The sequence below is a fragment of the Pongo pygmaeus genome, chromosome 14 (genome assembly GCF_028885625.2).
Source record: "Pongo pygmaeus isolate AG05252 chromosome 14, NHGRI_mPonPyg2-v2.0_pri, whole genome shotgun sequence".
Classification (NCBI taxonomy): domain Eukaryota; kingdom Metazoa; phylum Chordata; class Mammalia; order Primates; family Hominidae; genus Pongo; species Pongo pygmaeus.
In genome coordinates, this window is record NC_072387.2 from 25066555 (window position 1) to 25131736 (window position 65182).

Here is a 65182-nt window from a genome sequence, read left to right on the forward strand (position 1 = left end):
AGCATATAAACAGAACCAAAGACAAAAACCACATGATTATCTCGATAGATGCAGAAAAGGCCTTTGACAAAATTCAACAACACTTCATGCTAAAAACTCTCAATAAATTAGGTATTGATGGGACATATCAAAATAATAAGAGCTATCTATGACAAACCCACAGCCGGTATCATACTGAATGGGCAAAAACTGGAAGCATTCCCTTTGAAAACTGGCACAAGACAGGGATGCCCTCTCTCACCACTCCTATTCAACATAGTGTTGGAAGTTTTGGCCAGGGCGATTAGGCAGGAGAAGGAAATAAAGGGTATTCAATTAGGAAAACAGGAAGTCAAATTGTCCCTGTTTGCAGACGACATGATTGTATATCTAGAAAACCCCATTATCTCAGACCAAAATCTCCTTAAGCTGATAAGCAACTTCAGCAAAGTCTCAGGATACAAAATCAACGTACAAAAATCAAAAGCATTCTTATACATCAATAACAGACAAACAGAGAGCCAAATCATGAGTGAACTCCCATTCACAATTGCTACAAAGAGAATAAAATACTTAGGAATCCAACTTACAAGGGATGTGAAGGACCTCTTCAAGGAGAACTATAAACCATTGCTCAATGAAATAAAAGAGGATACAAACAAATGGAAGAACGTTCCATGCTCATGGGTAGGAAGAATCAATATCGTAAAAATGGCCATACTGCCCAAGGTAATTTATAGATTCAATGCCATCCCCATCAAGTTACCAATGACTTTCTTCACAGAATTGGAAAAAACTAAAGTTCATATGGAATCAAAAAAGAGCCCGCATCGCCAAGTCAATCCTAAGCCAAAAGAACGAAGCTGAAGGCATCACGCTACCTGACTTCAAATTATACTGCAAGGCTACAGTAACCAAAGCAGCACGGTACTGGTACCAAAACAGAGATATAGATCAATGGAACAGAACAGAGTCCTCAGAAATAACGCCGCATATCTACAACTATCTGATCTTTGACAAACCTGAGAAAAACAAGCAATGGGGAAAGGATTCCCTATTTAATAAATGGTGCTGGGAAAACTGGCTAGCCATATGTAGAAAGCTGAAACTGGATCCCTTCCTTACACCTTATACAAAAATTAATTCAAGATGGATTAAAGACTTAAACGTTAGACCTAAAACCATAAAAACCCAGAAGAAAACCTAGGCATTACCATTCAGGACATAGGCATGGGCAAGGACTTCATGTCTAAAACACCAAAAGCAATGGCAACAAAAGCCAAAATTGACAAATGGGATCTAATTAAACTAAAGAGCTTCTGCACAGCAAAAGAAACTACCATCAGAGTGAACAGGCAACCTACAAAATGGGAGAAAATTTTCGCAACCTACTCATCTGACAAAGGGCTAATATCCAGAATCTACAATGAACTCCAACAAATTTACAAGAAAAAAACAAACAACCCCATCCAAAACTGGGCAAAGGATATGAACAGACACTTCTCAAAAGAAGACATTTATGCAGCCAAAAAATACATGAAAAAATGCTCACCATCACTGGCCATCAGAGAAATGCAAATCAAAACCACAATGAGATACCATCTCACACCAGTTAGAATGGCAATCATTAAAAAGTCAGGAAACAACAGGTGCTGGAGAGGATGTGGAGAAATAGGAACACTTTTACACTGTTGGTGGGACTGTAAACTAGTTCAACCATCGTGGAAGTCAGTGTGGCGATTCCTCAGGGATCTAGAACTAGAAATACCATTTGACCCGGCCATCCCATTACTGGGTATATACCCAAAGGACTATAAATCATGCTGCTATAAAGACACATGCACACGTATGTTTATTGTGGCACTATTCACAATAGCAAAGACTTGGAACCAACCCAAATGTCCAACAATGATAGACTGGATTAAGAAAATGTGGCACATATACACCATGGAATACTATGCAGCCATAAAAAATGATGAGTTCATGTCCTTTGTAGGGACATGGATGAAATTGGAAATCATCATTCTCAGTAAACCATCGCAAGGACAAAAAGCCAAACACCGCATGTTCTCACTCATAGATGGGAATTGAACAATGGGAACACATGGACACAGGAAGGGGAACATCACACTCTGGGGACTGTTGTGGGGTGGGGGGAGGGGAGAGGGATAGCATTAGGAGATATACCTAATGCTAAATGGCGAGTTAATGGGTGCAGCACACCAGCATGGCACATGTATACACATGTAACTAACTTGCACGTTGTGCACATGTACCCAAAAACTTAAAGCATAATAATAATAATTAAAAAAATAAAAAAGCCCGTCACCAGCCAGCTGGCCTGAGGGACAGCAGCTCCTGAGTGGCTCTCTGCTTTCAGGAATCAATTCAGAGGGCACAGAAGGACCTCACAGCAGGATCATGCTGCTGTCATCTGGATACTAGGGGCCAGGACATGGGCCAGGAAGCTGGTGTCTGGCAAGTGTCATTTTGTTTCAAAAAAGGCAAATAAAAAGAATGTCAAAAATTTGATTTTGATTTTTTTGCAGAAGCCTTCCACCCTTCTTCTGTCCTTTCTTTTTACCTCTTCCTTCTTTCCCTCCTTCCGTCCTGTCATCCTTCCTTTTTCCCTCCTCCTTCCCTTCCATCAGCACTTTCTGTGCCCAGAAAATGACAGCAAGCTGCCATGCACCGCTGTGCGAGTCCTCTTGCTCCTTGCATTGTCAGCTGCATTTCCGTATCGTATATCTAGACTCCCAGTTATAGGCCCAGTGCTATTTTTCTTTATTATTTCCAGTGTCTGTCACAGTGCTAGTCATGAAATACACTTTACGAATATGTTTGTGGAAGGAAGGAAGCAGGGAGGGAGGGAGGGAAGGAAGGAAGGAAGGTAGGAAGGAAGGAGGAGGAAGGAAGCAACCCTCCTGGGGTTAATGCTGCCTGTGCTCCCTGAAGTTCATGAGGCTATGAATAAAGAATGAGGATCCCCTGTTCCCCACACTCCCAGCCTTGTGGTGGTGGCTGGGTGTGCAGGGATGGAGGCTGTGTCTTTTGCAAAGTGTCCTCCACCCAAGGGCAAAAACTGCATCGTAAGTCAAAACCAGTAGCAGGGCCTCCCAAGCCATCGGTGCATGTAGCTCCATGCAGTGCTCTGTGAATGCACTTCTGGATGTGTGCAGGAGCATGCAGTAGAATCCATTTGATGCTATGAAGGGTGGTAACATTTGAAAAGGGACGAAGGGGAAGGAGAAGAAACACCTGTGCTCCTTTGTAAGCGAAGGAGCACCCTGCTTCCTTTGTAGGGGTAGTTTCAGAGGAGGCTGCTAAAACTGAGGGCTTAAAGAAGATCCAGGATCTCATTATACCTAAAGTGTCCAAAATATAATAAAAAATCATACCAAGAACCAGGAAAGTGTCCATTTGAATGACGAAATACAAGAAGCACCAACACAGATGTTGGAATTATCTTACAAGGATTTTAAAGCAGCCTTCATAAAAATGTTACAATGAGCAATTAAAGACACTCTTGAAACAGGTGAAAAAGAGAAAATCTCAGCAAAGAAATCAGACACATAAAGAACCAAATGGAAATTTTAGAACTTAAAAATACAGTAACCAAAATAAAAACACTTAATGGATGGGCTCAACAGAATGAAGGGAACAGAAGAAAGAATCAATGAACTTGAAGACAGAACAATAGGAATTAGTCTAAACAACAGAAAAGGCTGGGTGGGGTGGCTCACACCTGTAATCCCAGCACTTTGGGAGGCCGAGGTGGGTGGATCACCTGAGGTCAGGAGTTTGAGACCAGCATGGCTAACATGGCGAAACCCTGCCTGTCTCTACTAAAACTATAAAAATTAGCTGGGCATAGTGGCAGGCACCTGTAATCCCAGCTACTTGGGTGGCTGAGGCAGGAGAAACACTTGAACTTGGGCGGCAGAGGTTGCAGTGAGCTGAGATCATGCCATTGCACTCCAGCCTGGGCGACACAGGGAGACGCTATCTCAGAAAAAATAAAATAAAATAAATTTTAAAAATGGCAGAAAATAGACCAGGTGCGGTGGCTCACGCCTGTAATCCCAGCACTTTGAGAGGACAAGGTGGGTGGATCACGAGGTCAAGAGATGGAGACCATCCTGGCCAACATGGTGAAACACCATCTCTACTAAAAATACAAAAATTAGCAGGGTGTGGTGGCATGTGCCTGTAATCCCAGCTACTTGGGAGGCTGAGTCAGGAGAATCACTTGAACCCGGGAGGCAGAGGTTGCAGTGACCTGAGATCATGCCACTGCAATCCAGCCTGGTGACAGAGCGAGACTCCGTCAAAAAAAAAAAAAAAAAAAAAGGCGGAAAATAGACCTGTGGCCAGGGATGGTTGTAGATTGGAGAACATAGTCTCAGGGACCTGTGGGACTGTAACAAGAAATCTAACATTCTCATCACTGGAATTTGAGAAGGAGCAGGGAGAGTGGGAGCTGAAGAAGTATTTAAACAAATATGGTTGAAAGTGGTGGCTTACACTTTGGGAGACCAAGGTGGGCAGATCACAAGGTCAGGAGTTTGAGACCAGCCTGGCCAATATAGTGAAAGCCCTTCTCTACTAAAAATACAAAAATTAGCCAGGCATGGTGGCAGGCGCCTGTAGTCCCAGCTACTCGGGAGGCTGAAGCAGGAGAATCCCTTGAACCTGGGAGGCAGAGGTTGCAGTGAGCCAAGCTAGCACCATTGCACTCCAGCCTGGATGACAGAGCGAGATTCTGTCTCAAAAAAAAAAAAAAAAAAAAAAAAAATATATATATATATATATATATATATGGCTGAAAATTCCCCAAATTTAGCAAAAGATATAGACCTCCAGATTTAAAAATCTGGGTGAACCACAGACAAAATAAATACAAATAAATCCAAGTCAAGACCCAACATAAACTTCTGAAAACTAAAGACAAAGGGAAAAATATAAAAAGTGGTTTGAGAGAAATGACACCCTACTTATAGGGCAAAAACAATTTGAAAGACAGTGGATTTCTAATCAGAAAACATGAGGCCAGAAGGAAGTGGCACATTTCTCAAGTGATGAAAGAATACAACTACCAGGGCCGGGCGTGGTGGCTCACGCCTGTGATCCCAACACTTTGGGAGGCTGAGGCAGGCAGATCATGAGGTCAGGAGTTCGAGACCAGCCTGACCAACATGGTGAAACCTCGTCTCTACTAAAAATACAAAAATTAGCTGGGCGTGGTGGTGTGTGCCTGCAATCCCAGCTACTTAGGCTGAGGCAGAAGAATCACTTGAACCCAGGAAACAGAGGTTGCAGTGAGCCGAGATCGCGCCTCTGCACTCCAGCCTGGGTGACAGAGCAAGACTCCATCTCAAAAAAAAAAAATAATAATAGAACTACCAATGTGTAACCTGTATCTAATGAAAATACTGTTCAGCAATGAAGGGGAAATAAAGACATTTTCGGACAAAAGAAAACTGAGAATTGGCCCAGTGCAGTGGCTCATGCCTGAAATCCCAGCACTCTAGGAGGCCAATGTGGGAAGATCGTTTGAGCCCAGGAGTTCGAGACCAGCCTGGGAAAGATGGCGAAACCCCGTCTCTACCAAAAATACAAAAATCAGCCGGGCGTGGCAGCACGAGTCTGTAGTCCCAGCAACTCAGGAGGGTGAGGTGGGAGGTTTCATTGAGCCCAGGAGCTCAAAGCTGCAGAAGGTTGTGATTGCTCCTCGGCACTGCAGCCAGGGCGACAGAATGAGACCTTGTCTAAAAAAAAAAAGAAAGGATGTTTTCTTAGAGTTCATTCCATTTTCCATGTGATTGGAAAACTGACTGTGCAGCCATAGTTACTAATCTTTGAAGGTTCATATCCAATAGAAACACAAAGTGTGCTTATCTCAGCATGCCACAAAAAAGCATCATTGCATACCAAGGACTTTGAATGGATCACATGGCCATGCCTGAAGCAATCACGGTAGCCACAGAAATGTGATGTGCTAATTGACTGAGCTCCATTCTTGAGGCGGAGGAAAAGCCCCACCTGAAGCAAAGGGCTGAAAAAGGATGGGTGGATTCCTGGAGGAAAATCAGAGAGATGTTAGCAGAGAATGTATGCTGGAAAACAAATGACAGATGTTTCACTATGATGAATAAATAAATGATGAATGCTGAAACAAAAGCAAAAACAAAAAACTTCCCCACAAAGACAACACCAGGCCCAGATTGTTTCACTGGTGTAGTCTATTAAACATTTAAAAAAGAAATAATACCAATCTTACATAAACTTCTCAGACAGTAGAGAAAGGAGGAAAGCGAGGCCAGGCACGGTGGCTCACACTTGTAATCCCAGCACTTTGGGAGGCAGAGGCAGGCGGATCACCGGAGGTCAGGAGTTCAAGACTAGCCTGGCCAACGTGGCGAATCCCTGTCTCTACTAAAAATACAAAAATTAGCCAGGTATGGTAGTGTGGACCTATGATCCCAGCTACTCTGAGGCAGGAGAATCACTTGAACCCAGGAGACAGAGGTTGCAGTGAGCCAAGATCGTGCCACTGCACTCCAGCCTGGGCAGCAGAGCAAGACTCCGTCTCAAAAAAAGGAAGAGGAAAGCTTCCAACTCATTTTATGAGTACAACATAAACCTAACACCAAAATAGATGGTGGATAAATTTCGTGTATGTATACCGCAATTTGTGTATCCATTCATCAGTTGATAATGATACTTGTTGCTTTTAGTTTTTTACTATTATAATGTAGCTGACAGAACATTTAAGTACAGATCTTTTTCCTTTACTTTTATTTATTTATTTATTTTTTGAGATGGAGTCTCACTCTGTAGCCAGGCTAGAGTGCAGTGGCACGATCTCAGCTGACAGCAACCTCTGCCTCCTGGGTTCCAGTGGTTCTCCTGCCTCAGCCTCCCGAGTAGCTGGCACTACAGGCACACGCTGCCACACCTGGCTAACGTTGGTTTTTTTGTTTTTTTTTTTTTTGAGATGGAGTCTAGCTCTGTCACTCAAGCTGGAGTGCAGTGGCACAGTCTTGGCTCACTGCAACCTCCACCTCCCTTGTTCAAGCAATTCTCCTGCCTCAGCCCCCCGAGTAGCTGGGATTACATGTGCCCACCACCACGCACAGCTAATTTTTGTATTTTTAGTAGAGACGGGGTTTCCCTGTGTTGGCCAGGCTGGTCTCGAGCTCCTGACCTCAAAGTGCTGGGATTACAAGTGTGCGCCGCCTCGCCCGGCCAATTTTTGTATTTTTAGTAGATATGGGGTTTCACCATGTTGGCCAGGATGGTTTCAATCTCTTGACTTCATGATCCACCCACTTGGGCCTCCCAAAGGGCTGGGATTACGGGCATGAGCCACTGTGCTGGGCTGATAATGTCAGCCTTTTACATTTGAGACCTTCTAATGGATGTGTATATCATGGTGGTTTTAATTTGCATTTTCCTCATGACTAATGGTGTTGAATTTGTTTTCATGTTTTTTTTTTTTTTGCAATCCATATTTTTTTGAAGACTGTTAAAATATTTTGCCCATTTAAATGTTTTTGGTTTTCTTTTATTATTGAATTTTGAGAATGATTTATATATTCCAGATATGAGACTTTTATCCGATATTTTTCTCCCAGAGTGTGGCTTGTCTTTCCATTCTTTTAACAATGTCTTTTAAAAAGCAGACGTTAATTTTATTGATGTCTAATTTCTCAAATGTTGGTTTAATGAATCACTTTGGGTCATATTTAAGAAATCTTTCCCTAACCAAAGGTCACAAAGATTTTTCCCTTATGTTTTCTACTAGAAGTTTTATAGTTTTAGGTTTTCTATTTAGTTCATAATCCACTTCGAGTTAATTTTTATATATAGCATGAGGTACAGATCAAAGTTCATTTTTTAGCTGGGTGCGGTGGCTCATGCCTGTAACCCCAGCACTTTGGGAGGCCAAGGTGGGTGGATCACCTGAGGTCAGGAGTTAGAGATCAGCCTGACCAATATGGTGAAACCCCGTCTCCACTAAAAATACAAAAAAAAATTAGCCAAGTGTGGTGGCACGTGCCTGTAATCCCTGCTACTCAGGAGGCTGAGGCAGGAGAATCGCTTGAACCTGGGAGGTGGAGGTTGCAGTGAGCTGAGATCGCACCACTACACTCCAGCCTGGGTGACAGAATGAGATCTCGTCAAGAAAAAAAAAATGTTCAGAAGGAGGTCGGGAGCAGTGGCTCACATCTGTAATCCCAGCACTTTAGGAGACCAGGATGGGAGGATCACTTGAACTCAGGAGTTTGAGACCAGCCTGGGCAACATAGCAAGACCCCATCTCTTAAAAAAAAAAAAAATTTTTTTTAATTAGCTAGGCGTGGTGGCACATGCCTGTGGTCCCAGCTACTTGGAAGGCTGAGTTGGGAGGATGGCTTGAACTCAGGAAGCGGAGGTTGCAGTGAGCTGAGATCACACCCCCCCTGCACTGCAGCCTGGGCAACAGAGGGAGATTCCATAAAAAAAAAACAAAACACCCATTTGTTTCAGCACAATTTTTTTTACAAAAGACCGTCCTTTCCCCACTAAATTACCTGTGTATCTCTGTTGAAAATAGCCTATATATGAAATGACCTACTTCTGAACGCTGTTTTATTCAGTTGCTTTTTTTTTTTTTTTTGACAGAGTCTCTCTCTGTCGCCCAGGCTGGAGTGCAGTGGTGCAATCAGAACTCATTGTAACCTCCGCCTCCTGGGCTGAAGCAATCCTCCCACCTCTGCCTCCCAAGTAGCTGGGACCACAGATGCTGCCACCATGGCCGGCTCATTTTTTTTTTTTTTCAGTAGAGATTGTAGAGGTGGGGTTTCACAGTGTTGCCCAGGCTGGTCTTGAACTCCTGAGCTCAAGTGATCTGCCCACCTCAGCCTCCGAAAGTGCTGGGATTACAGGTGTGAGCCACTGCTCCCAGCTATTTGTCCGTCTTTATGCCAACATCACACTCTCTTGATTACTGTAGCTTTAAATTTTGTCTCGAAATTGAGTAGTATAAGTTTTCCAACTCTTTTTTTCAAAGTTGTTTTTGTAATTCAAGGTCCTTTGAATTTCCACATGAACTTTAGAAACAGCTAGTCAATTTCTACACCCCATAACCCCCACAAAAACACCTACTGGAGTTTAGCTGGGATTGCATTGAAAGTGTAGATCAGGCCGGGAGCGGTGGCTCACACCTGTAATTCCAACACTTCGGGAGGCTGAGGCAAGAGGATCACTTGAGGTCAGGAGTTTGAGACCAGCCTGGGCAACATGGAGAAACCCCATCTCTACCAAAAATACAAAAATCAGCCGGTCGTGGTAGAACACACCTGTAGTTCCAGCTACTCAGGAAGCTGAGATGGGAGGGTCGCTTAAGCCCTGGAGATGCTGCCATGAGGGTGCCACTGCACTCCTGCCTGGGCGACAGAGTGAGACTGTCTCAAACCAACAACCAAACAAACCCAAAACCGTCATTTTAGCTGTTAAATGACTAAATGACTAAATGGTTAGTCATTTAGTCATTTAGTCATGATTGTGTGTGTGTGTGGTAATAAGGTAAATTAGAGTGATTTGCGAATGCTAAACCAACCTTGCATTCAAAGGATAAACTCCATTTGATCATGATGTTGTCATGTTTTTATATATTGTAGGGATTCAAATAAAATTTTGTTTAAAGTTTTGCATCTATGTTCATAAAGGATATTGTTCTGTCGATTTTTCTTGTAAAGTCTTTTTAAAGTTTTCATATCAGGATAATACTGGCTTCTTACACTGAGTTGGGCAGTATTCTCTCCTCTTCAATTTTCTGTTAAGAGTTTATATAGAATTGGTGTTATTCCAGAAATGTTTGGTAAAATTCACTAATGAAACTATCTGGGCCTGGAGTCTTCCTTGTGGGAAGGTTCTTAACTACAAATCCAATTATTGAACATATAAATCCATTCAGTTTACGTGTTTCTTCAGTGGGCTTTGGTAGTTTGTGTTTTTCAAGGAATTTTTCTGTTTAAGTTGTCCAATTTATTGGAATAAAGTCGTTAATATTTTGTTATATTTTAAAAATCTGTAAACATTTTAATGATGCCATTTTACTAATTTCTGATAATGGTAATTCATGTCTTCTCTCTTCCTGATTATTCTGGCCAGAGATTTATCAATCATCAATTTTATTGATGTTCAAAAATATCTTTTTTTTTTCAATAGGTTTTACTTTTCTAATATCATTGGTTTCTGCTCTGACCTTTGCTGCTTCTCCCAACCCCACCTTGCTTTAAGGCAGACAGCTTTTTAAAAAGCTTTCAGGCCAGGCACAGTGGCTCACGCCTGTAATCCCGGCACTTTGGGAGGCTGAGGCAGGTGGATCACCTGAGGTCAGGAGCTCCAGACCAGCCTGACCAACATGGAGAAACCCCGTCTCTACTAAAAACACAAAAAACTACAAAATTAGCCAAGCGTGGTGGCAGGCGCCTGTAGTCCCAGCTACTCGGGAGGCTGAGGAGGAGAATGGCGTGAACCTGGGAGGCAGAGTTTGCCGCAGTGAGCAGAGATTGCGCCACTGCACTCCAGCCTGGGGGACAGAGTGAAACTCCTTCTCAAAATAATAAAATAAATAGAATAGAATAGAATGGAATAAAATAAAATAAAATATAAAAAATAAAATTATAAAATAAAATAAAGTAAAATAAAATAAAATAAAAAATAAAAACTTAGCCATGTGTGGTAGTGCATGCCTGTAATCCTAGCTACTCGGGAGGCTGAGGCAGGAGAATCGTTTGAACCCGGGAGGCGGAGGTTGCAGTGAGCCGAGATCGCACCACTGCACTCCAGCCTGGGCAACAAGAGTGAAACTCCATCTCAAAAAAAAAAAAAAAAAAAAAAGTCATGTTCCCCTGTTGGCTTGCATGGTTTATGTCAAGAAGTTTGTTGTCACTCTTTCCTTGGATTTCCTGAACACTTATCTTTCTTCCACCTCCTTTACAATATTCTTTTTTTTTTTTTTTTTTGAGATGGAGTCTTGCTCTGTCACCCAGGCTGGAGTGCAGTGGCTCAATCTCGGCTCACTGTAACCTCCACCTCCCGGGTTCAAGCGATTCTCCTGCTTCAGCCTCCCAAGTACCTGGGATTACAGGTGCGCACCACAGCACCCGGCTAATTTTTGTATTTTTAGTAGAGACTGGGTTTCTCCATGTTGGTCAGACTGGTCTTGAGCTCCTGACCTTCGGTGATCCACCCGCCTCAGCCTTCCAAAGTGCTAGGGTTACAGGCATGAGTGACCACACCGGCCCAATTCATTGTTTTCAACAGGAACCCAGGCATGGCATTTGAAAGGAGGGCATATCCTTGATTTCAACAAAGGATTGAAGGTGAGGACAGACAGTGGCTTAGGTGTTGGGAAGGTGAAGGGGATCCACAGTGATGAGATTCCATGTTATCAGGGTCATATCTGTGACCTATATGAGGCCAGGTCACAGATGGGGATGATGATGGAGGAGGGCCTGAAAGCAGAAGGCTACTGCAGGAAGGAAAATGTATGAGTTATCTCAATGAATAGGATAAATTACACCAATTCAATCAATACAGCATGGTGTTATGAGGTGAACTGTGTCCCTCAAAATTCTGCAGTATGTTGAAGTCCTAACCTCCATTACCTCAGAATGTAACTGTCTTTGGAAATAGGTCTTTAAAGGAGGTAATTAAGTTAAAATTAGACAGTTGTTGTGGCCCTTAATCGAATGTGGTTGGTAGCCTTTTAAGAGGAAATTTGGAAATACAGATTTTTTGTTTATACAGATCTTTATTTTTGTATCTACCACTTTTAAGCAGATGATATTCAAAAATCTTCCTTGGTATACTAATTCACAAGAAAAAAAATTGACTGAACCAGCCACAAAGTTTAACTATACAAAAACACTAAAAACACGGAATAACTGGGAGTTCAGAGATGCTCCACTTGACTGTCACTCAGAAGCTGACTGCTCCCAGCGTAAACTTGGTAAAGCCGGAACAAGGAGTTTCTTGATGCCAGGAAAAACTTGTGTAGAACTCTGTTCTTGGTGCCAGAGTTGAGCCTGGACACTAGGATGTTCAGGAGATTAAGACATCTTTTTGTGCACTGGCCTTCAAGTGTTCTTGAATGAATCATACAGAATTTCACAGCCTTGGCCAAAGGTACCTTGGTTTAACATCAAAGGATCAAGTTTCTCCCAATCATATTTCAGCTTTGAAGTGAAATACAATGCTAAACATTACCTGAGAACTATACGGATAAAATATAGATGATGGGAAAGGTAGATTTAAGTGCAATAGATATCACTGAAAAACTGTAATCAATGTTAAAACTCCCCATATCCCACTTAATGTCACAAATTAAAGCAAATCCCACTCTCCATCACCTAATACTTATGAGAAACATGAGAATAGCCTTTGACTATTATTTTACAATCTCCAAATCATGTTTTCAAAGAACTGTCAAAAACAAAAGCCTATGAATACCGCAAATTTTAGAAAATGGTTCCATCCACGCTGTGTATCTAAAAAAATAACAGAACATGAAAGAGTATATATGAAAATTTTAATTATTATAAAAGAATGCATCAATTATGCTTTACAACCAACTGCTTTTATACAAAATTTAAATTATTTCTTTCCATACTATACCTTCCAGGAAAACAGACACCACTATTTACATACTGTTTATTTTAAAATAGCATATTATCTTTCAGAAAGGTGCTGAAAGCATGATATAGCAAACCATTGTGATGTTTTATGAGAAATAGCTATGCTATGATCAGTGTCTGATGAATTAGATTTGTGGTATGAGTCATATATGATTCCTTAAATGTATTTTTAAATAAACATGACCAACATATACATTTTTAAATATAGTTATGACTTTGTTTTGCAATAAACATTATAATGTGATAAAATCAGTTTATCCCTAGTATTGAAAATCAAAATAGGTATTTGATAGTAAAGGGAGCTAATCAGATTCCAATGACTGTAGCCATTCTCAAGTAATTCTCTGCTTTTTAAAATCACCTCTTGAACTGTACTCCTTGGATGTCTCAGCATTATCTTGAAAAAAACAAACAAACAATAAAAAAAAAAAACACCACCATTCCTTGGAGACAAATGGTTCTAACACATCAGTCAAGTTTTACTGGAGAAATGTCCAAACTTTGGGGAAATATTTACAACAATGCAGAGTCAAGCCATCTTTTAATACTTGTAGAAACCTACAATCTCAAGAAATGCCTAATTCACCACAAATCACACAACAAATCCTCACTTCACAGCCAACCCAACAGTATTGTTTTATTTTAAAGAATGTTTAACACTAACTGTATGATAATAATTGGGTAAGGTCTAGATATTGAAACCAAACAAATAATGGCAGATATGTTTAAAACTAGACATTATTTTTTACAAGTAAAAGAGATTTGCCTTCAAACAGTTTTTTTCAAGATGAAAAAGATTTATTTGGAAAAATCAGCACAGGACAAAGATATCCTTAATAATCTGTCTCAGAATACCTGAATATTCAGAATCTATATGAAATGTAGGTGCAAATTCCGATTTCACAGAACATCAGTGGTTTATACAAATTAAACTCCCATACCCTCCCACCCCCACATATACTACTCTATCTACCCCTTATTGACATTAGCTTTCATTAATTAAGCTTCTATCTTCAGTGCTACTTGCACAAATTGAAAAGCAAAATGATTTTCATTTTTAATGATAGGATTAGTTAAAGCAACCAAAGCATTACTGTTACAGCAAAGTTTAGTAAGACCATAAGAGAATACCACTAATAACAGTTTTAAATTATCCAAAATGATTTCTTTATTGAGATTAAGTAACTACATAGATTTCACAGTACTACGGAATACTTATATTTAGCTAAAGTCACAAACACATTTCAACATTCAAAATGATGAGCATCATTACCATTCTAATCTACAAAGCTCATGAATAAAGAAAAATACAAAAACCTCAAGTTTTACAAAAAAAAAAAAAAACTTTTAAGTCTACATACATTAACAATAAAACCATTTCTTCCAGATAACAGGGAAAAGTATAAAGGCATACCACTGACTTTTTTTTTCTAGATAGCCAGGAGTGAACGAATGTTTAGTATCTACGACGCTTATTAGGGCCTTCAAAGTTGCCCCCTTGACTTCCTCTACCAAAGCCACCAGGACCACCACTCACAGGACCTACACCACTCATTGGTGCTTGAGGGGTTTCAGAACCTGTTCTGCTCCCCATAGGTGAACCCATCCGAGATGGCAGTCCTTGAGGAAATCTGTCATTGTGCTATGATACCACACAATAAGGAATAGAATATGAAGTCCATTTGGAACACGCCAAATATAAGTGACAAGAAAAATTGGCAAAATCCCAAGTGGTGGTGTCATGAAGTTCGGCAGAAAGTCCAGCAGAATCAGGATCACACATAGAAGGAAGAAAGGAGCAATTTAATTAGTTACTATGTTTTTTTTAAAAAAAAATGCAGCATCTGAAGATTTACATATTGCTAATGCTATGCCCCAATTTCAAGAACAAAGAACTGATTTCGTGACAGAAGCAAATGTAATCTTAAGCCTAAACAATATTATAAAAAAGCTCTGATTCCTTTTTTCAAAAGTTTATATTGCATGAAACTATGCTATGTAAGAAAAATACTTTTTTTTTTCTTGGAGATGGAGTCTTGCTCTGTCGCCCAGGCTGGAGTGCAGTGGCGCAATCTCAGCTCACTGCAAGCTCTACCTCCCGGGTTCACGCCATTCTCCTGCCTCAGCCTCCTGAGTAGCTGGGACTACAGGTGACTGCCACCACGCCTGGCTAATTTTTTGTAAGAAAAATACTTTTTTAAAAAAATCAAGAGAAATAAAACTGGGGAGCAGCATCACATTCGGTTTTTTAAAACTAAACATTCTAAAAAAAATTTTTACATCAATTCCTCGAAGATAGAAAGCACTAATACAAACATACACAGAGAATTATGATTTCAGTATGGAAACTTCTGAGAGTGTTTTCCTTGAAAGATTATCATTGGGAAAATAGTTTTAAAAATTAATGCAATAACATGCACTAATAAGCACAATTAAACATCTGAATTAAGTATTTTGAAAAACTTAACAATAATCATACATGTTAATCTCAAAGGTTGGACAGAACTCCCTAAAGTGTAGCAGTAAAATGTCAGTGCAAAAAAGACCAAGGGTGATATTTAAATAAAGTTTACAATTTCAGGGAGACAATAAAAAATGGGACAGTTAATGTTACTTCTATGTTTCTATTGATGATTATATGCCACACAAAAACTTAACCAAAGTAGTATAAGTTTTTACTAGCTTTCAAACATATCACTATAAAATAAAGCCTCTACAGAAGGAAATAAATGCAATCACTGTGTTAAGCGCCATCTGTTCATAGTAGCCATGCACTGCCTCTTTATCTCCCTGTATAAATTATCATTTTAAAAAATCCAACTGCCAGCATGTCCAATTTCTCCAAATTCTTAAAAGACTACATTTGAAGCAAATAAAATAATGATAAATGCTGCATTCAACTCTAAGACATACAATGCATTGCTTTTAACGTCTCTGATCACGATGGATTTACAACTGATGACGGGTCTGAGTCTAACAGGCAGTGCTTTTTCTTTCTTAGCAGCATTGGCGCCTCAAGATTTCATATAGTAGTTTCAAAACTAAACTGCCTTTTCAAAATAGATAAGCAAACAATTTCCCTTTCAAAATGTTGTTTAGAACAAGCATAAACAAACACTAAATAAGAAAACGGTTTGCCTATATAAAGTCCGATTTATATAGTGATAGACTTTAATGGAAATGATAAAAGGTATCATTCTTGCTACTAATATATTTAAATATAATAAAAATTACAACTGAAAAACCTTGTTTTCATAGTATTTAATCCACACAAAGATATCTTCACACTCTCAGATCAAGACAAAAAACTGTCTACTTTAAATTTACTAAATATAATTTAAAATTCTGTGAAAAGAATGCCACAATGGTGGTTTGGAAACACACAAAAACTTAATGTTAATTTATAGCTAAATTTTTGGCAATAAATCATGACAGGTAATATTTTTATCAAAATATTTACTGAAAACCATGTGTTCATGCATATTGGACTCTGTCCCCATCAAACATAAGGAGTCCACACAGGAAAAGAACACCACCATAAAATGCTTGAACATTAGAATGCTGGTAAAAGATGGAAACAAATTTAAAAGCACAGAAAAATATCTGTAATTAACATATGCATTTGCTATATACTGAGGTACCACAGCATGCCACAGACAGTAATCCTAATTCTGGGACTAGTTAAAAACTATCTCAGCTGGATGCGGTGGCTCACGCCTGTAATCCCAGCACTTTGGGAGGCCGAGGAGGGCGGATCACGAGGTCAGGATTTTGAGACCAGCCTGGCCAACATAGTGAAACCCTGTCTCTACTAAAAATACAAAAATTAGGCAGGCGTGGTGGCCCACGCCTGTAGCCCCAACTACTCGGGAGGCTGAGGCAGGAGAATTGCTTGAACCTGGGAGGCGGAGGTTGCAGCAAGCCGAGATCGTGCCTCTGCACACCAGCCTGGCTACAGTGCGAGACTCTGTCTCAAAAAAAAAAAAAAACTATCTGTAACAAATAAACATATGATGTCACAAAATTTTCTTCTTCATTGGCTGCCAAAACAAATGATACCAAATTATATTAAGTGTGAAGTTATCCTTGATGCAGAAGTGTACATTACCGAATATAATCAAAACAATGTTTATGATACATTACCACTGCTCCATTATCTGGCATCATTGGAGTTCCCATATTTGCGGCTCCTTCTGGTCCCATGGCAGGACCAGGACCCATTGGTGGGCCAGGTATAGTTGCTCTGTTGTTCATATTCATACCCATCATTAGAGGAGGACCTTGGTTACCAGCAGGGGCTGGGCTAAACGCATCTATGTAAAACAATCTATACTTAGAGCTGTCCTATCTTAGTTTAGTAAACATTTAAAATTTAACAATATTTATGCAATCTATATACCAAGACCGTTATCAAAATTATTTTCACTCCTTAAGAATGGGATATGCATTATCTACTCTGTAATAGAGCATTACCTACACTCTAGAATTAGAATTTTCATCCCCAAGCCAAACGTACATAAAATCAAGGAGGAAACTATCAATCATTTTAGGGCATTTGAGACTAACAGTTTGCAAGCTTTGAGACATCACTATTATTTGTTACAGCAGGCTTTTAAACCAAATAATCCCTAACAATGGGGACTACATTTTACAGTTTAAATGAGTAACAGAGGATTCGCACTTACAAAACCACTTAATTTTTTTCAACCCATGGCTAAAAATATTAGCAGTAAATTATGCTAAGTTGTGAGAGAGGAAGTCATTTCCTGCAACATATAAATAAAGATCATTATAACTAGCCTCTCATCTTAGTTTTTTTTTTTTTTTCCTCCCTGAGTTTATGGAATAACTTGCTAAATTACATGAGGTACTCTTTTTTTAACTTTTTATTTGGAAATATGGAATCTAAACCAAAAAATTGAAATGACTTACAAGAAAACTTATTTTTAAAAGCAACCGCAACAAAATACAGATAAAATATTAATATAGCTATCTGGATCTTTCTGACACGCTTAAATTCCATAAATGGGGACAATCTGATAATATTTCAAGTTTTTTCGTTAAAAAAATCCACCTACCTCATATTAATAGTGTTTGCACTGTAATACTACATATATGATTATCTCAGATACAACACATTTTTAGGCATTTTCTTTGAAAAATTTTTTCCTTTTTAAGTGTTAGTACTTGTTCATCATTAAAAATTCATAACAAAGCCATTCTAATTTAGGGTTTTCTTCTAGTATTTCATTACGTAGGTCAATTTTCTGACAATAAGAACTCAATTTCTCAAATATACATTATAATGCAGCTGAAATCTCTATATGGCTGAGTCCCTACCAGCCCCTGGCATCATACTTCTGCTCTTTGAATCCAATCCCCAGAAACCTAGCAAATTCATAGGAAGGAATTATTTCCTTCATCCCCAAATGCTCTTGCCGATAAACAGACTTTAACCAAGAATATTTCTGCTCCCTCAGTATAGCTCTAAATAGCTATTTTTAATAATTTCTACAATCTAGAAATGAAGAGAATATAAGAACAGTACCTAAGAGGCGTCTTACCTCAACAATCCCCCAGAAAACAAACTAAGTTTCTTTTTCCTCTCTTTCTCTTTAATGGAATGTAATTTTACAATGGTGGGTTCGGAAAATAACTACACAACTATGGGTATAAAAAATTCAAAAATAATATTTCCAACTAACAGTAGTTAACTTAGAGCTTTACTTTTAGTACTCACATCTTCCACCACATAGCTATAAATAAATTTAAAGATATAAAAAATGTTAGCATTATCTGGTTACTAGAAAGGTAGCATTATAACGTAGGTTTCGCTTGGTTATACACACTAGTGACACAACAGAAAATCTGCTGCCACTTTCCATCAATGTAACTTGATGAGTTATGAGTTTTAACTTCTCAACAGCCCAACTGGATCATAACGATTAATAGCTCTACAAAACCATTATGATGAAGTCTCACATTGAATGAAGACTGAAGAGAAAATTAGATAAACTGGGCTTTAGGAGAGTAAGTGCTAAAATGCAAGTAAGTCCTCTGGTGAATAAAATGTCACAAAAATTTTAAGTTATCTTCAATTCCTAACTAAATAAGGACTCTAAAGGCATATTTTTAGATTTCTTCTGATAAAATTGCAGAGTATCTCTACACCATCAGAAATGGTTTTAAGTTTTATACTATTTTAAAGTTCAGCTCTGATGTTAATGTCACTCTAATAATGATAACAGCCTTTTAAACTGCCTATAATCTACAATAATCTTATTCCTAAAATCCTTAAAATTACATGGATTATATTAAATAGCATCCCAGCATTTACTCTTAAAAAAAGACATAAATATTGGGCCACGTGGACATCATTATACTCAATGATGCTTCATAATTTAGAACATAGACGCTCTTGGTTCATTAATTATTTCACGTATCCACTGTAATAATTTCACAATTAAGTTCTTTATGGGCGAGGGCCATGTTTCTTGCTTCCTGCATATACCAGAGATATTCGCTAACTAAAGTGACCAAGTAAACAGCAACATATGACTCAACATTATCTGATTAGTAGTACTGAAAAACTGGCAACAGAAGTTTAAGAAAAAAAAGCTGATCATGGAAAATGTTTATTCCACACATGACTTAAGTTTCATTTCATAGACTATATATGCTAAGAACGCACTTGATTTTGTAAATGGGTGTGCATGTTAAGTATATTGTTTGCCATGGTAGTGTAATCTTTAAAACAATATGTACATTTAAGTTATGTAAAGATTTCTAGCTTCATAACAGCTTTTGTGGGACAATTTAATGTGGGACAGCTTTTGTGGGACAATTAATTTCATAAAATTTAATTCCTTACCCAACTTTTAAATGTATGACATTTCAAATTTCAAATTTAGTAAGGCCTATGATATACCACACTTGTTTTTCCTTCAGGTTATTTACTTGGCATTATTTTCCTTGCAACTTGTCTATATGAGCAAATCCATACTAAAGTTGCTAATATACTTTCTTAAAAGCTTAGTCAACTCTAAAACATGCATTGGCAACACACGTAATTCCCTTGACGAGTCATAGTCTACAAACACTGAGTGCACTTCTGTGCACAACACTGTAGGTTAAAGGAAAAAAGTTCAATATTCATTAAAGTGAAGGAAAACAGCTTCAAAGTTACACAAAAAGCTAGTTTAAGATAGAAATGTATAAAATGCTCTCTACCTAAAATCACAACTCAGAAACTATCAATTTCCAACTCGGAAACTATCAATTTCCAGTGTCCAATTAGGACAGGCGAGGTGGCTCATGCCTGTAATATCAGCACTTTCGGAAGCTGATGCGGGTAAACTGCTTGAGCCCAGGAGTTCGAGACCATCCTGGGCAGCAAGGCGAAATCCCATCTCTACTAAATATACGAAATATAAGGCAGGCGTGGTGGCGCATGCCTGTAGTCCCAGCTACTTGGTAAGATGGAAGGACCACTTGAGTCCAGGAAGTCGAGGTTTCAGCAAGCCGAGATTGTGCCACTGTACTCCAGCCTGGGCAACAGAGTGAGGTCCTGCCTCAAAAAAAAAAAAAAAAAAAAAATCCAATTAGAAGGCATATAAATTGATTTTAAAACTGCAAAGACAGAGCTGTATTACACAATGCAATGACTAAACTACCTTCAGGCTGTTTTGCAACCTGGTTTATATGTTTCTTTCATTAAGCCTATGAATGTATAACACATCTTTCAGCCTTCAAACAAAAACAAAATGAGAATTTTCTTCCCAGACATATATTTTTAATATAATTGTATTGTATTCCAGTTTGATGGCTGTAAGAGATTTCACCTTTAGAAATGTTGGTTCCGTATTTTAGTTTCTTACTGATATGTAGATACCACAAACAGCATAAACAGTCCCCCCAAAAATGATAAATTACAAAAGCCTTTTGCTTCAAATCCCTACCTCCCATGTTTATTGCTCCAAGGGGACCCATATCACCCATTCTCATTTCCTGTTCTCTCTGTAAGTAAACATAGTTGTCACAGTCAACCTACCGATCTTATGACTTTACATTTCCCATCTAAAATCAAAAAGAAAAGAGTGAATTGGGACATCATTTTCCATTAAAAATTTTGAAAAGTTTCCATCATCATAAACTTAATAAGAACGCTGAAAAGAAACTTCAGTCTCCCAGGCTTAATATACTACAAATGCTTAATGCACCCAGTTTATATTGCAAGATTAGATTACTAACGAATCAGATTATATAAAATATATCACAGATTATTTTTAATGTTTTTATTCCAACAGATGAAAGATACATGCCTAGATTCCAAGCAAAGGAAAATCTAGTAATGATAACCACCAGAGCCAATTATTTTCTCCTCCCAGGTCACTGAAGTCTTAAAATAGAAATGACTGTTACCAAGTTCATATTGAAATGTATTCGAACATATAACACAAATAGCTTTAGGGAATTATGCTAAAAATAAGGTTACAATCTTCATTGTCTAAATATTATAATTCATTCATGTATTTTTATTCATCTACTCAAGCATTATTCCATCCAGGGACTATAGATGGCCCACACAAGCAATTACTAAAGGTCGACATAACATTGCTTTCCTTTAACTGCACAGTAATTTTATTTGAAAACCTGAAGGAAAGTATTACACAGTTAACTATAAAACAGAAATATTCAAAACATTTGAAATTTCGTTACAGAAACTGCTTCCTAAAAGCTGTTCATTTACCAACAATAGTGACATAGAATTAACTTCAATGAAATCTCTAAGTGAAATTTCTCAAGATAACATATGAAAATTGCAGTTTTCACTTTGACTTGATGACCATTTCCAATCACAGAAAATTGTGTTAAATGTAGCAATCATGAAAAACATTCCATTATGAGACAAATGCAGCAATGTTTAAAGAAAGCATAATTACTGTACTTTTGAAAAGCAACCTTATTAAAATCTAAATGTTCATTTAAAGTGCCATTTTATAATACAAAAGACTGTTGAAAAGCACCTATAAAGCTGGAAATAAAATCAAAGCCCATGATGGAAACGTAATTGCCATTAAGCCACAAGTGGCTCCTTAAAAAAACTGCCAAACTTAAATGGAGATGTCCAAAGGTAATCTTAATGAAGCTAGGGTACAATGAATGAAGCTACGGTACAACAAAAACACCATCATGAAGAGAGAAAATGCTTTCTCACGTTATTTAGAACATTTAAATACCAATCTTTCTAAAAGCTTCTTTTTTAATTTTTTTTTTTTTCTTCCAGAGATCCTCACTCTGTTGCCCTGACTGCAGTGCAGTGGCGTCATGATAGCCTACTGCAGCCTCGAACTCCTGGGCTCAAGTGATCCTCCTGACTCAGCTTCCCAAATAGATGGGACGACAAGCATGCACCATCATGCCTGGCGAATTTTTTAATTATTTTTTTGTAGAGATAGGGTCTCGCTATGTCAACCAGGCTGGTGTCTAACTCCTGGGGCTCAAGCAATCCTCCTGCCTCACGCTCGCGATATGCTGGGATTACAAACGTGAACCACAATGCCCAGCCCTAAAAGCCATGTTTTAACTTTCCTAAAAATAAATTTCTCATAAAATTTGTGACCATTAATGGATACTATTACTGACCTGCAAAAAAAGCTAGACTGAGGCGGGGTGCAGTGGCTCACACCAGTAATCCCAACACTTTGGGAGGCTGAGGCAGGCAGATCACCTGAGGTCAGGAGTTCAAGACCAGCCTGGCAAACATGGTGAAACCTGTATCTAGGTTGGGCGCGGTGGCTCACGCCTGTAATCCCAGCACTTTGGGAGGCCGAGATGGGTGGATCACGAGGTCAGGAGATCAAGACCATGATCTCCTAACATGGTGAAACCCCGTTTCTACTAAAAATACAAAAAAATTAGTCAGGTGTGGTGGCGGGCGCCTGTAGTCCCAACTATTCGGGAGGCTGAGGCAGGAGAATTGCGGGAACCCAGGAGGCAGAGGTTGCAGTGAGCCGAGATCGCACCACTGCACTCCAGCCTGGGCAAGAAAGAGAGACTCCGTCTCATAAAAAAAAAAGAAAGAAACCCCATCTCTACTAATAATACAAAAAAAATTAGCTGGGCAGTAGTGGCACATGCCTGTAATCCTACCTCCTCAGGAGGCTGCGGCAGGAGAATCGCTTGAACCCAGGGGGCGGGGGTTGCAATGAACCGAGATTGCATTATTGCACTCCAGCCTGGGCAACAAGAGCAAAATTCTGTCTCAAAAGAAAAAAGCTAGACTGTAATATAAAATTGGCTACTGATCAAGCATTATATTTAGAAAACGATTTTAAAATAAAGCTTCTGTTATCACTACTTTCAATAAACCAAACCAAATTGCCATTTCCTTATCACTACTTAGAAACTACTGATAGGTTCTTAGAACCTACTGATAAAAGTGAAGAATGTTTCAACACACCCAAAATCTTCTAGCTATAAAAATAATATCTATAGTATCTAGATAAGTATCTGTAACAAGCAAATATAGTAGACATTTCGTTGTTGAGAAGCTGGTTACACACCAGCACCATCGAGTCAAATACATGGATTTCATAATCATGCCTTTTGGGGAGGACACGAGTTCAATTTATATTTTTACTTTTGAATTTGTCTTCACTATGAAAGGTTAGGAATTCAATATCTAACCACTAATATAGGGTAATTGTTTACAGTCTCACTGCTTGAGATTTCAATTCTCAACTACCCCTTATATACCCTAATACCTTAACTATTGGCCTATGATTCACTGGCAGGAAAAAAGGGCATAAACAATCTTTTTTATTGTCTCTTTGTATTTTCAGCTCTATGTATCACTTTCTAGAATAACTTTCTAGAATAGTGTGAGCTTTATTATTCACAAAGTACCTTCTTTTATTATTAAATCCATTGTCATTAAGAAAATTTCACAGGAAATGTATCAATGTACCAAAAATATCTATGGTTTTAAGTTAACTATTAAACATGAACATTCCCCTTCTGGTGGTATATTATAAATCGGTACAAGTTCTAAAATACCTCTCTCTAAATGAGATAATCAGAATATCAGAATACTCCATGTTACTATAGCATATTACTGTATTAAAATACCAATTCATGAGGCACATTACAGCATTTTTCACTAAATATATATATATATACTTGTATTTAGTAATGTTGACAATATCTTAAAGATGATTACTGAATACTATTTTGCACAGCTTTGCTCTTAAGAAAAAAGAGTATAATTTGATGGCATCATTTTGTAACTATCTTAGAAGGGGCAAAAGAAATTTTCAGCTTCCTAGTCATGTCTTCAGGCTGTTACTTTCTAGAAAACCACTGCTACAAACGTCTAGTAAAATGCAAAAGAGGTAGAGATTATATTAGGATGATTCTGTAAAATGAAATACAGCGTTCTTCACTATCACTAAATCTATCAAATATTAATAAGAATCACTTGAGGAAATTCACAACTGTGTGCCCACCCAACAAGCAATACACAAAACCCTTACTTCCCTCTATGAATGACTTTTAATAACACTTCAAATTAGAATTTAAGTTAGAACCAGTGCATATATGTGATATTTTTACAAATTTAAATAATGCTTTATTACATTACAAAAAATTAAGAGGAGTTGTTTAAGCCAAAACAACTTATTTGTAACCAACATCTCAAAAGACTGCAGTGCGCTAAAATAAACCTATGATGAAAACTCAGTTTTACATTATTGATTCAACTCTATGAAGTAGGCCTATTGTTACCTCATTTTAGACATAATGAAACTGAGGCACAAAGCCGTTGAATAACCTAGTCAAGGTCATACGGATAGTAAGTGGCTGAGCTAGCCTACACGATTCTACGGAAATAGAGTTCACGGAATTTTTGACGTTCACGAGATACTTTCATTCTTCAAAAATTTCAACATATCTCCATGTCCCAGACAGCCAAAAAAAAAAAAAAAGAAAAAAAAAAGAATTCCAACAGACGAAGCCTAACAAAAGGCAAGATTTTAACTTATCTTTGCAGTATTTATAAGATTGTATGCCTTTCCATGAAAAGAATTATACATATGTATTCCTGAAAGTTTGGAATTCAAGTGTATTTAAATTAACAGATGACCAAAAAAGGAGGCAAAGTATGACTAATTCCCAGAACCACATGTCAAAAGAGCATTCCATCATTGCAGCGGTTCTTAACGTGTAGGGCATGGAGTACTGAGTCCCCAAGACTCAGGAAGTGCACAGTCATAACTATTTCATGTTTTCCTAGCACTAAGATATAGTTAGTTACAGTACTATCATCAGACTTTTCTCTGTATCAACATTCACTACATTCAGTGGTGCAAAAGTAATGGCTGGGAAAAGTCCCAGCACTTTAGCACAAACCGAGAGACTTGAGCCCAATTTTTACTAGTAACCACTGCATTTGTCACACGGATAAAAACTGTAGTTTAAAATTTTAAACTATGAATACCTGGAGGAAGCAGTCAAAGTTAATTTTATTAAATCTCTATCCATGGGTACATGCTTTTTTCATGTTCTTCATAATAAAACAGGATTTGTCCACAAAGTACATCTGCTGCATTCTGAAGTAGGATGGTTATTTTAAGAAAAAGCATTCATGATTGGGGTGCATGCTGAATGAAATACTTTTTTCACGGAACAAGGTTTTTATATGAGACACTATAATTATTGGCTTGAGTATTTGGCCGACATTTTCTATGAGATCAATATGAAGACATGGAACTTCTTTTTAATTTTGTAAAATAAATACATTAGCATTTTGGATAATCTGCTTAGGCCAATGCATCAGTATTTTTCTTCTGATTGATACATAACACTAAAAAATCATGCATGGGTAAAAGATCCATTCAAAATTCAAAGCAGCCCAACGGATTTCTTTTCTTTTTTTTTTTTTTGTCAGTCTCACTCTGTTGCCCAGGCTGGGGTGCAATGGCATGATCTCAACTCATGCAGCCTCTGACTCCCAGATTCAAGCAATCCTCCTGTCTCAGCCTCAACGGTAGCTGGAACTATAGGCACATACCATCAGGCCCAGATAATTTTTGTGTTTTTTGTAGAAATGGGGTTTTACCATGTTACTCAGGATGGTCTTGAACTCCTGAGCTCAAGTGATCCACCTGCCTCAACCCCCCAAAGTGCTGGGATTACAGGTGTGAGCCACCATGCCCAGCCAACCCAATTAATTTCAATGTAAGAGTACTTTTAAGTTTTACAGTAGCATCAAAAAAATCCACAATTATCTTTAAAGTTTATTAACATACTCCTCCCTTATCACTTCTCCATATAAAGTCAGGTCTTCTTTAATGCATTTTAATTAAAAAGCTTTCTGCAATAGATAGAATGCAAAAGCAAACATGGGAAGCCAACCATTTTTTATAGAGCAAAACAAATTTACAAAACATAAAACAATACCATTCTTCCCACTACACTAAAGGGAACATTAAAGACTTTGCAAAAATGTACAAGAAAGCGACTCTTAACTCTGTAATGTTTTCTTTAAAAACCTCGCTTTGGCTTATAATATGGTAAATATTGATATGATCCTTTAGCAGCACTTTGGAGCTCTCAATAATTTTTAATAGTGATATGGAAAATTAAAGAAATATGGAAGCCAAAAGGTTTGAGAAGCACTATTTTTAAAGTCCCAGTCAGTTTTCTTTCATGAAAATATACGACAGGAAGCTTGCACTAAATAAGGTAAATTAACCTAACAAATATTTTCCAAAGTGGCACGGTAAACATGCCACTACTGGCACATGGCACTTTTTGTGCAAAACATGGATATTTTTCCTTTAATATTTAGTACTTGGGCTATCAAGATACAAGGTGAGCATAACCATCCAAAACCCCAAATGCTCCGAAATCCAAAACTTTTTAAACACCAACACAATGCCCAAAGTGGAAGATTCCATACTTGACCTCATGTGATGGGTCTAAGTCAAAATGCAGGCAAAACTTTCACGCACAAAATTACTTAAAATATTCTACTGAGCCAGGCATAGTGGTTCATGCCTGTAATCCCAGCACTCTGGGAGGCTGAGATGGCAAGAATTGCTCGAGCCCAGGAATTCAAGACAAGCCTGTGTCACACAGTGAGACATTGTCTCTTAAAAAAAAATTTGTTTGGACAGACACGTAATCCCAGCACTTTGGGAGGCTGAGGTGGATGGATCATGAGGTCAAGAGATCAAGACCATCCTGGCTAACGTGGTGAAACCCCGTCTCTACCAAAAATACAAAAAAATTAGCCGGGCATGGTGGAGGGCACCTGTAGTCCCAGCTACTCGGGAGGCTGAGGCAGGAGAATGGCATGAACCCGGGAGGGAGAGCTTGCAGTGAGCCAAGATCGTGCCACTGCACTCCAGCCTGGGCAATAGAGCAAGACTCCATCTCAAAAAAATAAAAAATAAAAAATAAAAAAATTAAATTCTATGAAGTTACCTTCAGGCTATGTATATAAGACATATATGAAACATAAGTGAATTTCATATTTGGATCTGGGTCCCATCCCCAAGATATCTCATTACATAATACACAAACGTTTCAAAATTCAAAAAAATCCAAATTCCAATACACTTCTAGTCCCAAACATTTTAGATAAGGGATACTCAACATGTATATTTTGTGTGTATATGTGTGTGTGTATATTACCAATAACCTAATTTAAAGGAATGACTTACACAGTACTCAGGTAAAGCTAAAGTGTAGTATGACCACCTAAACTTGGGGATACACTTACTGAACTAAATAAAAACTGCTTTAACTGTGTCAACTGGAACAACATTTAATGATCAGTGACGAGAGGTATTCATCTAACACTTTATCAATATAACTCTTGTTTGAGTGAATGCAATCTTAATGGGCACAATCAATACTCTTTTTTAGGTCACAGTCAAAATTCTTTATTGATAAAGACCTCTCATGTTTATCTCAAAAGAAGCTTTAAGGATTGTCCAGGAATCACCACATGCTATTTAGGTTCTATGTCTCAAAAAACGAAAATGCTAAAATAATGTAGAACATTTAAATCCACTAAAAAATATATAATTCTAGAGAAAAATATAGTAAGTTCTGACAAGTAACAGGATTCGGCCTTTTTAATCAATTAGGAATATCTAAATATTCCTAAAAATAAATTCCGTAAAAAAAAACCTATAGCAATTGAAAATATTTTAGTGTGAGCAAACTATATTCTATTACCTTTTCCTTCACTAGAGAAGGTTACATAAAAGAACAATAAGGTTATAACCAGTTAAACTTTCATGAGAAAGATTAAATAAGAACTGTTGGCCAGGCGTGGTGGCTCACTCCTGTAACCTCAGCACTTTGGGAGGCTGAGGCAGGCAGATCACCTGAGGTCAGGGGAACGAGATCAGCCTGGCCAAGATGGTGAAACCCCATCTCTATGAAAAGCTTGGCGACAGAGAGAGAATGCATCTCAAAAAAAAACAAAAACAAAAAAGAAAACTGTTAGGAGCCAGAAATATTAGATAACAAATTGGAGACACAAAGAATGAAGCAAAAATCACTTACATGAAATATTCATGGGTATTTTAAAAAACCTCAAGATATTAGGCCTCTTTGCAAAGAAAGTATTAACTCATGAAAAAAGTATTAAGATACTGAACAATATACATCAGCAAATTAATCTTTTCTAATAAAAGTAAATTGGGCCGGACGTGGTGGCTCACACTTGTAATCCCAGCACTATGGGAGGCTGAGGCAGGCAGATCACTTGAGGTCAGTAGTTAGGGACCAGCCTGGCCAACATGGTGAAACCCCGTAAATACTAAAAATACAAAAAAAATTAAGGCCGAGCACGGTGGCTCATGCCTGTAATCCAAGTAGTTTGGGAGGCTGAAGCGGGCAGATCACCACAGGTCAGGACTTCGAGACCAGCCTGGTCAACATGGTGAAACCCATCTCTATTAAAAACACAAAAAATCAGCGAGGCGTGGTGGCAGGCGCCTGTAGTCCCAGCTACTCGGGAGGCTGAGGCAGGAAAATCGCTTGAAACCAGAAGGTGGAGGCTGCAGTGAGCCATGATCACACCACTGCTCTCCAGCCTGGGCAACAGAGCAAGACTCTGTCTCAAAAAAAAAAAAAAAAATTAGCCAGGCATGGTGGTGCACCCTTGTAGTCCCAGCTACTTGGAAGGCTGAGGCAGGAGAATCACTTGATCAGGAGACGGAGTTTGCAGTGAGCTGAGATCATGCCACTGCACTCCAGCATGGGCAACAGAGGGAGAACTCCACTTAAAAAAAAAAAAAAGTAAATAAGGGTCAGGCATGGTGTCCAGTGCCTGTAATCTCAGGGTTTTGGGGGACCAACGCAGGAGGATCCCTTGAGGTCAGGAATTAGAGGTATGGTGACCTATGATTACGTCACTGCGCTCCAGCCTGGGTGACAGAATGAGACCTCACTCCAAAAAAATTTTTAAAAGTTTTAAAATGAAAAGGAAAAAAATATACATTGCTATTGATACAACTCAATAGCATGTAAACTTTCCAACCTAATCAATAGTGAATGCTTGGAAAACTTAACATTTGAAATTCAGGCAATTAAAAACAACAATTTCCAATATACTGTGTTATTTGCTGCTAGTTAGTGAGGGGTAGTTTAAAATATATAAGACAATCTCTTTATATATATATATATATATATATATACCGAAAGGCGGTTTTCTCCCCTCAATACATGCATTCCTAAATATCTTCACCCATGAATATCTGGGAAAATATTCCTCAGTTATATGATTGTTAAAATGAAACTTTACATCGTATGCCATTGATAGAATTGCAAATTACATTAACGGAACTGCAAATTAAAATGAGATAGCACTACAAAACCTACTAGAATGGTGACGATCCGAAACACTGACAAAAACAAATGCTGGCCAAGATGCGATACAACAAGAACTTTAACGTATTGCTGAATGGAATACAAACAGGTGTAACCATTTTGCAAGACAGCCTGGCAGTTTCTGATAAAATTAAACATACTCTTACCATCTAATACAGCAATATCACTCTTTGCTTTTTACCCAAAGGAGGTGCAAACTTATTTCTACACAAATATCTGCACGTGAATGTTTATAGAAGCTTGATTCATAATTGCTAAAACCTGGAAGCAACCAAGATGTCCTTTAGTATATGAATGGGTGAACTGTGGTACAACCAAAATATTATTCAGTGCCAAAAAGAAATGAGCTATCAACACATGAAAAGACATAGAGGAAATTTAAATGCATATTGCCAGGTGACTAGAAGCCAATCTGAAGAGGATGTATACTGTATGATTCCAACTATATGACATTCTGGAAAAAACTAAACTACGGAGATGATAGAAGGATCAGTGGTTGCCAAGGGTTAGGTGGAAGGGATAAAGAAGCAGGTGGAAAGGATAAAGAAGCGGAGCACAGAAGATTTTTAAGGAGGTGAAAATACTCTGTATGATACCATAATCATAGGTTCATGTCATAGATTTGTCAAAACCCTCAGAATGTACACCCAGAGCAAATCTAAAGGTAAACAATAGACTTTGGTTGATAAGAACGTGTCAATGTAGCTTCAGCAATTGTTATCAGTGTATCATTCTGGTAAAACATTTTGACAGCAGGAGAAGCTGTACGCATGTGGCACGGGGTAGACGGGAAATCTCTGTACCTTCCACACAATCTTGCTGTGGACCTAAAGCTCTTTTGAAAAAGGCTACTAAAATATTGAAACTTTAAAATGAATCCTTTTGAATAATCAATTACATTAAAAATAATAATAATAAATAAAGACGAGTCTCACTATGTTGCCCAGGCTGGACTTATACTCACTGGGCTCAATGGATCCTCCTGCCTCAGGCTCCCTAGTAGCTGGAACTACAATCATGCCACTGCACCCAGCTAATTAGATCTTAATTTATACTGCAAGGTATAGTCACAAAACAAAAAGTAGTTGTTACTTGTTAAATACTAAATCAGAAATAGAGGCAACGACAAATAGAAGTAGGGAAACTTACTGTGTTCATTAACTTGACATGTGCCTCTTAAACCAAATACATTCAACAATGTATTTTGAAAGCCTCGATCAGGTAATTGAGTGAATAGATTGCTCTGATATTACTGTCACATTCAACTGAATGTGTAGCAAAATTAATGGCTGTTTTTTAATACATAGGGTGGCTTTCTAACCGAAGATCAATTAAATGTAAACACAATCTAGCACACATCAAGGGACAGAAGGAAATAAGTATTTTACATAAATTAATTGTTAAAGAAGCTTCTATTTGGCTGAGATTTTAAGAGACGGGCCTCTCACTATGTTGCCCAAGCTGGCCTCGAATTCCTGAGCTCAACTGATCCTCCCACCTCAGCCTCCCAAGTAGCTGGGACTACAAGGCACACAACACTGCTCCTAAGAATTTTATTTGTAATGCATACACCTGAGAGCATTTTCAAGATTACCAGTTTCAATTGTCAGGTGTAAACTCACTCTGAAGAGGTGCTTTTAAAACCTAAAATTGATTAATAGTATTTAATTGTTCTTCAAATTTAGTTATTTTACCCAGAACTCCTAAAAAAACAATGAGCAAGGATATCAGCTGTAAGACAAACAATACTAGCAATAAAATCTTACCAAAGCTCACATAATACTGGTGACTGGTTTGCACTTCTTGATCCAAAACCTCTTTCTTATCCAGTGCATTTCCTTACCAAAGTAAAACTATCGTAACTGGCCAGGTCAAGGTATGAAAGGTGAAAGAAAAGAACAAATATAAACTGCACAAGCAGCAGTTCCAAATTGGTCCCGTCAACAGAAAAAAGCAGAAAAGAGGAAAACAAGGCATAGAAGGCCAACGTATGAGTTAAGTACACATTTTATACAGGAGAGTATCCATTTCTGTTTGTGATACTAGGCATTAGATAAATCATCTTAATAATTTACCAGAGGCCTTGAAATTGTGAAAAGTTAATACATATTTTCTTCGAAGTAGCTAACTCAAAGCTACAGGTTCAAATGCATAGTCATTTTTTACACATTTAAGTGGTACCAAAATAAAAATAAAAGTTATTTAAAATTTGCCATTATAAAACAAACTACTGTAACAATCATATCAATTGGTTAAAATCGTATATAGAAAAAACAAGAATAAATCAAATGAAGAAGTTACCTTAAGAGAACTACGGTAAACTTACAACCAGAAAAGCCAGGGTTTGAAACATAGTGCGAAATATAGTGTAAGATACCATTAAGAAAAGAAACACTTACCCATAAACTTTCAGTTACTTTCAATTGTAGAAGTCTTTGAAAGTTTGTAATTATAACAATTATCAGTCTAACTCATAACTGCATCTCATTGGAAGATGCTTACAAACCAGAGTTCCTACAGCCTACTTCTCACTAGTTATTACTTAATACTGAACATAGACATTATAACTTTTTAGTTTTAGTATTAAGTTCTAACATTTTAGATGATACTACAGAGATATTATCCTCAATATGAAGTATAGAAGATCTTAGATACTGACTAGCCTAAAATATAATTTATTGTCACTATATAGAACAAGCACTGTAAGGTGGCTCCAAATACATTAAACAAGTCCCAAAGTGGAAGTAACAAGTTAAATTTTTATGCCTTCTGAGGATCTTCTGTTACTAATTCAAACTATTTAATAATTAAAATTATTATTAGTTGTATTATATATTCGACAATGCACAAGATATGTTTACATTAGTTAACCACATCTATTTGCTGGTCTTGATTCTCCTCTTCTCCAATTACTCAAAAAAGGGTTAATATTGTCTAAAAAATCTTACCATTCTGAACCAAAAATTATTAGAAGAACTTACCATTTCAAATGAAAAGTCGTGAGGTATACCTACAACACAGCAGGAATAATAAACAAATCACATCATTTTATAAACACACACACATACACACACAAAAGTACCACAATAGTGCCAAGACTATTTAATGACAAGCAAGACACCCTCAGTAGAGAATTTCATTTTCTAAACTCTCAGAACGTTTGAGCTGTTTCTTTTAACATTACTCTGTATAAGCACTCAGCACCTAAAATCCTCTAACATCCTCTGTATCCTCTACAGTGCTCAGCACTATGTTTTGAATACAGGAAACAGTGAACAAATTTTTCTTCTGAAATGGAAACCTCCCAGGCATCCTGTAAGTCTAATACTCTGAAGTAAAAAGTTAGGTGTGTTGAAAACCAAGCACAAAAAAAAAAATTGTTTATTTGGCTGCTTTTAAAAATTACACTTCATTATTTAATCACGTATGAAGTCTATAAAAATGTATCAATGTATCAGCAGTTGTACCTCAATGCCATCTATGTTTTCCAAAGTACCAAATGTGTAATATCTGAGGCATTAATATTCAATAAATGCCAAGGTCTGGTGATCCATACAAACTGAAAACCATAACTGAGCTGCACTGGCATTTGAAAAAGAAGACTTCAAACAGCTACTTAATTCTCTCAGTTTACATCTAAGTAACTATAATATGACAAACATAAAATTCGTGACCTCGAAAAATTCAGAGAACTCAATTAGTAGATAACAAAGTCAGAAAAAAATTAGAATACAACTTGGTAAGTATTAAGAATAAACTCTATTGAACATAAAAAGGACCAGGTGCAGTGGCTCACACCTGTAATCCCAGCACTTTGGGAGGCAGAGGCAGGAGGATTGCCTTAGCCCAGGAATTCGAGATCGGGAACATAGTGAGACTCCATCTCTACAAAAAAAATGTTTTTAATTAGGAGGGGCTGGTGTCACACACCTGCAGTCCCAACTACGTGGGAGGCTGAGGCAGGAGGATCACTTAAGCCGAGGAGTTCAAGGTCACAGGGTACTATGATCGTGCCACTGAACTCCAGTCTGGGTGACACAGCGAGAGCCTGTCCTAAAAAAATTTTTGGCCGGGCGCGGTGGCTCACACCTGTAATTCCAGCACTTCGGGAGGCTGAGGCAGATGGATCACCTGAGGACAGGAGTTCAAGACCAGCCTGGCCAACACGGTGAAACCCTGTCTCTACTAAAAATACAAAAATTAGCTGGGCATGGTGGTGGGTGCCTGTAATCTCAGCTACTCGAGAGGCTGAAGCAGGAGAATCACTTGAACCTGGGAAGTGGAGCTTGCAGTGAGCTGAGATCGCGCCACTGTACTCCAGCCTGGGTGACAAGAGCAAAACTCTGTCTCAAAAAACAAAACAAAACAAAATTTTCTGGCCAGGCACAGTGACTCATGCCTGTAATCCCAGCACTTTGGGAAGCCAAGGCAGGTGGATCACTTGAGGTCAGGAGTTCAAGACCAGCCTGGCCAACATGGTGAAACCCCATTTCTACTAAAAATACAAAAATTAGCCAGGTGTAGTGGCACACACCTGTAATCTCAGCTACTTGGAAGGCTGAGGCACAAGAATCACTTGAACCCAGGAGGCGGAGGTTGCAGTGAGTCGAGATCACGCCACTGCATTCCAGCCTGGGCAACAGAGCCAGATTCCATCTTTAAAAAATTTTTTTTCTTTTTAATTATTTTAACGAAAAGGATCACAGCTAGGGTGAGGAATCAGAAGAAATACATGACCTGAGTTTGAACAGACATTCTCCAAAAGGAAAAAAGAAAACATGATAATTTTTCTGGATTATGAACTCTCTGAAACTCTAACAGAAGGTAAGACCAAAAAAATGTTAATCAATACAATTAAGTGTCCTCTGACGAAGTGTGTACACAGTATAAGAGATTCAGTCATCATTTCCAAGTAGTCATTCAAAAAAGATTTACAAATATGAATGATAAAATACAGAAAACCATTACTAATAATCATAGCATATGATTAGACTAACCATACCTCCTGGTTCACCTAAGAAAGCCCATTTTATGCCTGTTGTAAGTATTTTAATAGTAAGTATTTTAATACCATGTTCACTTGTCCCAGTTGATATGAAAAATTCTATGGTTTCCCACGCATCATTAGATATTATTAAAACTATTAAATAATCCTTTTGAGGAGTGATCAAATAACTCAACACCTGGTTAAAACTGACACATACCTTCAACCTAAATATCCCAAATCAGCAAAATCCTACAAATCAATTCCAAGAATATGTGTAAACATCACAAACTTACATATCTTTTTGTTTTTATTTGATCACAAAAGTCTAAGTCAAGTTACAATTATGTACCATGCCAAATATTGAGAAAAATCTTTGGCTTGTAATAAATTATTTTAATGAATAAGTAAAAACATTAACAACAGAAAATAGTCACAACTAGAACATTACATATGAGACCATTGCAATGTCTGTTATTATCCATTTTGATGTTCACCAACATGTCCAAACCACTGGGACTAGGCCATCATTATACCGTAAATAAGCCTACCAGTCCAGCAGGTCACAGTTAAATATGACATCAAATCCTTCAGCAAATAATTCTTTAGTTATTTCCATAACTTAATGAAGAGGCCATAAAAATCCCTTGTATAATGTGTCTTTTGTTTGAATGCTCAGGAGTTTAGACTTCAAAAAACAAATCTTCTTAAGCAACATAAATTCCTCATTAGAGCTTTAAAAACTAGAAAAAGAGGGACGGCCATGTGGAAACCACAAAACTGTAACTTCTGCTCTGGAATCTTCACAAACCATCTCAGAAAATAAATCTGAATCTATTCATTAGTAAATAACAACGGGATCACTCTTCCCTGACAGCATAAATTAATTGAATTTTTTTTTTTTACTGGATAGAGTTTCTGTTTTTCAGTTTTACACATGGCACATCAGGGAAAGTTAGGTCATGATTAAAGCAAGAGATGATAGATGAACAAACCAACAAACAACAACAAAAAGCCCATGCAGGAGGCAGGAAAAGAGGCTGCCTGGTTAAAGAACAGGCCAGATTCGACAATACTGATCAAGAGGGGTTCACATTTGAGAGAACAGTGCTTTATTCCTCTACTGACTAGAACTAAAGGGATTTTGGTGGGGCGCAGTGGCTCACACCTGTAATCCCAACACTCTGGGAGGCCGAGGTGGGCGGGTCATGAGGTCAGGAGTTCGAGACCAGCCTGACCAACACAGTGAAACCCCATCTCTACAAAAGGTACAAAAATTTTCCAGGCATGGTAGCTCATGCATGTAATCCGATGACTTTGGGAGGCCGAGCCGGGGGATCACCTGAGGTCAAGAGATCAAGACCATCCTGGCCAACATGTTGAAACCTCATCTCTACTAAAAATACAAAAATTAGCCGGGCATGGTGGCGCGCACCTGTAATCCCAGCTATTTGGGAGGCTGAGGCAGGAGAATCACTTGAACCCAGGAGGAGGAGTTTGGAGTGGGCCAAGATCGTGTCACTGCTCTCCAGCCTGGCAAGACAGTGAGACTCCGTCTGTAATCCCAGATACTCGGGAGGCTGAGGCAGGAGAAACACTTGAACCCGGGAGGCAGAGGTTGCAATGAGCTGAGAGCACACCACTGAACTCCAGCCTGGGCAACAGAGCAAGACTCTGTCTAAAAAATAAAAGATTTTTAAAATCCCAGGTATCAGCTGCAATGCAGTGACTCTTTACCATTTCTTCCCATTAACTTTTGCTCTGGTTTATAACCATGACTACCAATGAACCTTCTGGATGCTAATCTGGATTCCTCAGGAATCCTTGGATCTGGAATATGAGGTGCTGTGCTCAGTGAACCTTCTAAAAACATCGGAAAAGAATATATAAATGAATAGATTTGCATTATTCTTCACAAGCTCTATGAGTTTGGTTAACATGAGCCACTTTTTATACATTCCCTTCAACTCTTAGATTGGCTCTAAATCAGAGGTCAGCAAACATTTCAGGTAAAGGGTCAGCTGTAAATTTTTTTTTCTTTTTTTTAATTATTATTATACTTTAAGTTTTAGGGTACATGTGTACAACGTGCAGGTTTGTTACATATGTATACATGTGCCATGTTGGTGTGCTATACCCATTAACCTGTCATTTAGCATTAGGTGTATCACCTAATGCTATCCCTCCCCCCTCCCCCCACCCTACAACAGTCCCCGGTGTGTGATGTTCCCCTTCCTGTGTCCATATGTTCTCATTGTTCAATTCCCACCTATGAGTGAGAACATGCGGTGTTTGGTTTTTTGTCCTTGCGATAGTTTGCTGAGAATGATGGTTTCCAGCTTCATCCATGTCTCTACAAAGGACATGATCTCATCGTTTTTTATGGCTGCATAGTATTCCATGGTGTATGTGTGCCACATTTTCTTAATCCAGTCTATCATTGTTGGACATTTGGGTTGGTTCCAAGTCTTTGCTATTGTGAATACAGCCGCAATAAACATACGTGTGCCTGTGTGTTTATAGCAGCATGATTTATAGTCCTTTGGGTATATACCCAGTAATGGGATGGCTGGGTCAAATGGTATTTCTAGTTCTAGATCCCTGAGGAATCGCCACACCGACTTCCACAATGGTTGAACTAGTTTACAGTCCCACCAACAGTGTAAAAGTGTTCCTATTTCTCTACATCCTCTCCAGCATCTGTTGTTTCCTGACTTTTTAATGATCACCATTCTAACTGGTGTGAGATGGTATCTCATTGTGGTTTTGATTTGCGTTTCTCTGATGGCCAGTGATGATGAGCATTTCTTCATGTGTGTTTTGGCTGCATAAATGTCTTCTTTTGAGAAGTGTCTGTTCATGTCCTTCGCCCACTTGTTGATCAGGTTGTTTGTTTTTTTCTTGTAAATTTGTTTGAGTTCATTGTAAATATTTTTTAGGCTTGGCAGGCCATGTAGTCTCAATACAGTCTCACATAGTTGTGTCACAACCACTCAAATCAGTTTTCACAGGGCAAAGAAGCCACAAACAAAACAAAACAAAACAAAACAAACAAAGAAAAGTGTTACAAAAATAGGCATCATGTGAACCGAGCCTGGTCTATTCTAATCTGTCAACCCCTCGTCTGGATGAGACAATTAAAATTATTAGAACTATGCACGCAAAATTAATGCATAGTTTGAGATAATATGTCCTGCACATATAGTCTGAAAGCCCAAATCAAGGTTGCCACACCCAAATTCTGCAGGGTACTATTCACGTAGAATGTCATACTGTTTGAACTGTGTTCTAAAGATGGATATATAGCCATATGCAGTGGTAGGCAACTACGGTTGCACTATTCAGGAGACTGAGACAGGAGGATAGCTTCAGGAGGTCAAGACCAGCCTGGGTAACACAGGGAGACCCAATCAAAAGAAAGAAAAAAACGAAGAAAGGTGGGTGCAGCAGCATGCCTACTCTCCCAGCTACTTGGGAGGCTGAGGCAGGAAGATTCACTTAAGCCCAGGAGTTTAAGGCTGTAGTGTGCTATAATCACACTTGTCAATAGCCACTGCACTCCAGCCTGGGCAACACAGCAAGATACCATCAATAAATAAATCAATTGTGTCCTATATAAATCTTAACCATGTTGAACCACATCAAGCATGCCTTCCACTAACACTCCCAGGACTCATGAAAAATTCAACTATTTTCATTTCAATATGTCTCATTTCAATACAAGGCCAGTAGTTTTGAATCTTTGCTGACAAAAAGAAATAAGCAAGGTGTAGAGTTTTCTTTAACACATAGATCCCCTGGTACCAACCTAGACACACTGAATCAAAATACTTGGAGGACTGAATCTCAGGCATTTTCCTTAAGTTCCACAAATATATTGCAAGGTTGAAAACTACTGGATTTAACAAAAAAATGTGAAAAAAAAGATCAATGTATTACAATCTACCTGGATCACAAAACAAAAATTGAGTTGATCTAGGAACCCACATTTTTTAAAAGCTCCTTGACTGTTTATTACGTACATTGGAAAAACACTGTTCTGCTGGGCACAGTGGCATATGCTTGTTGTCTCAGCCACTCAGGAGGATGAGGAAGGAGGACTGTTTGAGTCCAGCTTGGGCAACATATCAAGACCCCATCTCTAAAAGAGAAAAAAAAATTTACACTGTCCTTGGAAGAAGCACTACACTGTTAGCCTCTGCCAACATTCCCTTAATCATTCTGGCCTCACAGTCCCTCGGGTGCTACAATGGAACACCTCTGACAAGCAAAGAAATACAACTGAGTCAAACTGTTGCCTTAGCATATAACATACCTTTATTTTCAAGTTTATTATGTGTGTTGAATAAACTGTGTTGAAATATCCGGGGCTATTCTCAACTACTTAAATGGGACAAATAAGCTTTAATAGCAAGTCAGGTATATATTTAGTTGAATGCAGGAAACCTGAAAAGGGTATGAAGAATTATTCTTTTCTTTATTGAAAAGGCAAACATTAATATGTATCATACAAGAAAAAGAAACTTCTCGGCCAGGCGTGGTGGCTCATGCCTGTAATCCTAGCAATTTGGAAGGCCAAGGTGGGTGGATCACCTGAGGTCAGGAGTTCAAGACTAACCTAGCCAAAATGGTGAAACCCCATCTCTACTAAAAATACAAAAATTAGCTGGGCATGTTGGCAGGCGCCTGTAATCCCAGCTACTTGGGAGGCTGAGGCAGGAGAATCACTTCAACCCAGGAGGCGGAGGTTGCAGTGAGCTGAGATCGTTCCATTGCACTCCAGCCTGAAAGACAAGAGTGAAACTCTGTCTCAATTAAAAAAAAAAAAAGAAAAGAAAAAGAAACTTCTCAGATTTTAAAACCAAGTAACATACACAATTTAAACATCACCCCAATTTTCCTAACCCAAATATTTCATAACTACATGATACAATAACTAAAGCTAAAATAAGATGGACGTTTGGATATTTTTGACATTAATATTTTCCCAAGAAGCAATGTTTACTCCAAGAAACTGCATCAACACAATGCTAGAACCAAAATCTGTCATTTAGTCCAATGCAAATTTTTCCCATAAAGACTGGTAAGTACTGAAGTGTTTAAACTACTTAATCTACAGTTGGTGGAGTAACCTAATATGAAAACAATCACAAGACAATTGTAAAAAACAATCTCATAAAATTTTCATTGCTTCCAGAATAATAGCTTTTAATGTGTCCAAAAATTGTGATAAGTAGAAAATTTCCACTTAGTAAATACTGCCTGGAAAAAAAATTGAATACACTCTATATTATGGTAAAGACAAACCTAAATGCAATTAAGACATATTGTTAAAATGTATACATTCTTATGGCAGTTGAATGTTATCCTAAATGAGTAAAAAATGTTGTTTAATTTATAGTTACAACAGCAATTATCAAAAAGTTTGTCTTCTAAGGAAAAATAAAGTATTAAGTAAAACTGACAACTGATATTGATGAAGTACTGGCTTATATCCTTGAAACTCTTAAAAACATATTCCCATGTGTCATTAAATTATGATCAAGTTGAAGGCTGACAAACAAAAAGATGACCAGATATGACAAGTGTTTTCCCTCATTTGTTACATGAAATTATTATTTAAAAGGTGAAATATGTAAATAAATATTTATACTTAAAAGTCCCATAACTCTTAGTTGTGTTGCAATATTTCTATTAGGAAGACAAGGAGAGGTGGCATCTTAAAACTAATGAAGAAAATCAACTTTACTCGTTACTTGGACAAGTTGAACACTTACCATTTGATTCCTCCCTTTAAACTGAACAGTGAAATAAGAGAAAGTACATAAGAGGGCCTAATTTCAAAGCTTAAAACACACACACACACACACAGAGCATTAAAATTGTTTAACAATTTTCTCCAAAGAAGTTTTCAAAGTAAATGAAGAACAACTGACAGAATGGCCTCAATGCATTCTTAATACAATGTTTTCCTATTAATATATTCCCATTAACACAAAATATTTGAGATAGGTAGAGCTTTCATTCATATTGCTTTTAGTGCTTGATTAAGTTTATAGTAGTAAGAGGCACTGTGAAGCTTGGAACCAAGTAAAACTGACACCAAAATAATGAAAAATGTGCAGATTCATACCATTTCTAATCACAAATAAACTTATAGAACACTAGTCAGTGTTACACAATTATCATACCTTGTTTACATACCATTTGAAATACAGATACCCCAAAAGGTTAAGAGCATAGTAACTTTGTGTTCTATCTACCATAAACACTAATTTTAAAATTTAAAAAAAAAACCACAAATATTCCAGCCCAGGTTTCCACAGACACTATAAAAAGGTCAGAAAAAAATATTTTAAGTTATTGTGGGTCACAAATCATTTCTAATATTCTTCTTTCTTTTGCAATAACCCTTTAAAAACATAAGCACCATCAGTATCTCTGGAATAATAAAAACCAGGCAGTGGTCCCAGGCTAGAGCTTGCCAACTTACACTCTAGCCAAATTAATTTTATCATGATGCTTCAAGTATGCAATACACACTTTAAGAAACTACTAGAAAAGAAGGTATATTGTCACCTAATGCTTTTCTATAAGCATAATCTTATGAAATGATAGATGATCTATTTTAGAAATGTCGGCCGGGCGCAGTGGCTGACACCTGTAATCCCAGCACTTTTGGAGGCGGAGGCGGGCAGATCACTTGAGGTCAAGAGTTTGAGACCAACCTGGCCAATATAGTGAAACCCCATCTCTACTAAAAATACAAAAATTAGCCGGGTGTGGTGGCATGCACCTGTAATCCCAGCTACTTGGGAGACTGAGGCAGGAGAATCACTTGAACTCGGGAGGCAGAGGTTGCAGTGAGCTGAGATCATGCCACTGCATTCCAGCCTGGTCAACAGAGCAAGACTCTGTCTCAAAAAAAAAAAAATGGTTAGTAAAAAATTAAAGACAGGAAGAGAAAACCTATAGACTAAAAGAGCCTGAATGTATCAGCCAATTCAAAGAAACCAAATGTTAAAAAAAAAAAAAAAAAATTTAAGACCTGTGTAAATCTGGGCTTTAATTAGTTAAAATGAAAGAACTGAGCATTTTTAAAATATGATAAAGTTTTTTTTAAAAGTCCTCATCTTTTAGAGATACATACTGGAAACAACAAAATTATATGAAATCAGGTATTTCAAATAACATAAATTGGGAAATAAAGTGGTTATACTTAAAGATGTAAAAGATCGGCCGTATGTTTATAAGTGTTATGGCTGATGATGAGTACACACTACAATTCTTCTGTACATGTCTGAAATCTTCCAAGAGATGTTTCAATATTAGTATGTGATGAAAATCAGTCAAGTGGAAATGATGTATATATCAAGATTTCTAATTTAATAGCATATATTTTTTAAAGATCAACTAATAGGAAAAAATATAACATCCGCTTCATAAAACATAGATATTATCTTCAGAAACTAATTTTACTTTACCACCTATGAGGGGTTAAGAAAATCACTAATTTATCAAACATGATGAATTTAGAAAGATTAGAAAAGACTACTTTATAAACCAAAATCTAAAGCATTCTAAATATACATCATAAACCTGAAAATATAAAATCATTTTAGTTAACTAGTAGTTTACTTACATTTTCCGTGTAGTTTGGCTTAAATCCCTCTTGCTGTCGCCTCAGTTCCTCCTGTTCTCTGTGTCGGATCATTTCTTCCTCACGCTACTGATGCTCCTCTTCATGTCTGACAATTTTTTTAATAAAAATTTCAGCATCGTGACATGTGAGCTGTCATTGGACATTTTATTTCATGTAAAATAAAATCATTTATGCAATCATATTATGCCAAACCTGTAATCACGACTGACCATGGCATCCTAAATTTACCTTCCTTCTATGTCACTCCAAGCCTTTAATAAATCAAAAAGGCCAAAGAAATAAAGTAACTTAGCAAAGGTAAACTAGAAAAACAAAGTAAAATCATAACTAGGATAGTTATTTGCATATATTCAAGAAATTGAGAGTCAAAAAAAGCTGAAACATGTACTATCTTACTATAGAAAGGAAAAAATCTCAGCCAGCCATGGTAGCTCACACCTGTAATCCCAGCACTTTGGGAGGTCGAGGCGCGTACATCACCTGAGGTCGGGAATTCAAGACCTGCCTGGCCAACATGGTGAAACCCCATCTCTACTAAAAATATGAAAATTACCTGGGTGTGTTATAATCACAGCTACTCGAGAGGCTGAGGCACCAGAATAGGTTGAACTCAGGAGGCAGAGGTTGCAGTGAGCGGAGATCACGCCACTGCACTCCAGACTGGGCAACAGTGAGACCCTGTCTCAAAAAAAAAAAAAAGAAGAAAGAAAAAGGTCTAAGATCTACTGATCTATCACTGGCATTGCACAGTTCTTAAAGCCACTCAGAACATATCCAGAGATAAGCCACCTCAAAAAACCACAACGCCTAGACAAAAATCCTATTTCCAAAAGGAAGCCTTACCAACTCCTCTCTCCCCATATTCATCAACCCACTGAAAGAAATCCCCTGAAGCAGGTCCCACAATTTGTTTTTAGAAATTAAATGTTATAGCATAATCGTTTACATTACTGTCTATAGTTACTTTGGGGCTAAAGCAGTGAGTAGTTGAGACAGAAGCAATATAACCTACAAAGCCTGAAATATTTAATATCTAGTTCCAGGAAAAGTTTGCTGACCCCTGCAGTACAGGTCTCTTCAAAGGAAAATCACTACCTACATATAGCAGGATTACGATTAAATCAGTAATTAAGTTATAAATATTTAAGTGGAAAAATCTATATAGTAATATTGAAGTAACAGACTCACATTATGTTGGCATTTAAACCAATGCAAATTCAAATATACACAGGTTGAGTTTCCCTAATCCAAAAATCTGAAAGCATTTCTGAATCCTTCTAAACCTGAAATGCTCCAAAATCTGGATTTTTTTTTTTTTTTTTTTTTTTTTTTTTTTTTTTTTTTGAGACAGGGTCTTACTCTGTCACCCATGCTGGAGTGCAGTGTCCCAATCTCAGCTCAGCTCACTGCAGCCTTGACCTCCCAGGCTCAAGCAATCCTCCAATCTTAGCCTCCCAAGTAGCTGGGACTACAGGCATGCACCACTACACCCAGATAATTTTTTGTACTTTTGTAGAGACAGGGTCTTGCCATGTTGCCCAGACTGGTCTTAAACTCCTGGGCTCAAGCGATCTGCCTGCCTCAACCTCCCAAAGTGTTGGGATTACAGGCGTGAGCCCCAACACCCCGGCTGGAACTTCCTGATAGCCAACATGATGTTTAAAAAAATGCTCATTGGAGCATTTCAGATTTAGGATGCTCACCTGGTAAACACAATGCAAATACTAAAAAGGTGAAAAAATCCAAAATACTTATTCTTGTGTTAAACATTTCCCATAATGAATACTCAAGGTGTATGCCCTCCACCAATAAAACTGCAAAAGTAATTTATATAGTGAAGGCTGTATAAAGCTGATGCCCCATTATTAGGTCTCGTTTTCCAGATTACTCTTATAACGTACTTTTCCTACATTTAGAATTGCAAATTCTCAAATTTCAAGATCCTTGTTCTTGTTTCTTGCACAACACTCCCTCTAAATCTGAGTCCACTAATTAAAAGATACGGTGATTTCTTCTATTAGCAGAGAAAAAACTCAGAACTTCATGTCAGACCACATGAACAAAAATGTTCCTAAGGGATTTCAAGCAAAATCTAGACTCTTTTAAGATTGTTTTCTTGCTCTCTAAAATATAATTATTATAATCCTTAAAAACAATCTTCAAGTAAATTGGTTAATCCATTTCCTGGATATTAACACATTTCATACATTTTACTGTGAAGAAAATACTTCACATTCATGGGCGTGGGTGGCGATGGGAAGATCCAATAAAGGCCAAATGTGTTGAAATTCAGTTTTTCTCATTTTAAAAAGGGTCAATATACTCATAATATACTAATACTACTTATAAAAAGAGTCAATATACTAATAATATACTTATATGCTCAGTGGGATCTGGGGCAGCACCCCATAATCAACAACATTAATATTTCTGCAGTAAGATAAAACATTCACACTCCGGAGATAATAAGGGTTTCATATAACAGGAGTTCAGATCAACTTTTGCCATCAAATGGATTCACGTCAGATTGCCACTTGAATAAGGATACATAGAAAAACTTTTGGCCTTGCGCGGTGGCTCAGGCCTGTAATCTCGCACTTTGGGAGGCCCACGCAGATGAATCACCTTGGGTCAGGAGTTCAAGACCAGCCTGGGCAATATGGTGAAACCCTGTCTCTACTAAAAATACAAAAATTAGCTGGGCACGGTGGTGCGTGTCTGTAATCCCAGCTACTCAGGAGACTGAGGCAGGAGAATTGCTTGAGCCCAGGAGGCGGAGGTTGCAGAGAGCTGAGACTGTGCCACTGCACTCCAGCTTGCACAACACAGTGAGACTCCATCTCAAAAAAAAAAAAAAAAAGAAAGAAAAAGAAAAAAAAAACACCAACTTTTTAGTCTCAAAGTTTCCGAATTACAAGGACAATACAGTAGACATAGTGACCTTGTTGTGGGCCCACTTCTACCACATATTTTTAAATAAACAAACCCATTTCCAATAAATAGAAATATATGCATAAATGTGCAGCGACATATGTACACACAGATATATACTGTGGCATTATTTATAAAAGCAAAAGGTCAAGGACACATTAATCAGTTATAAATGGGAGACAAGGTTCACTGACACCTTGGGAGACAAGAAACACATCTGTTACAGAGGTGGATTACTATCTACTGGCATGAAAGAATGTCTGTGATGCAAATGTCAGGAAAAAGGGCAAGTAAAAGAATGGTATTCCTATTACTGCTTTTAAAAAATCATTTTTATGGCCGAATTTGGTGGCTCACACTGGTAATCCCAGCACTTTCGGAGGTGGAGGCAGAAGCGAAGGTGGGAGGATCACTTGAGTGACAGCCTCTCTCCACAAAAAATAGAAAATATTAGCCAGGGCCATGCACGGTGGCTCATGTCTGTAATCCTAGCACTTTGGGAGGCTGAGGCGGGCAGATCACTTGAGGTCAGGAGTTCAAGACCAGCCTGGCCCACATGGTGAAACCCCATCTCTGCTAAAAATACAAAAAAATTACCTGGGTGTGTTGGCATGCACCTGTGATCCCAGCTACTCAGGAGGATGAGGCAGGAGAATCGCTGGAACCCGGGAGGCGGAGGTTGCAGTGAGCTGAGATCATGCCACTGCACTCCAGCCTGGGTGACAGAGCAAGGCTCCAACTCAAAAAAAAAAAAAAAAAAAAAAAAAAAATATATATATATATATATATAATATGTCTATAAGCCAGGCGTGGTGGCACATGCTTGTAGTCCCTGCTACTAGGGAGGCTAAGGTGGGAAGATCACTTGAGCCCCATGAGGTGAGACTGCGGGGAGCCGTGATCACACCACTGCACTCCATTCTGGGTGACAGAGTGAAATTCTGTCTAAAAAATAAAATAAAAATCATTTTTAAAACCATAGAAGAGGGTATGAAAAAGTTTATACCACATTGGAAATGATTAGGGGAACAGGAGCATTGCCCTTGCGATTACACCACGTGGAAGATTCTATAATCTAATGACAGCACACAGAAACATTCCTGTTGTCCATATATGTTTGCTTTCAATTATTTCTACTCTACAAATGCTTTAATGACCACCTTTATAATTATGTAAATTACCTCTTCAGGTCAAGGATTGCTTCCTAGGTTATATTCACAAATGAAACTACTAAGGAGAGGAGAACTAATAACTACTACAAATTTTAACATCCTTCACGTTACATTTAGTTGAAAACTAATAAAATTTCAATTTTACAATTTATTTTGAGGCCCATTAATTATTTACAGGTCTCAAATATTCTTGCAGGATTCTGAAAGATGCCTACTGGATGAAATCTCCTTGCTGTTATTGTTCAGCACTATGGCTCCACATCTAACACAGAGCCCAAGACATAAGAAGGGCTTTATAATAATTCGCTAAATGGCTTAAGAAAGGAAATAGGGGCCAGACGCACTGGCTCACGCCTGTAATCCCAGCACTTTGGGAGGCCGAGGCGGGTGGATCACCTGAGGTCAGGGGTTCGAGACCAGCCTGGCCAACATAGTGAAACCCTGTCTCTACTAAAGATACAAAAATTAGCCTGGCGTGGTGGCAGGTGCCTGTAATCCCAGCTACTTGGGAGGCTAAGGCAGGAGAATCTCTTGAACCCGGGAGGCAGAAGTTGCAGTGAGCCAAGATTGCACCACTGCACTCCAGCCTGGGTGACAGAGCAAGACTCCTTCTCCAAAAAAAAAAAAAAAAAAAATTAGCCGGGCATGGTGGTGTGCGGCTGTAATTTCAGCTACTCAGGAGGCTGAGGCAGGAGAATTATTTGAACCTGGGAAGCTGAGGTTGCAGTGAGCTGAGATTGCGCCACTGCACTCCAGCCTGGGCGACAGAAGGAGAGTCTGTCTTAAAAAAAAAAAAAAAAAAGGGAAAAGAAAGGAAGGAAGTGGGGCCGGGCGCAGTGGCTCATGCCTGTAATCCCAGCACTTTGGGAGGACAAGGCGGGCTGATCATCTGAGGTCAAGGTTTTGAGACCAGCTTGGCCAACATGGTAAAACCACGTCTCTACTAAAAATACAAAAATTAGCCAGGCATGTAATCCCAGCAACTCAGGAGGCTGAGGCAGGAGAATCACTTGAACCTAAGAGGCAGAGGTTGCAGTGAGCCAAGATTGCGCCACTGCCCTCCAGCCTGGGCAACAAGAATGAAAACTCTGTCTCAAAAAAAAAAAAAAAAAAAAAAGAAAGGAAGTGGGCAGGTGAGTAAATGGGTGGAAAGAGAAGGAATGAAGGAATAAGTGAACAAACAAAACAAAGCAGTTACTACTACGTGTTCAAGTCACAGGCTGAACCAGTTCATGTAAGCCCCTCATCCCGGTCTTCCTTCGGTACCTGCCACAATCTCTGAAGAATTAAGTTACCTATGAAAAACTAAATAATTTATTTATAGCATTGAATGTAAAACCAGAAACTTGTACACTCCAAATAAATTTGTCTCAAAATATACTGTCCTAGGCCAATTTTTCTATCTTTCAACTAAAGCAAAACACAAAGGCAGAGTTCAGATTATTTGGCTTGTTAACAGATACAGCTATCTTATTTGGTAGCAGCCTCAGCCAGATAAATCTCTTCAGTTTAATTGTGACAATTTTCTTCATTTGCTCCATCTTGCAAATATATATGAGTTCCTAGACATAATCTTTTTTCTTTCCTTTATACATACTGCAAAACTACTCAATTTTAAGTCAAGTTGTTCACACTTCTTAAATCAAGATCCTTACAGTTAATTTCAAAAGAAACTCCCCAGCCACCAGAAAAGACTAAGATTGTAACAGATTTATCACTGCATGTATTTGCTAGAATTTAGCCAAACATAAAGGTTACTCATCAAATTATCACCTCACATTGAGATATTTTCAGTTAATTGAATTTTAAATTGAATCTGATGCCCTTGTGTACTGAGATTACATAATTAAAAAATCATGCAATAAAAAATTACCACGTATGCAGCAAGCATTCCACATCTCAGCCTATGATTAAATCAGCATCCTATCCTCTATGTGCCTCACAAGCTTCCCCTAATATTAACCCCTTGTATAACCATAGTACAAAATAAGGAAAACCAGGAATGAATACTTGCACAATATTATAATCAACTACAGACATTATTAAAATTTCATCAGTTTCCCCACTAATCTTTTCCTTTTTTTTTTTTAAAGAGACAGGGTCTATGTTTTTTGTTTGTTTGTTTGTTTGTTTTAAGAGACAGGGTCTTGCTATGTTTCCGAGGCTGGAGTGCAGTGGCTATTCACATGCACTATCCCACTACTAATCAGCATGGGAGTTTTTACCTACTCCACTTCTGACCTGGGCTGGTTCACCCTCCTTAGGTAACCTGGTAGTCCCCCTGCTCCCAGAAGGTCACCATATTGATGCCAAACTTAATGCGGACATCCGATCGACATAGTGCATTACAGCCCAGAACTCCTGGGTTCAAGCAATCCACCCACCTCAGCCTCCTAAGTAGCTGAGACCACAGGCCCACTAACACCTTTCTTCTGTTCTAAGACCTTACCCAGAATCCCACATTGCATTTAGTTGTTATTTCTCCTTAGTCTCCACCAGTCTGTAACAGTTCAGTCTTTCTATCTTTCATGAACCTGACACTATTAAAGAGAACTGATTATTTTGTAGAATGTCCTTGAATTTGGGTTTGTCTGATGTTTTCTCATGACTGGAATGATTATACATATATATAATACATATATATCACAGAAATAATGTTATATCCTATTCAGTGAATCATATCAAGGGGCTCCTGATGTCAACTGTCTTATTACAGGTGATATGAAATTTAGTGTTTAGTTATGGTGGTGTCCACTAGGTTTCTCCACTTTAAATTTAATATTCTTTCCATTTGTACTTAATACAAATTTGAGACTATGCAAAAACCCTGTTTCTCAAGTTTTTGCCCACCAACTTTGGCATCCATCAAAAAAGCTTGTCTGTAGCAATTATTATTAAAGATCGAGGCACCAGCTATGTTCATTGTTACTGACGCTTCTAGGGCCTCTCAGTAGAAAAAGCCACAAAATACAGCATATGGGGCCACAAGCCTGTAATATCAGTGCTTTGGGAGGCTGAGCCGGGAAGGATCACTTGAGGCCAGGAGTTGGATACTAGCCTAAGCAGCATGGCATAATCCTATCTCTACAAAAAAATAAAAATTAAAAAATTAGCTGGGTGTGGTGGTGCACACCTATAGTCCCAGCTACTTGGGAGGCTAAGGCAGGATTGTTTGAGCTCAGGAGTTCGAGATTACAGTCAGCTATGATTGCGACACTGCACTTCAACCTGAGTGACAGGGCAAGACCTTGTCTCTTAAATAATTTTTTTAAAAAATTAAAAATAAAATACAGTATATGTATACATATTAACCCATAAATAAACACACATCTATATTTCTGCATGTATTTGTCAATATTAAACATCACAGAGTTCATACCTCTGATTCAAATCACATTCACACAGGATTTTAAGTTTAGCCGTTCATCTTTCTCTAATGATGAGAAACCTGAGTCTCATTATCCACAATATACAGTCATACCTTGGTATGTGCAGGGGATTGGTTCCAGAACCTCCCCCAGATACCAGAATCCACTGATGCTCAAGACCCTGACATATGGTGTAGTATTCGCATATAACCTATGCATATCCTCCTACACACTTAAAAGCATCTCTAGATTACTTATAATACCTAATACAATGTAAAGACTATGTAAACAGTTGTTATACTGCGCTGTTTATAGAGAATGACAAGTAAGAAAAAGTCCTCCTACACACTTAAAAGCATCTCTAGATTATTTATAATACCTAATATAATGTAAAGACTATGCTGCACTGTTTAGAGAATGACAAGTTTTAAAAGTCTGTTCATGTTTAGTATATACACAGTTTCTCCCCAGATATTATCAATCCACAGTTGACTGAATCCATAGATGTAGAACCCACAGATACAAAAGACTGTATGTACTAATCTGTTCATGTGAAGTATACACACAAAGCAGTTTCAGAACTACTAGCCCATACACCTAACTAGCTTACAGAATTTATGTATGGTTCTTATCACTAGTATTATGCTATCCAGTGAAGATTCTATTTTCCAGTTATTTAGGTTCCTTGTTTTTGCGGTGGTGCAATCTCTGCTCACTGCAACCTCCACCTCCTGTGTTCAAGTGATTCTCCTGCCTCAGTCTCCCAAGTAGCTGGGACTACAGGAACACACCACCACACCCAGCTAATTTATTTTGAATTTTTAGTAGAGATGGGGTTTCACCATGTTGGGCAGGATGTTCTCAATCTCTTGACCTCATGATCCGCCCACCTCAGCCTCCCAAAGTGCTGGGATTACAGGCGTGAGCCACGGCACCTGGCCTCTTTCCTATCCCCTTTCAATGTGATATTCATTCGTAAGACAATTAGGTTAATGTGTTGTATTTTTGTATCCTATTTTGGAATCCACCCTTCATATTCCGTTTGGTTTAATGATTTATATTTTGCTTACACAAGGGGTAGGTACAATTTCAAAAAGCCTGTCATCTCTAAGTTTTAAGAAGAAAAAGCTGAATTCAGGTAAGACTTTATGTTAGGGGAGAGGAGGTTTCCTTGTCTTTGTTAAAAGTAGAAAAGATCTGGCCAGACGTGGTGGCTCATGCCTGTAATCCCAGCACTTTGGGAGGCCGATGCAGGTAAATCACCTGGGAGTTCAAGACCAGCATGGCCAACATGGTGAAGCCCCATCTCTACTAAAAATACAAAATAAGGTGGGCATGGTGGCGCAAGCCTGTAATCCCAGCTAGGAGGCTGAGGCAGGAGAATCACTTAAACCCGGGAGGCAGAGGTTACAGTAAGCCAAGATTGCACCATTGCACTCCAGCCTGGGCAACAAGAGAAAAAAAAAAAAAGAAAAAAAAAAGGTAGAAGAGATTTGAACATGTCTATATAACAAGGAAAAAAGAAAGAAGTTTTGGTGGGTGCGGTGGCTTACGCCTGTAATCCCATCACTTTGGGAGGCCAAGGCAGACAGATCACGAGGTCAGGAGATTGAGACCATCCTGATTAACATGGTGAAACCCCATCTCTACTAAAAATATAAAAAATTAGCCAGGCATGGTGGCGGGCACCTGTAGTTGAGCTACTCAGGAGGCTGAGGCAGGAAAATGGCGTGAACCCAGGAGGCAGAAGTTGCAGTGAGCTGAGATAGATCGCCCCACTGCACTCCAGCCTCGGTGACAGAGCGAGACTCCGTCTCAAAACAAAAAAAAAAAAAAGAAGTTTTAAAAAAGATTCCTGAGGAAGGCACATTCATGATGTTGAGAGTTGTAAAAAAAAAAAAAAAAAAAAATAGTGGTTCTCAAACTTTCAGATCTATCTGAATACTGGAGGATTCCAGGGGGCTGGGCCTCACCACTATTGTTTCTCATTCAGTAGTTCTGCAGGGAAGCTTGAGACTACATTCCTAACAGTTCCCTAGGTGAAATGTTAATGCTGTCTGTCCAGGGATTATGATTTAAGAGTGAATTGGGTAGAGTAAAATCATACAGAAATATTTATAAATTAATAAACTCAGGTACGAAGTTTGAAAAAATAGATCAAAATATACAGAATATCACCTATCTGTAGACCAGAGAAGCTTCAAATTTGTTCATGGTTTTTCACTTTTTTCTTTACTTTTACTTCCCCATGAACACCTTATTTTCTTACCACAAGCACTTTACATTTTTAAAGCAAATACTACTTTCAAAAACAGATTTCTACGTTTGCTTTAACTATCACAGCTCTGTTCATAATATTTCCTAACTAGTATGATTTTTGGACCTTTGAAGAGTAATGTTTATACCATTACATTTTGCAATTAAACACCACAGGCACAAGGTGAGCTGTCAATGTGGGTTTATACATCTTGAATTAACCACTCTCCTAAACATCCTTACTTAAACCTGAAAGATTTTAAGCTGACCATCATGATTGTCTATTATGTACTAAGATTTTAAATGCCCATAACCCCTTTTACATGGAGTCAACTTCCAGAATCTTTTTTTTTTTTTTTTTTTTTTGAGATGGAGTCTCACTCTGTAGCCCAGGCTGGAGTGCAGTGGCAAGATATCAGATCACTGCAACCTCTACCTCCCGGGTTCAAACCATTCTCCTGCCTCAACCTCCTGAGTAGCTGGGATTACAGGCGTGTGCCACCACAGCCAGCTAATTTTTAGGTTTTAGTAGAGACAGGGTTTCACCATGTTGGCCAGGCTGGTCTCGAACTCCTGATCTCATGTGATCCGCCCACCTCAGCCTCCCAAACCGCTGGAATTACAGGCGTGAGCCAAGGCCCCCAGCCTCAGAAATCTTGTTTAAACATTATCAGAAGCACAAAGATACATAAAGATATTCATGGTAGAGTTATACACATAACAAAATAAATAAGAGCAACACAACTATATCCATCTCTGGAAAAATGGATATTCACGGCATATTCTTACAATAAATTACATATAATAATACCTAAAATCCTTGTTTAACTTCAAAGTGTTAGCATTCAAAGTGCCCTTAACCAGCTAAAAAATACTAACAATAGCAAAGAATTATGCTACATTACGAAGTAATTCACTGTATGTGGTTAAAATGGACAATTTTTCTATTTTTCCTGTGATACTCAGCTTATACAATTTGTAACAGGTGGTGGGGAGTTTTATTAATAAGACATACAATTCATGTTTCTTACAATGATCTTCTCTTACCTTAGTTGTATTTGCTTCTGTTTTTGCAACTCTTTTTTTTTAATACTTTGTTTTAGGGTACATGTGCACAACGTGCAGGTTTGTTACCTATGTATACATGTGCCATGTTGTTGTGCTGCACCCATTAAGTAGTCATTTAACATTAGGTATATCTCCTAATGCTATCCCTCCCCACTTCCCCCACCCCAAAACAGACCCCGGTGTGTAATGTTCCCCTTCCTGTGTCCATATGTTCTCATTGTTCAATTCTCATCTATGAGTGAGAACATGCAGTGTTTGGTTTTTTGTCCTTGCGATAGTTTGCTGAGAATGATGGTTTCCAGCATCATCCATGTCCCTACAAAGGACATGAACTCATCCTTTTTTATGGCTGCATAGTATACCATGGTGTATATGTGCCACATTTTCTTAATCCAGTCTATCATTGTTGGACATTTGACTTGGTTCCAACTCTTTGCTGTTGTGAATAGTGCCACAATACCTGAGGAATCGCCACACTGACTTCCACAAGGGTTGAACTAGTTTACAGTCCCATCAACAGTGTAAAAGTGTTCCTATTTCTCCACATCCTCTCCAGCACCTGTTGTTTCCTGACTTTCTAATGATCGCCATTCTAACTGGTGTGAGATGGTATCTCATTGTGGTTTTTGATTCGCATTTCTCTTATGGCCAGTGATGATGAGCATTTTTTCATGTGTCTTTTGGCTGCATAAATGTCTTCTTTTGAGAAGTGTCTGTTCATATGCTTTGCCCACTTTTTGATGGGGTTGTTTGTTTTTTTCTTGTAAATTTGTTGGAGTTCATTGTAGATTCTGGATATTAGCCCTTTGTCAGATGAGTAGGTTGCAAAAATTTTCTCCCATTCTGTATGTTGCCTGTTCATTCTGATGGTAGTTTCTTTTGCTGTGCAGAAGCTCTTTAGTTTAATTAGATCCCATTTGTCAATTTTGGCTTTTGTTGCCATTGCTTTAGGTGTTTTAGACATGAAGTCCTTGCCCATGCCTATGTTCTGAATGGTATTGCCTAGGTTTTCTTCTAGGGTTTTTATGGTTTTAGGTCTAACATTTAAGTCTTTAATCCATCTTGAATTAATTTTTGTATAAGGTGTAAGGAAGGGATCCAGTTTCAGCTTTCTACATATGGCTAGCCAGTTTTCCCAGCAACATTTATTAAATAGGGAATCCTTTCTCCATTTCTTGTTTTTGTCAGGTTTGTCAAAGATCAGATAGCTGTAGACATGTGGCATTATTTCTGAGGGCTCTGTTCTGTTCCATTGGTCTATATCTCTGTTTTGGTACCAGTACCATGCTGTTTTGGTTACTGTAGCCTTGTAGTATAGTTTGAAGTCAGGTAGTATGATGCCTCCAGCTTTGTTCTTTTGGCTTAGGATTGACTTGGCGATGCGGGCTCTTTTTTGGTTCCATATGAACTTTAAAGTAGTTTTTTCCAATTCTGTGAAGAAAGTCATTGGTAGGTTGATGGGGATGGCATTGAATCTATAAATTACCTTGGGCAGTATGGCCATTTTCTCGATATCGATTCTTCCTACCCGTGAGCATGGAATATTCTTCCATTTGTTTGTATCCTCTTTTATTCCATTGAGCAGTGGTTTGTAGTTCTCCTTGAAGAGGTCCTTCATGTCCCTTGTAAGTTGGATTCCTAGGTATTTTATTCTCTTTGAAGCAATTATGAATGGGAGTTCACTCATGATTTGGCTCTCTGTCTGTTATTGGTGTATAAGAATGCTTGTGATTTTTGCACATTGATTTTGTATCCTGAGACTTTGCTGAAGTTGCCTATCAGCTTAAGGAGATTTTGGGCTGAGACGATGGGGTTTTCTAGATATACAATCATGTCATCTGCAAACAGGGACAATTTGACTTCCTCTTTTCCTAATTGAATACCCTTTATTTCCTTCTCCTGCATGATTGCCCTGGCCAGAATTTCCAACACTATGTTGAATAGGAGTGGTGAGGGAGGGCATCCCTGTCTTGTGCCAGTTTTCAAAGGGAATGCTTCCAGTTTTTGCCCATTCAGTATGATATTGGCTGTGGGTTTGTCATAGATAACTCTTATTATTTTGAGACACGTCCCATCAATACCTAATTTATTTATTTATTTTTTCTTTTATTATTATTATTATTATTATTATACTTTAGGTTTTATGGTACATGTGCGCAATGTGCAGGGAAGTTACATATGTATACATGTGCCATGCTGGTGAGCTGCACCCACCAACTCGTCATCTAGCATTAGGTATATCTCCCAATGCTATCCCTCCCCCCTCCCCCCACCCCACAACAGTCCCCAGAGTGTGATGTTCCCCTTCCTGTGTCCATGTGTTCTCATTGTTCAATTCCCACCTATGAGTGAGAATATGTGGTGTTTGGTTTTTTGTTCTTGCGATAGTTTACTGAGAATGATGATTTCCAATTTCATCCATGTCCCTACAAAGGACATGAACTCATCATTTTTTATGGCTGCATTGTATTCCATGGTGTATATGTGCCACATTTTCTTAATCCAGTCTATCATTGTTGGACATTTGGGTTGGTTCCAAGTCTTTGCTATTGTGAATAATGCCACAATAAACATACGTGTGCATGTGTCTTTATAGCAGCATGATTTATAGTCCTTTGGGTATATACCCAGTAATGGGATGGCTGGGTCGAAAGGAATTTCTAGTTCTAGATCCCTGAGGAATCGCCACACTGACTTCCACAAGGGTTGAACTAGTTTACAGTCCCACCAACAGTGTAAAAGTGTTCCTATTTCTCCACATCCTCTCCAGCACCTGTTGTTTCCTGACTTTTTAATGATTGCCATTCTAACTGGTGTGAGATGGTATCTCATTGTGGTTTTGATTTGCATTTCTCTGATGGCCAGTGATGGTGAGCATTTTTTCATGTGTTTTTTGGCTGCATAAATGTCTTCTTTTGAGAAGTGTCTGTTCATGTCCTTCGCCCGCTTTTTGATGGGGTTGTTTGTTTTTTTCTTGTAAATTTGTTGGAGTTCATTGTAGATTCTGGATATTAGCCCTTTGTCAGATGAGTAGGTTGCGAAAATTTTCTCCCATTTTGTAGGTTGCCTGTTCACTCTGATGGTAGTTTCTTTTGCTGTACAGAAGCTCTTGAGTTTAATTAGATTCCATTTGTCAATTTTGGCTTTTGTTGCCATTGCTTTTGGTGTTTTAGACATGAAGTCCTTGCCCATGCCTATGTCCTCAATGGTAATGCCTAGGTTTTCTTCTAGGGTTTTTATGGTTTTAGGTCTAACATTTAAGTCTTTAATCCATCTTGAATTGATTTTTGTATAAGGTGTAAGGAAGGGATCCAGTTTCAGCTTTCTCCATATGGCTAGCCAGTTTTCCCAGCACCATTTATTAAATAGGGAATCCTTTCCCCATTTCTTGTTTTTGTCAGGTTTGTCAAAGATCAGATAGTTGTAGATATGTGGCATTATTTCTGACGGCTCTGTTCTGTTCCATTGATCTATATCTCTGTTTTGGTACCAGTACCATGCTGTATTGGTTACTGTAGCCTTGTAGTATAGTTTGAAGTCAGGTAGTGTGATGCCTCCAGCTTTGTTCTTTTGGCTTAGGAACGAATTTATTGAGAATTTTTAGCATGAAGGGTTGTTGAATTTTGTCAAAGGCTTTTTCTACATCTATTGAGATAATCATGTGGTTTTTGTCTTTGGTTCTGTTTATATGCTGGATTATATTTATTGATTTGTGTATGTTGAACCAGCCTTGCATCCCAGGGATGAAGCCCACTTGATCATGGTGGATAAGCTTTTTGATGTGTTGCTGGATTCAGTTTGCCAGTATTTTATTGAGGATTTTTGCATCGGTTTTCATCAGGGATATTGGTCTAAAATTCTCTTTTTTTGTTGTGTCTCTGCCAGGCTTTGGTATCAGGGTGATGATGGCCTCATAAAATGAGTTAGGGAGGATTCCCTCTTTTTCTATTGATTGGAATAGTTTCAGAAGGAATGGTACCAGATCCTCCTTGTACCTCTGGTACAATTCCACTGTGAATCCATCTGGTCCTGGACTTTTTTTGGTTGGTAAGCTATTAAATTATTGCCTCAATTTCAGAGCCCATTATTGGTCTATTCAGAGATTCAACTTCTTCCTGGTTTAGTCTTGGGAAGGTATATGTGTCGAGGAATTTATCCATTTCTTCCAGATTTTCTAGTTTATTTGCATAGAGGAGTTTATAGTATTCTCTGATGGTAGTTTGGATTTCTGTGGGATCGGTGGTGATATCCCCTTTATCATTTTTTATTGCATCTGTTTGATTCTTCTCTCTTTTCTTCTTTATTAGTCTTGCTAGCGGTCTATCAATTTTGTTGATCCTTTCAAAAAACCAGCTCCTTGGATTCATTGATTTTTTGAAGGGTTTTTTGTGTCTCTATTTCCTTCAGTTCTGCTCTGATCTTAGTGATTTCTTGCCTTCTGCTAGCTTTTGAATGTGTTTGCTCTTGCTTCTCTAGTTCTTTTAATTGTGATGTTAGGGTGTCAATTTTAGATCGTTCCTGCTTTCTCTTGTGGGCATTTAGTGCTATAAATTTCCCTCTACATACTGATTTGAATGTGTCCCAGAGATTCTGGTATGTTGTGTCTTTGTTCTCGTTAGTATCAAAGAACATCTTTATTTCTGCCTTCATTTCATTATGTACCCAGTAGTCATTCAGGAGCAGGTTGTTCAGTTTCCACGCAGTTGAGCAGTTCTGAGTGAGTTTCTTAATCCTGAGTTCTAGTTTGATTGCGCTGTGGTCTGAGAGACAGTTTGTCAAATTTCTGTTCTTTTACCTTTGCTGAGGAGTGCTTTACTTCCAACTATGTGGTCAATTTTGGAATAAATGTGGTGTTGTGCTGAAAAGAATGTATATTCTGTTGATTTGGGGTAGAGAGTTCTATAGATCTCTATTAGGTCCACTTGGTGTAGAGCTGAGTTCAATTCCTGGATATCCTTGTTAACTTTCTGCCTCATTGATCTGTCTAATGTTGACAGTGGGGTGTTAAAGTCCATTATTATTGTGTGGGAGTCTAAGTCTCTTTGTAGGTCTTTAAGGACTTGCTTTATGAATCTGGGTGCTCCTGTGTTGGGTGTATATATTTTTAGGATAGTTAGCTCTTCTTGTTGAATTGATCCCTTTACCATTATGTAATGGCCTTCTTTGTCTCTTTTGATCTTTGTTGGTTTAAAGTGTGTTTTATCAGAGACTAGGATTGCAACCCCTGCTTTTTTTTGTTTTCCATTTGCTTGGTAGATCTTCCTCCATCCCTTTATTTTGAGCCTATGTGTGTCTCTGCACGTGAGATGAGTTTCCTGAATACAGAACACTGATGGGTCTTGACTCTTTATCCAATTTGCCAGTCTGTGTCTTTTAATTGGAGCATTTAGCCCACTTACATTTAAGGTCAATATTATTATGTGTGAATTTGATCCTGTCATTATGATGTTAGCTGGTTATTTTGCTCATTAGTTGATGCAATTTCTTCCTTGCCTCATTGGTCTTTACAATTTGGCACATTTTTGCAGTGGCTGGTACCGGTTGTTCCTTTCCATGTTTAGTGCTTCCTTCACGAGCTCTTTTAGGGCAGGCCTGGTGGTGACAAAATCTCTCAGCATTTGCTTATCTGTAAAGTATTTTATTTCTCCTTCACTTCTGAAGCTTAGTTAGGCTGGATATGAAATTCTGGATTGAAAATTCTTTTCTTTAAGAATGTTGAATATTGGCCCCCACTCTCTTCTGGCTTGTAGGGTTTCTGCCAAGAGGATCAGCTGTTAGTCTTATGGGCTTCCCTTTGTGGGTAACCTGACCTTTCTCTCTGGCTGCCCTTAACATTTTTTCCTTCATTTCAACTTTAGTGAATCTGACAATTATGTGTATTGGAATTGCTCTTCTCGAGGAGTATCTTTGTGGCATTCTCTGTATTTCCTGAATCTGAATGTTGGCCTGCCTTGCTAGATTGAGGAAGTTCTCCTGGATAATATCCTGCAGAGTGTTTTCCAACTTGGTTCCATTCTCCCCATCATTTTCAGGTACACCAATCAGACATAGATTTGGTCTTTTCACATAGTCCCATATTTCTTGGATGCTTTGTTCGTTTCTTTCTATTCTTTTTTCTCTAAAGTTCTCTTCTTGCTTCATTTCATTCATTTGATCTTCCATCACTGATACCCTTTCTTCCAGTTGATCGAATCGGCTACTGAGGCTTGTGCATTTGTCACATAGTTCTCGTGCTGTGGTTTTCAGCTCCATCAGGTCCTTTAAGGACTTCTCTGCGTTGATTATCCTAATTAGCCATTCGTCTAATCTTTTTTCAAGGTTTTTAACTTCTTTGCCATGGGTTCAACTTCTTCCTTTAGCTTGGAGTAGTTTGATCGTCTGAAGCCTTCTTCTCTCAGCTCGTCAAAGTCATTCTCCATCCAGCTTTGTTCTGTTGCTGGTGAGGAGCTGCATTCCTTTGGAGGAGGAGAGGCACTCTGATTTTTAGAATTTTCAGTTTTTCTGCTCTGTTTTTTCCCCATCTTTGTGGTTTTATCTACCTTTGGTCTTTGACGATGGTGATGTACAGATGGGGTCTTGGTGTGGATGTCCTTTCTGTTTGTTAGTTTTCCTTCTAACAGTCAGGACCCTCAGCTGCAGGTCTGTTGGAGTTTGCCGGAGGTCCACTCCAGACCCTGTTTGCCTGGGTATCAGCAGTGGAGGCTGCAGAACAGCGGATATTGGTGAACAGCAAATGTTGCTGCCTGATCGTTCCTCTGAAAGTTTTGTCTCAGAGGAGTACCCGGCCATGTGAGGTGTCAGTCTGCCCCTACTGGGGGATGCCTCCCAGTTAGGCTACTCGGGGGTCAGGGACCCACTTAAGGAGGCAGTCTGTCCGTTCGCAGATCTCAAGCTGCGTGCTGGGAGAACCACTACTCTCTTCAAAGCTGTCAGACAGGGACATTTAAGTCTGCAGAGGTTTCTGCTGCCTTTTGCTTGGCTATACCCTGCCCCCAGAGGTGGAGTCTACAGAGGCAGGCAGGCATCCTTGAGCTGCGGTGGGCTCCACCCAGTTCGAGCTTCCTGGCCTCTTTGTTTACCTACTCAAGCCTTGGCAATGGTGGGCGCCCCTCCCCCAGCCTCACTGCCACCTTGCAGTTTGATCTCAGACTGCTGTGCTAGCAATGAGCGAGGCTCCGTGGGCATAGGACCCTCTGAGCCAGGTGCAGAATATAATCTCCTGGTGTGCCATTTGCTAAGACCATTGGAAAAGCACAGTATTAGGGTGGGAGTGACCTGATTTTCCAGGCGCCATCTGTCACCCCTTTCCTTGGCTAGGAAAGGGAATTCCCTGACCCCTTGCACTTCCCGGGTGAGGCAATGCCTCACCCTGCTTCAGCTCATGCTTGGTGCACTGCACCCACTGTCCTGCACCCACTGTCCGACAATCCCCAGTGAGATGAACCCAGTACCTCAGTTGGAAATGCAGAAATCATGCGTCTTCTGTGTTGCTCACGCTGGGAGCTGTAGAATGGAGCTGTTCCTATTTGGCCATCTTGGCTCCCTCCTCTGCAAGTCTTGGTTCCTGAATTCTTCCAAGCATCTGAGTTCTTCTTGACGCCACATTAGATCTATAAAATAATGACTGCACAGTAATATTTTTAGTTTCCCTTTCCATATTTTTATACCAATAAGCATAGAAGTTCTCTATCACTGGCAATATATTGGTATATTACTCATTTTATAATAAGTTGTAAGCTGGGTAATTAATCAAATAAATATCCTTTCTGAGCACTTTTCTTCATGTATATAAAAAAGAGTATTCAAGTTCATTCTTGGCCAGGTGTGGTGGCCCACGCCTGTAATCCCAACACTTTGGGAGGCCAAGGCAGGTGGATCACTCGAGGCCAGGAGTTTGAGACCAGTTTGGCCAACAAGGCAAAACCCCAACTCCACCAAAACTACAAAAATTAGCTGGGCATGGTGGTGCATGCCTGCAGTCCCAGCTACTCAGAAGGCTGAGGTAGGAGAATCACTTGAACTCAGGAGGTGGAGGATGCAGTGAGTTGAGATTGTGCCACTGCACTCCAGCCTGAATGACAGAGCAAGACTCCATCTCAAAAACAAGTTCATTCTTGCTGGGGAAAAAAAGTGTAATAAACTCCTCTTGGCTGGGCGTGGTGGCTCATGCCTATAATCCCAACAGTTTGGGAGGCCCAGGTGGGCAACAGAGTGGGTTGCATAGAAGAACTGTCTCTAAAATAAAATGCAACAGAGCAAATGCAACAGAGTGAGTTGACCCCACTTCAAAAAATAAATAAATAAATAAAAATTCATCTTTATGTCAAGAAATTAAAGAGGCTGGCTTGTGCCTGTAATCCCAGCACTTCAGTAAGCCAAGGCAGGCAGATCACTTCAGCTGAGGAGTTCGAGACCAGCCTAAGTAACACAGTGAAACCCTGTCTGCAAAAAATACAAAAATTAGGGCCAGGTGTGGTGCTCATGGCTGTAATCCGAGCACTCTGGGAGGCCAAGGCAGGTGGATCACCTGAGGTCGGGAGTTCGAGGCCAGCCTGACCAACATGGAGAAACCCCGTCTCTACTAAAAACACAAAAATTAGCTGGGTGTGGTAGTGCATGCCTGTAATCCAAGCTACTCAGGAGGCTTAGGTGGGAGAATCGCTTGAACCCGGGAGGCGGAGGCTGCGGTGAGCCGAGATCATGCCATTGCACTCCAGCCTGGGAAACAAGAGCAAAACTCCGTCTCAAAAAAAAAAAAACAATTACTTAAATACTTTTTTTTTTTCCTCTCAGAGACAGGGTCTCACTCTGGCACCTAGGCTGGAGTAGAGTGGCATGATGGTAGCTCACTACAGCCTCAAACTCCTGGGCTCAAGAGATCCTCCCACCTCAGTCTCCCAAACAGCCAGGACTGACAGGCTATGCAATTTAACAAAGCTGCTTTTGACCTCTCAGCTCTTATTACCTTACCTGTAACATTGGTATAATTAGCTCAAAGGCTCCAACAATCAAATTAACAAATAAGCACAATTACCTAATACTTAAAAGAACTATAAACTTAAAACTACCATTTTATGCTCACTAAATTATAAATTTTTTAAAGTTTCTAATACCCAAAGTTCCTGAAATTTCACTAAAGCTTATACATCTGTACACTGCCATGATAATATCTTTGTGAGGGAAAAAAACTGTAAAAAGTACATAAGTAGAGATGTCTTTATCTTTTGATCCAGGAACTTACACTTAGGAATTTTTCTTAATAAAATAAAACAAAGCCATCTACAGACATGAAGTCATCATCTACAGTATTACTTATTACTTACTAAACCAAATAACACTTTGAAATGCTTTCCTGGCTGGGCACAGTGGCTTACCAAAGTGGGAGGCTGCCTCAGCCTCCGAAAGTAATCCCAGCACTTTGGGAGGCCAAGGTGGGTGGATCACTTGAGGTCAGGAGTTTGAGACCGGCCTGGCCAACATGGCAAAACACTGCCTCTACTAAAACTACAAAAATAAGCCGGGCATGGTGGCACATGCCTGTAGTCCCAGCTACTCAAGGAGGCAAAATGAAATGTCTTTTAACTGTTTTAAAATGGTACAATATTGGAAACCAACATGAAAGAGTTATTCAGCAACCTCATCACTGGTCAAAATCAACTTGCACCTTTGAAAGATGCTCCCAAGAAAAATGTGTTGTTTCACTCAAAGATTTTTAAAAATGTTTTTAACTTCTTTCATTGCATGAACTACTAATGAGAAAATATTATTTTAAATTTCCTTTCTGTTTCTCCAGATTCCAATTGCATCTTTAGAGATGATCTAAAAACTTTTGACTCACCACACAGGGAGCTAAAAAAGCAACTCTTACCTGATAGGTACTCAGAGGTGCTCTGGGTTTTAAACTGTCCATCACACAAGCCAAACCAGACTCCACAAAACAGGAACCAGGAACCTAAGTAGTTCCATTGTTTTTGTGCTCAAAAACATGGGGTGCTCTATCCCGAGTTATGAAGCAACTGATATCTATGTAGTCACTTGTAATACTAATAAGAGGATGACTGGAGTAAGCTATTTTTTTTAATGCAACTAATGACTCTTTAAATAAGTCTTAAGATTCTTGTGATCAAGTTGATACCTCAGGTAACGCGTTGTTTTCAAACCTTCATAAAAGCATGGCCAGTTAAGGTTGTGTCCATATTCAAACAGAGTTTGCACCAAATCAAAAACAGTCTCGTACTCTTTATCTGGTTGTAGAAAAGAGAAAATGTAGGTTTCTTCACCTATGATTTACCTGATGTTTCTTTGGAGGGCTCTCTTAGGGGCTATTTCAACAAACATGACATTTTCCCTTCATTTGGCTGCAGTTGTGAGAGCCTGGATGAAACCAACTGTCTCTGGAATGTTCCTGTATCAATATTTGCCAGTAGTCAAATGTTCACAAGCTGTTTTTCCTGTTGTTTTGAAATCATTTCCATTTCTGGCTCTATCTTCCCGAAATACCCAATGTTCTCTTTAATGTCTTTGCACACTGGATCCATCATATAATTGTAATTAGCAGCTGGAACTGACAGAATATATGAAAATATCCTGCTTTTCTCAAACTGCTGAGCCACCTCTTGATGACACTTGTCTATAGCTTCTCCCTCTCCTGACAGGGTACAGGAGCAAGGACTGTTAAAGGTGCCTTGCTCATTCTTTTGGAGGACACTAGAGCCTTTGAAATTTCTGTTCTGGGAACCTAAAAAAGCTCTAAAATATAAAGTCCCTTATTAAAAAATAAAATATAAATTATAACTACATAAAATTAAATATATTACATGCTTTACTACCATATCTGTTTCATAGCCACCTCCTGTTGCTATTGCAGTGAGCCCCAGTGTTGCGGGTATCCACTTAAAACACCAAGTGATGCTCATCATCTCCACAGGAGCAGTTTGTCTCGCCGGTAAATCCTGCTTCACAGTGAAAAGTGATCTCTCATGGTATTTTTTAAAATTATTTTTATGGGTGCATACTATATATATACATATATACATATATATGGTACATGAGATATTATGCTCGAGGCATACAAAACATAGTAATCACATCAGGGTAAATAGTGTGTAAATCACCTCAAGCATGTATCATTTCTTTGTGTTACAAACATTCCATGTATACTTTTATAGTTTTAGGTTTTTTTGTTTGTTTGTTTGTTTGTTTGTTTTGAGACTGAGTTTCTCTCCTGTTTCCTAGGCTGGAGTGCAGTGGCATTATCGATCTCGGCTCACAGCAACCTCCGCCTCCTAGGTTCAAGCAATTCTCCTGCCTCAGCCTCCCGAATAGCTAGGATTACAGGCATGCGCCACCACGCCCGGCTATTTTTGTATTTTTAGTAGACACAGCATTTCTCCATGTTGGTTGGGCTGGTCTCGAACTCCCGACCTCAGGAGATCGGCCTGCCTTGGCCTCCCAAAGTGCTGGGATCACAGGCATGAGCCACCACGCCCAGCCTATATCTTTTACTTGCATCATCGTGTATTCTTTTAATACTTAAGATGGTAAGACATGTTGTTTTCTGTTGCCACATAGTGTTAATTTTACTTTTATTGAGTGTAATACTATATTGCCTGGATATATCACAATTCACATAATCATCTTCCTGCCTGTGAAGAATATCGTTGGTGTGTTGATAGAGACTGCACTGACTCTGTAGATTGCTTTGGGTAGTATAGACATTTTAACAATATGGATTCTTCCAATCCATGAAAATAGAATATATTTCCAATTTCGTCTCCTCTTCACTTTCTTGCATCAATGCTTCATAGTTTTCATTGTAGAGATCTTTCACTTCTTAGGTTAAGTGAATTCCTAGGTATCTTATTTGTAGCTATTGTAAATGGCATTAGTTTCTTGATTTTTTTTTCAGATTGTTCACTGTTGACATATAGACATGCTGATTTTGTATGTTGATTGTTTTCATCCTGCAACTTTACTGAATGTATCAGTTCTTAGAAGGAGTCTTTAGGTTTTTCAAATATAAGATCACATCAACTTCAAACAAAAATAATTTGACTTCTTTCTTTCCATTTGGATACCCTTTACTTCTTTATCTTGTCTGAAAGCTCTAGGTAGAACTTCTTGTATTTTTCATCATGTTTAGTGAAATAGTGTGAACCACAGAA

General features: G+C 38.6%; 1 protein-coding gene across 1 annotated transcript; it reads right to left on the bottom strand.

Moving 5' to 3' along the window:
- Positions 1 to 11885: 11885 nt before the first annotated feature.
- On the bottom strand, positions 11886 to 42310 carry LOC134737999 (paraspeckle component 1-like). The gene is made up of 4 exons (XM_063650535.1): positions 42203 to 42310; positions 20627 to 20684; positions 16812 to 16981; positions 11886 to 14310 (listed from the first exon to the last, which is right to left on the bottom strand). Exons 1-4 carry the CDS (start codon positions 42272 to 42274, stop codon positions 14125 to 14127), a joined length of 486 nt encoding a protein of 161 aa, XP_063506605.1. The 5' UTR covers positions 42275 to 42310; the 3' UTR covers positions 11886 to 14124.
- Positions 42311 to 65182: the final 22872 nt, after the last annotated feature.

Bases quoted from the DNA above. Each gene is read 5' to 3' on its own strand.
- LOC134737999 (XM_063650535.1), bottom strand. From the start codon at position 42,274: ATGATCCGACACAGAGAACAGGAGGAACTGAGGCGACAGCAAGAGGGA. The intron at 20,685-42,202 runs GTAAGTAAACTA...GTTTACTTACAG, and splicing joins AGCCAAACTACACGGAAAAT to AGAGAACAGGAAATGAGAAT. The intron at 14,311-16,811 runs GTAATGTATCAT...GTGGTATCATAG, and splicing joins TGCCAGATAATGGAGCAGTG to CACAATGACAGATTTCCTCA.